Source organism: Anopheles moucheti, chromosome 3 (assembly GCF_943734755.1).
Source record: "Anopheles moucheti chromosome 3, idAnoMoucSN_F20_07, whole genome shotgun sequence".
In the NCBI taxonomy this organism is placed as follows: Eukaryota; Metazoa; Arthropoda; class Insecta; order Diptera; family Culicidae; genus Anopheles; species Anopheles moucheti.
In genome coordinates, this window is record NC_069141.1 from 41,532,512 (window position 1) to 41,595,024 (window position 62,513).

Here is a 62,513-nt window from a genome sequence, read left to right on the forward strand (position 1 = left end):
TTGTCCGCCACCTTATCCGCCATCTTGTCCGCCATCTTTTCCGCCATCTTGTCCGCCATCTTGTCCGCCATCTTGTCCACCATCTTGTCCGCCATCTTGTCCGCCATATCGTCCGCGATCTTGTCCGCCATCTTGTGTCCACCACCATGGTCCGCCATCTTGTCCGCCGTCTTGTCCGCCATCTTGTCCGCCACCTTATCCGCCATCTTGTCCACCATCTTGTTCGCCATCTTGTCCGTCATCTTGTCCGCCATCTGGGTCCACCATATTGGTCCACCATATTTTCCGCCATCTTGTCCGCCATCTTGTCCGCCATCTTGGCCGCCATCTTGTCCGCCATCTGGTCCGCCATCTTGTCCGCCACCTTATCCGCCATCTTGTCCGCCATCTTTTCCGCCATCTTGTCCGCCATCTTGTACCCCATCTTGTCCGCCATCTTGTGTCCGCCATCTTTGCCGCCATCTTGGCCGCCATCTTGTGTCCGCCATCTTGGCCGCCATCTTGCGCGCCATCTTGCGCGCCATCTTGGCCGCCATCTTGTCCGCCATCTTGGCCGCCATCTTGGCCGCCATCTTGTGTCCGCCATCTTGTCCGCCATATTGTCCGCCATCTTGTCCGCCATCTTGTCCGCCATCTTGGCATCCATCTTGTCAGCCATCTTGTCCGCCATCTTAGCCGCCATCTTGTGTGCGCCATCTTGGCCGCCATCTTGCGCGCCATCTTGGCCGCCATTTTGTCCGCCATCTTGTCCGCCATCTTGTCCGCCATCTTGTCCGCCATCTTGTCCGCCATCTTGTCCGCCATCTTGGCCGCCATATTGTCCGCCATCTTGTCCGCCATATTGTCCGCCATCTCGTGCGCCATCTTGTCCGCCATCTTGTCCGTCATCTTGTGTCCGCCATCTTGGTCCGCCATCTTGTCCACCATCTTGTCCGCCATCTTGTCCGCCATCTTGTCCGCCATCTTGGTCCGCCATCTTGTCCGCCATCTTGTCCGCCATCTTGTGTCCGCCATCTTGGCCGCCATATTGTCCGCCATGTTGACCCCCATCTTGCCGCCATCTTGGCCGCCATCTTGTGTCCGCCATCTTGTCCGCCATCTTGTCCACCATCTTGGCCGCCATCTTGTCCGCCATCTTGTCCGCCATCTTGTCCGCCATCTTGGCCGCCATCTTGGCCGCCATCTTGTGTCCGCCATCTTGTCCGCCATATTGTCCGCCATCTTGTCCGCCATCTTGTGTCCACCACCATGGTCCGCCATCTTGTCCGCCGTCTTGTCCGCCATCTTGTCCGCCACCTTATCCGCCATCTTGTCCACCATCTTGTTCGCCATCTTGTCCGCCATCTTGGCCGCCATCTTGTGTCCGCCATCTTGTCCGCCATATTGTCCGCCATCTCGTGCGCCATCTTGTCCGCCATCTTGTCCGTCATCTTGTGTCCGCCATCTTGGTCCGCCATCTTGTCCACCATCTTGTCCGCCATCTTGTCCGCCATCTTGTCCGCCATCTTGGTCCGCCATCTTGTCCGCCATCTTGTCCGCCATCTTGTGTCCGCCATCTTGGCCGCCATATTGTCCGCCATGTTGACCCCCATCTTGCCGCCATCTTGGCCGCCATCTTGTGTCCGCCATCTTGTCCGCCATCTTGTCCACCATCTTGGCCGCCATCTTGTCCGCCATCTTGTCCGCTATCTTGGCCGCCATCTTGTCCGCCATCTTGTCCACCATCTTGTCCGCCATCTTGTCCGCCATATCGTCCGCGATCTTGTCCGCCATCTTGTGTCCACCACCATGGTCCGCCATCTTGTCCGCCGTCTTGTCCGCCATCTTGTCCGCCACCTTATCCGCCATCTTGTCCACCATCTTGTTCGCCATCTTGTCCGTCATCTTGTCCGCCATCTGGGTCCACCATATTGGTCCACCATATTTTCCGCCATCTTGTCCGCCATCTTGTCCGCCATCTTGGCCGCCATCTTGTCCGCCATCTGGTCCGCCATCTTGTCCGCCACCTTATCCGCCATCTTGTCCGCCATCTTTTCCGCCATCTTGTCCGGCATCTTGGTCCGCCATCTTGTCCGCCATCTTGTACCCCATCTTGTCCGCCATCTTGTGTCCGCCATCTTTGCCGCCATCTTGGCCGCCATCTTGTGTCCGCCATCTTGCGCGCCATCTTGCGCGCCATCTTGGCCGCCATCTTGTCCGCCATCTTGGCCGCCATCTTGGCCGCCATCTTGTGTCCGCCATCTTGTCCGCCATATTGTCCGCCATCTTGTCCGCCATCTTGTCCGCCATCTTGGCATCCATCTTGTCAGCCATCTTGTCCGCCATCTTAGCCGCCATCTTGTGTGCGCCATCTTGGCCGCCATCTTGCGCGCCAACTTGGCCGCCATTTTGTCCGCCATCTTGTCCGCCATCTTGTCCGCCATCTTGTCCGCCATCTTGTCCGCCATCTTGGCATCCATCTTGTCAGCCATCTTGTCCGCCATCTTAGCCGCCATCTTGTGTGCGCCATCTTGGCCGCCATCTTGCGCGCCATCTTGGCCGCCATTTTGTCCGCCATCTTGTCCGCCATCTTGTCCGCCATCTTGTCCGCCATCTTGGCCGCCATCTTGTCCGCCATCTTGTCCGCCATCTTGCGCGCCATCTTGGCCGCCATCTTGTCCGCCATCTTGGCCGCCATCTTGGCCGCCATCTTGTGTCCGCCATCTTGTCCGCCATATTGTCCGCCATCTTGTCCGCCATCTTGTCCGCCATCTTGTCCGCCATCTTGTCCGCCATCTTGGCATCCATCTTGTCAGCCATCTTGTCCGCCATCTTAGCCGCCATCTTGTGTGCGCCATCTTGGCCGCCATCTTGCGCGCCATCTTGGCCGCCATTTTGTCCGCCATCTTGTCCGCCATCTTGTCCGCCATCTTGTCCGCCATCTTGGCCGCCATATTGTCCGCCATCTTGTCCGCCATATTGTCCGCCATCTCGTGCGCCATCTTGTCCGCCATCTTGGTCCGTCATCTTGTGTCCGCCATCTTGGTCCGCCATCTTGTCCACCATCTTGTCCGCCATCTTGTCCGCCATCTTGTCCGCCATCTTGGTCCGCCATCTTGTCCGCCATCTTGTCCGCCATCTTGTGTCCGCCATCTTGGCCGCCATATTGTCCGCCATGTTGACCCCCATCTTGCCGCCATCTTGGCCGCCATCTTGTGTCCGCCATCTTGTCCGCCATCTTGTCCGCCATCTTGTCCGCCATCTTGTGTCCGCCATCTTGTCCGCCATCTTGGTCCGCCATCTTGTCTGCCATCTTGTCCGTCATCTTGTCCGCCATCTTGTCCGCCATCTTGTCTGCCATCTTGTCCGCCATCTTGTCCGCCATCTTGTCCGCCATCTTGTGTCCGCCATCTTGTGTCCGCCATCTTGGCCGCCATATTGTCCGCCATGTTGACCCCCATCTTGCCGCCATCTTGTCCGCCATCTTGGCATCCATCTTGTCCGCCACATTGTCCGCCATTTTGGCCGCCATCTTGTCCGCCATCTTGTCCGCCATCTTGTCCGCCATCTAAACCGCCATCTTGTCCGCCATCTTGTCCGCCATCTTGTCCGCTATATTGTCCGCCATCTTGTTCGCCTTCTTGTCCGCCATCTTGTCCGCCATCTTGGCATCCATCTTGTCCGCCACATTGTCCGCCATTTTGGCCGCCATCTTGTCCGCCATCTTGTCCGCCATCTTGTCCGCCATCTAAACCGCCATCTTGTCCGCCATCTTGTCCGCCATCTTGTCCGCTATATTGTCCGCCATCTTGTTCGCCTTCTTGTCCGCCATCTTGTTCGCCTTCTGGTCCGCCATCTTGTCCGCCATCTTGGCATCCATCTTGTCCGCCATATTGTCCGCCATCTTGGCCGCCATCTTGTCCGCCATCTTGTCCGCCATCTTGGTCCGCCATCTTGTCCGCCATCTTGTCCCCCATCTTGTGCGCCATCTTGTCCGCCATCTTGTCCGCCATCTTGTCCGCCATATTGTCCGCCATCTTGTCCGCCATCTTGTTCGCCATCTTGTCCGCCATGTTTTCCGCCATCTTGTCCACCATCTTGTCCGCCATCTTGTCCGTCATCTTGTGTCCGCCATCTTGGTCCGCCATCTTGTCCGCCATCTTGTCCGCCATCTTGTCTGCCATCTTGTCCGCCATCTTGTCCGCCATCTTGGTCCGCCATCTTGTCCACCATCTTGTCCGCCATCTTGTCCGCCATCTTGTCCGCCATCTTGGTCCGCCATCTTGTGTCCGCCATCTTGGCCGCCATCTTGTCCGCCATATTGTCAGTCATCTTGTCCGCCATCTTGGCCGCCATATTTTCCTCCATCTTGTCCGCCATCTTGTGTCCGCCATCTTGGCCGCCATCTTGGCCGCCATCTTGTGTCCGCCATCTTGGCCGCCATCTTGTGTCCGCCATCTTGGCCGCCATCTTGTCCGCCATCTTGTCCGCCATCTTGTCCGCCATCTTGTCCGCCATCTTGTGTCCGCCATCTTTGCCGCCATCTTGGCCGCCATCTTGTGTCCGCCATCTTGGCCACCATCTTGGCCGCCATCTTGCGCGCCATCTTGGCCGCCATCTTGTCCGCCATCTTGGCCGCCATCTTGTGTCCGCCATATTGTCCGCCATATTGTCCGCCATCTTGTCCGCCATCTTATCCGCCATCTTGGCCGCCATATTGTCAGCCATCTTGTCCGCCATCTTGTCCGCCATCTAAACCGCCATCTTGTCCGCCATCTTGTCCGCCATCTTGTCCGCCATCTTGTCCGCTATATTGTCCGCCATCTTGTTCGCCTTCTTGTCCGCCATCTTGTTCGCCTTCTAGTCCGCCATCTTGTCCGCCATCTTGGCATCCATCTTGTCCGCCATCTTGTCCGCCATCTTGGCCGCCATCTTGTCCGTCATCTTGGTCCGCCATCTTGTCCGCCATCTTGTCCCCCATCTTGTTCGCCATCTTGTCCGCCATCTTGTCCGCCATATTGTCCGCCATATTGTCCGCCATCTTTTAGCCATCTTATCCGCCATCTTGGCCGCCATCTTGTGTCCGCCATCTTGGCCGCCATCTTGCGCGCCATCTTGGCCGCCATTTTGTCCGCCATCTTGTCCGCCATCTTGGCCGCCATCTTGGCCGCCATCTTGGTTGATGAAGAGGGGGAGGGGGAGGGAAGATGTTACCTCTTGAACAACATGCTCTCCTGGTATCGGAAATCTGAAAACAGCTGGTTTGTATGAAAAGTTAGTGTTTAAACATTGCATACCTTACGGCGTATTGCATTGCAAGTTGGTTGCAAAGTTAGTGTATAAACATTGCATACCTTACGGCGCATTGCATTGCAAGTTGATTGCATAACTTTCGGCGCAGTACCAGGAGCTACCTCTTCCGTGGATGCTCTCCTGGTACTATACATTCGGAAACTGGTAGTTTTCGAAGAATTTTTTCACGACCAACGGGAAAGTTAGTGTTTAAACATTGCATACCTTTCGGCGGTTTTTGAGCAAAATTGCTGCAAAATTTTACTCGACCCACGGGAAAGTTAGTGTTTAAATATTGCATACCTTTCGGCGGTTTTCGACCAAATTGCTGTTCAAGGTGCTACCTCTTCCGTGGATGCTTTCCTGGTATCGGGAATCGGAAAACAGCTGGTTTTGTATGGAATTTCGTACCAGCCGACGGAAAGTTTGAGCGAGATGAAGGATGCTTTCCGTTTTATTGATCTTCCTTATAAGCGATCGTTCTCACGTGTTTAATAGTATGCAATAGCAATTGTGATGGGCAAATTTGTCCCAAGCTGCAGATGTCACCTCTGGGAAACCAAGCTCTCCTGGTATCGGAAATCTGAAAACAATTGTGTGCGCGGCTACGGCATAGTGGTTTTCACAGTTGCCCAGCTGATTCTGTCATTGGGCAAATTTGTCAGCATTTTGTCAACTCTAGTGGCACATATTAATGTGAATTTCGATCGTTCGCGTGATTTTCGCGTATTAAGTTTGTTGCTCCAATTTTAGGTCGGTTGTCCGTGCGTCAAAAAATCCAAGAATTTCTGGGCCGATCTCGTCGGTCATCGTGAAGACACTTGCGATCATTTCGTCACATTTACATCAGTATGAAACACACTACGTGCTCTTCAGGCACAATTTGATAGTCAGTAGCCAATTATAGGGATACAACACCACAAAGCACTCACTAATTTTTCTCAAACAAACTGAGTTTTCAATGCAAAAAAACGAGACCGCTTTCAGCACGCACGACAATGTTTTAGCAAGACTATATGATAGGTTCTTCACTGAACACATCGTTTTTATATCAATGAATCGATTTCTTCAAGTATCTTTTTTCGTGTTCTTTTTTTAATTTAGATCAACGATTTCGCAGTGATGATCTTCAACCGTATGGATTTAGAATTGGAAATTTTAAAACAATTTCAGTCTAACAACGATGCAAATGTTACCGAGATTACAACAATGTAGTTTGAACAGTATTCTACACGAGGATATGATGAAGTGTTTGGACAGTTTGGGATGGGTGGACATAAGCTGAACTTACAATCCAGCTTCGAATAAGTAATAATCAAGAAAGACAGAAATGGTATTGCAAGAACCATGAGGTATGAAATATCAAACGGAAAAGAGAGTTCTAATGATTGTAATATGATTTTATTTTAATTTATGACAATGCTAGCTATTTCGTAGTACACTGACAGATTGTGTCGGTTATAACATCATTACCGGCTTGCAAACTTTCAGAAATTGTGACAATCGAAATACTAAACACAATACTCCACCACAATACTGTTTCGAAACACGTAGGCTGGACATTTTCACGGTTTAATCGGGGAAAGAAAACAACACTACACCACGAGTATCGCAATGGCAATAGCTGGCGAATATTACGCAAGTGAAAATAAGCATGGTTTCTATTCTAGCATCTAACGGTAGGATCATTTACGAACAGATGAAAAAATCCCGTTCAAGAAATAGAATACATGAAAAGGTTGAAGCAAAAGGGCATATAAGGGTTCACGGGGCGGTCAGATGGTGTATTGGTAGCGCAGTCGGTCTGCACAAGACAGGACCACGGAAAAATGTCATGTGGACCATCAAACCTCCGTACGCAGCACTGACTATCCTACGGATAAATAAAGTAAAAAAAATAGAAATGGTAGGCATAAACATCCTGAAGATGTCGTGCCGATAAAGAAGAAGGAGTTTGAATACACTGCATACTTCTCTTGCGTAGCCGTGTAACCGGGCCGATATAGCTAATCAAATAAAAACAAATTATCTAACCAAGGATAACCAATTTTCTACCTTTTTAATTAGATTTTATGCTATAAATTAACTCTGCTGCTAAATTTCCAAAAATCGCATAATCGGCACAAGTTGTTTGGGGCCCCCAACACGGCGAGGCCCTAGGCGACCGCCTACTCCGCCTACCGTTTGATCCGCCGCTGTCTCCGTGGATTCTATGCAGACGAAAGAACGTTAAGATAAAAGTATGGATGTATTATTTCTATTACACTACTTGAAAACTGCAAACTGGCACATATGTTTGCACCACCTTGGAGGACGTAATGGTGGGGTTTGGAACGGTAGCTAATTCGAATCATCGCTAGTTGTTAGACGTGCTCTAGCCTTTCATTTTCGGAATGCTACCGTGCTCGTCTATGTACAACTAGCGAGCATCAGGCAAATGAAAAAAACTTGTTTATCTGGAAAGATTGCGTTTGAAATTGTGTAAAGCCACATCTTTGTGAATACAACTTTAAATTGTTGTAAGCTAAATGAATTACCAACGCAATAAAACATGAATTCAAAATGTGCTATAAGTTGAAATGTTAGTAGGAGTATCAGTTACCAAAAATAAAATCATTATGCATTGAAAGCATGATGTGAGTCTCTTTTAACCAGAGTTTGACAATCCATCTTCGAGAAACCATGGCATGGAGTAAAAAAAATGGTCTAGAACTCTTTCAAACTCTCCTTTTCATAGTGTAAAGTGATTTTTCGCACAAAGTTTTCGAATGCATTCGCTTCTCAAATTGAAAGATCTGATCATTTTCCGACATGCAGCAAAAGTTCAGCGCTGCGTGGGGACATAAATCATAGCACCAGCAAAGTTTACTACCACCATAGTACCGGAGCAAAAACTCATTCGCCATCATTGAAATCAATTACACTCTCCGTCAGTGTGGCAGTTTAGCAAAGGTTCGTAGTAGCAAAAAAGAAATATGTCGGGGATACTAAACGTACTAAACGTACGCTGTACTAAATGAAGAGTTCGTTTCTCCGTTCGTAAAAATGTTAAGGAGCGTCCAGACTGTAGACCATAACAGTTATACGTAACAAAATTTTGTTATGTTATACTTGTTACGCGTAACAAAACCAGAATAGCGAAATGTCGAATCCGTACCGTAACATATGCTCGAATTTAGCAAATTCGAGTTGTTTTGCACCGGAAACAAATTTTAAAAATTGGCAGTTGATCTAAGCACTGTATTAAACTTTTTCCCATGGTCTTTGTGCGAAAATAATGTATTTCAGCAATAAAATAGATTCTTGTTACGCTACGCGGGGGATTTTGCGTCCACACTTGTTACGGTCCGTTCAGTGTTGCCAAATCATCCTAAAACGCAATTTAATGTCAATTTGGTTGCCAGAAACACCGATTTTCTGCTCGGAAACCATTCGAGCGTATGTTACGCTTACAGTCTGGACGCTCCTTTACACTAGGTAACGTATCGAGATTTGATTAATCGAAGGCTTGAACACGACTAAGGTTCACTGAAAGAGCTAAGTAATCATTAAAAAATATGTAACAAAGCTATGGAGCTATGAAAAAGTTGACATTATCTAACGTTTATTTAATGTGTTGAAGATCAAATAAAATAACTATAAATTGCACTAAATGGTATGTAAGAAGAGTGATTGAAAAATTTGAACAATGTTTTAAATTACGAGACTATATTGAACTGACAAATGATACATAAAGCCAAACTAATCAATGTTACCATAAAGTCAGCATGCATCTCCATGCCACTTGCCTTAGCATTTCTGCAAATAATTTTTCTGTTGGTCATAGCGGTTGTCGATCAGAGCAAAAATTTGTTATGTCCTTCGGATGATTGAAACGTTCCGGGGATTTAAATCGATCGAGATGAACCGAGGTGATGGTTTCCGAGTTCAGTTGGTCAATTTAATCCTATCAAGTCACATGGCTTCTTTATGAAAATAGCGGAAAAACCATCCCGTTCCGATTATTTTCTACCACCTTGCACTACTATTCCAGAAGCCACATAGCGAGGATTGGAAAGAGCTCGGGAAAACAAATTGGCTAGGTGAGAAGGTTGAGCTCGGCTTTAGCATGTCTCGGACTACGGAACTGCTCAGTTACGACCAGCCATGTTCTCAATTGAGTTTATGAGAGTGTCAAGATACGACGGAAATACTCGTGGCGTTCGGGTACGGTATCGGTGTTGGAATGAATGGAACCGGAAAGAAGATTGTGGATAAGCAAAAGCATAGCACCAATGAAAGTGTGACAAATGCAACAGACTGTCCATTTATGGCCGCACATTAACGTTTATGCATAGTAGGTTAATAGTAGCATTTTTTCAACCTAGCATTCACAATCGTAAAGTGATCGAGAAAACGTACTTTTGTTTAACTATTGAAGAGAAATACTTTCAAACTTTTTTTCATTTTTTTCTTTATTATTTACATTTAAATTTTCGTTTTCATAGGGAACACGTAAAATTTGATTGTTAAATAAAGATTATAATACTGGAAACAGAGCTTGGGAGCATCTCAGTTCTTTGGAATTAATCAGTTTATCAAATTATGTATTTACTTTCTGAAAACCAAGCGAATATCTAAAATGCGACCGTTTTTTCAACACTGTACAGTAAGTAACCGATCTGTAGAGGCTAACCTCCCAGCTAGAATACAAATTAATGTACTTTATCTCTTAATGAATTTGTTATTTATCGCTCCCCGCTTTCGATAGGTTTGTTGTGTTTTCCTGATCTTTCCTTCGAAACGCAATAGCGAATCGATTGTTTATCGTCCTCGCGTTTCAAGGTACCTTTACGTCCACCCACAACTGGAACAACTGTTTCGAACCGGACAAGGCAACGTGCTATCGTGCCGTTGAAAATGGATGGTGCGAGAAACAGGATTTGACGTTTTCGGTGCCACGGTGCTTCTCGAAATAACGACAACTGGCCACTGCATCGCAAAACGAGCCTTTCGTGTCTACTGTGGCGGTGTCTGGTTGGGTGGTTCGCAGTTTCCGCATGTTGGTGGCAATGTTGGGCCCGGTTTTGCAAGGACACAATAATGGACATAGCGCGATGCACCGAAACGCACCGTGGCAGAGTTAGCGTAAACACAGAACAAACAATATCCCACAATCAATCAATGCTCCTTTCGTAGGACGAGGGAAAACAAAGACAATGTTTGATCACGTGGTTTTGTGTGTTCGAATTTTTCACTCTTTGATGGTGTTGGCATTTTGTGTTTGTTGCTGGTTAATGAAATGACTACTTTTCGTACTGACTTGGACTTCTCTCATTGTTTTACTGTTATTCAAGAAGAACGGTCAGGCCGTATTGTTTATAACTAAAGGTAACTTAACCTAAAATACAATTCACATTCGTTTGAAGACATTTCCTTCTCCAAAGGTCGCTTATCCCGGGTTTACTCGGCCAAATGTTCGGGCTTTATGCGAATAGAAATGTATTTCTTCCTATTACGTTGCCTGCGAATAAGAATGTGCTTTTGATATGTAATTTCCAAGATATTAAAATATACATCGTTTTAGAAATAGAATTTTCATCCGAAATGGTCTATAAAGGTATGAAAATAATTGAGTTAAAAGTAGATATCGTGTCCGCCATTCAAATCGAGCTTTCGTTCTCGGTTAAAGCGAGCGATTGGATTGGAGCAATTGAGAATTATTTGTTGCTCAGTAATTGGCTAATTAGTGTTTGCTACGGAAGTTTAATCCAGATGAGTCCACTTGTGCTATATAATAAAATTTCGAACTCCACAGGAATAGCAAGGGATTACCGACATTTTTCAAGCATGTTTCGTATTTTACTTTGTTTCATTATTTCAATCAGTATGTATGTATGTTTAAAACCTCCACTACGAGTAAATGCTTTAAATGACAGATAATTTACTTTAAATCAATTAAGTCTTCGATTTAGACAGCTAATATTTTCTTTAGTTGGTAAAATAAGGTCATCAACAAATTTTAATATTTGAAAACGAGACTTATCGAAACGGAAGTGGGAACACGCTAGGATGCATAAGGAAGTGTTTAAAATGCATATAATATCATTCCATGTGTCTTCATTACACTGATGAGATCCTTTAATTTTATGCAAATGCCTTGCTTTCGAGTTTGCTAAAACGTGACTCGCCAAACTCGGTCACAGGTTGACGAAGAGCCAAGGTCGTGCTGTTTGTTCGCGTTGCACCTGCCTTATTCATCGAGGTTGTCTTGGTCCTTTACTGGTCCTTGCAACGGAGAGAAGAGACTGCCTCAGTAACTGGTTCTAAACTAGTTTCGAAAACAATTTATAAACTCGCTTTATTTGACAAAATGCAAATCTCACCTTAATACCCTTTTAGCGCTCATTGACGGTGGTGCTAGCTTCTTGGATGCGTTTAAGTAATTTCATGCGAGCTAAAGGTTGGTGATAGTACAGACTGTGGTTGAAAGATGGCAGAAACAAAAAAATTAGGCAAAAGTATCTTATTAGCATTCCTCGAAAGTAAGCCCAGAAGTAAGTGTTCTCAACGTCGTTCGAAAAAAAGAAAGATAAAAAGAGTTCATGGAAACGATTCCGACGACTGCTTCTGGATTGTGTAGTAAAATTTACACAAGTTTTCTTTAAGGTAGGTGAATTCGTTTGAAGAATACTTTATAATAAAAAGGCTTGCTAACTGAATGGTTCGATATATTTGCTATCATCAGATGTAGAATCGTGTAGAACCATTTCTAAGACCTGGAGTACTGTATTAGGTGTTGAAAGTAATAATTATAAGTTAATTAAAATCAACGAAAAAATATGAAATCATGAATATAACATAAAACTAATATTACAAGACAGCTAAGACAATAATCAACTTAATATAAAACTAAAAGTCAGTTGCGAATGAATACAAATATTATCTTTTTCAGCCAGTCCATACAAAAGGCCTTTACTAATATAATTGATGTTGATATCAAGGAAAACTGTTTCAAATGAACCTCTTGATGCTACTTGATGATGATCCTAATGAAGTTAGTCCTTGATACGTTCAGGATGGGCGGTAGAATGTGGAAAAGGGTATTGAAACCGAACTCGTAAAAGGCGAAATCAATCCCAGAATCCAACAAGTTTCATGGTTAGAACAAGCTTAGTCATCAGTCCAAATTGTGCGTGGTGAATTGAGTTTGAAGTGATTTGGTTCCTTGGAGCATTGGTCGTTCGTACTCAGTCGGATAGCGATTGAGAAAAATAAATTCATTTTTTTGTAGAAAATGCAATATATAAAGTGTTTTATGTGATTCAATGATCCAAAGCATAAGTTACTTTGAGGACATGTGACAAGTTGAAGAAATTTTGTGAACGTGATGTTTTTGCATGGCCTAATGTACAAGAATAGAAGGACTCAACGATAACATTATGTTGTTTTATTGAAATTAAGCTTACGTTTGAACGCAGATAGGATTTGAACCGCACTTAAAATTTATAATTGAGGATAAGCGAGATGACAATACGTATTACAAAATGAACAATCGATGCTTCAATGCAGCAGTCGTGGTTAATAATGTAAACAAAAAAATCCATTTAGAGAAAGTAATATATGAACGTTATGATAGTTACAGGCAGCATATACCAATACCACCATTACACCAAAAGCGTAAACAAAAATGTTTCAATCCGAAAAAAACCACAGTTCCACAATAACACAAAACGAGCCCGTGGAGGGCCAAGAAACATGTTTGATAGAGCTGCAATATATCCGCCCCTGTCAAGTGCAGAAATTGAAACGCATTTGAAGCACGACCCTCACCTTAGGACCGACATGTGTCTGTGTGGAACGGAAAACCTACAGGATCGTGAAATTAGGAGCTCACGGAATCGGTGTAAAAACAAATAGTTCACCTAGAAATGGCGCACAGGTTTAGTGGTGGTGGGAATGGGGTTTTTGGATTTGGTGGAGATGAATGGCCAGTTGCCGTACCGTGAATGAATGAGTTTGATGGCAGTGACGGAATATTGTTTGGAAAAAAAAACAACAATCACTGCGGTACATGATGCTGTTGGATGTTGTATAAAGTAAGTTGTGTGTATCAGGTGAAATTAAGATTCACAGAAAGTCAACTTTATCCAATATAAATTAAAGCTGTGGTTTACACAAAAAAAAATCGCAAAATAATCTACTATTGTCATATTTGCTTCTGTATGTATTGTATTATATTAGGTAGAAGGTATAATTTACAAAATGCTTCAATATTAGGACATACTAATTTGAATCATTGTTTTGCCTGAATAGTGAAAGAGTAGGTGATCGAATTAGTTAAGTATATTATGATTTATTTACGTAATCCACATAAAACATGTATCCTATATAGAAAGATTTTATCGTTAGCTAAAATACATATTGTTTGTACAAGAGTTTAAATTTGATTTATCTTAGATAATTATTGAATTAAAAGAACTTCATGCAAAACGATTTTTTTCAGCCACAAATGCATCTTTATGCAATAGGCACTTTAATTCGCATTGTACAGATTAATGCAATAGCCTCGGGCTCGCATTTGTAACATACATTGGGACAATCCACAAAATGTTGTTCACGTGTTCAGTGCGGTAGAAGTACAAGTACTGATGGCAGACAGAACTCGCTACATAACGCTTCGTTGTATCCTTTTTCCCGCTTTATGTGCCGAACATGGTCGAAAGTGGTCGGCTGGTGAAGTGGTTGTGTAGGCGACAACTAGCCGATGTGTCTCGAAACTAAAAGCTCCGATGACACGTGGCATTCGGGTGGAGAAAATCAACCGAACCTTATTGGAGGGGAATATTAGCGTAAGTACAACCAGGAACGAAGCAACTCAAACAAACTATTTCAATTTTATAGCCACCAGATTCTACTAAAATCAGTTAGTTCCAGTCCTGCGAAGGAAAAACGTCCACAATATTCTACAGCGCGTCCATGGAGAACAGTCCTGGGCACAAGGATTAATCGCATCTGAGGGCATGGATGGAAGTGTTTGAGACGTTCAATTGTATCTCTGATCCGATGTGTTAATTACCATTATAAGAACTCGCTTACTCAAACGCATAACGTGTATATACTGAGGTGATCATTTTGAAAAATAGCTGTTACAAGACCCGATCGGTCAGATTTATCACATTTGTCAACATTACACGGACGTGAGGGACCAGATGGCTGACATGTAATTGTTGTTCTAAATACGCTTTATGGATACAATTTACGTTGATCATTAAACAGTCTATCTTTAGAATGAGATCTTCAACGTTGAAAAAGCATTTGCTCTAATTATGTACCCATATCGAATCTATTGCGTAAAACCATTCCAGCCGGGCTACAAACAACAGCGAATGTTTATCATTTTGTTATGAACCATTTTTCCCATCAATTGCACATGACCTGCAAAAGTTTTGTGCGCTTTCGCTCGTTGTTTGTTTACTGCAATCCCCATTTTAACAATCGGACATGAACGGGTTGACATGAAATAGTGCAGGAAAGATTATTACTAACGGAAAGTGTATTTCATTTGCACTTTTTCGCCGGATGAGCCGGGGAAATCCTACGCCTGACCATATGGTGCCTATGTGGCGTGGAAAACGTGTGAAAAAGTCGGCGTTCTCTTCTCCATCGCTCTCGTTCCATTCTGTCCCACCACCGAGCGTTTTGTTTATAAAATGATGTCCAACACACGGTTTGGTTGGTACGAATGAGAGAATAAGAGTGCATTCGGTTTGTCCATGAGTTCGTGTGTGGAAGGAAAGGACATTCGGCAGCGTTGCTTCTGACAAGACAGCGACCGGCCTCGGGAACACAGCATGTGATGGCTGCACAGAAAAAAGCTAGCTGAGACGGGTTCGGGGAAAGTTTAGTTAAAGGCCATTTAGCTTAATTTAAATAAATGGAAAGCGTGAAGAATTAATTGTTGGAAATATTATATTTTCAAAGAATTTAATGCTGAAGATACGGGCTTTGTATTCTTTTGTATTATGTTTTAATGGTAATGTTGAGGACTAGGACTAGGACTTATTTTTGTAAAAGTATTGTTCATAATTATTTTACTGCTTGAGACAATTTTTAAATATTTATTATTATTATTATTATTTATTCTTAAATTGTCTGCCTCTGAGGTTGCACAATGTATTCTTAAAACTAGGGAAGGGGGAAACAGGAAATGGGACGAAATACCAGGGGAGGGGGTAGGTTAGGATAATTAGGAGAATTGGTCATTGGTATCTCGTAACCGAGTGTGGAAGAGGGAAATGGGAAGGTTGAAATCGAACAGTTGGTGCACGTTATTGAATTTGGAGCATGCTCTTAGCCAGGGATCGTTCTGACCGAAAACCGAATGGCGGGAAGGGATAAAGATAGGAGGTCTGTCACGGATCCGACGAGAAGGAACATAAAGAGGTAATGAAGAAAGAAGAGAGGGGACATCGAATTCCGAGGAAAGTTAACAGGCGATGAAGTAGGACTGCGCGTGCGAATGGCGGGATTCAATATCAGTTAAACCCAACATTTGCTATAATAATGCAACAGCTACAGGATGCTACAGGATGCTGAACTAAACGGAAATAAGTCATGTCTACTATTCTTCATTTCAGATTTAATACCACTCTTGTTGTGTCGTCCGGTTGTCGGTGTTGGAGGCTGGCGAGTCTAATCCGCTGTACGATAGTGAGGTCACTGTACAGCTCATAGAGCTCGTCGTTGTAGCGGCTCTTCTAATTTACTTCCACACATACGGGGCTAGACAATTATTCTGACTATTTCCTCTCGAACGTGGATAAGAGAGTCAGTTTCGTAAAACGTACATGTCTCAGAAGCGCATGTACGTACTGGAACTATAAAAGTTCTATATAGTCCCAGCTTCATTCGTCATGACAGGTGATTTCAGTGGAGAAGTTTCCTGTGACCGGTTGGCAGCCAGAACCTTAGCGCATATCTCAATATTCATGCTGTTGTCGGTGCTGATCTTTAACCGAAAATAAGTGAAATTTTGGACGAATTCAAAGGTGCTTTCACTTATCTGCACGTCATCCCTGCGTTAGTTAGGATTTCCTATCTATGTCATCATTGTCATCATGTCATTTCATTCGAATCAAAGATGGCTCTTCCTAGCGCCGCAGTACCCGTCTAAATTTTGGATTACTAGACTCATTTTTATAACGTGGCCACAACTGCCACGAGGTACTGGACTAGATGACAGTGTACTGGATGAACAATTCATCATACAGCCGTAAAATCCCACTATGGAGGAATGTACTAAATCAGAAATGATCGACAACCTTTAGTGTATATAATCGAACGACGAAGCATGGCCGCACCAGTGGCTGAATTGTACACGTTAATTGTCTGTTTAACGTTCATTCAAACCCCTTACGACCATTACGAGTCCGCTAATGCATTGAGCATTAGGATTTTTCGTGAACCTTCATGTATATTCTCTGAATGTGTTTACGACACTAACACAATATTCATAATTTGGTCTATGGGGAAAATTACGTTATCTGCTTTTGGAGTTTGGCACCGGTTCTGTAATGTGGAACCAAATGGAGGATTAATGGGCCACCCCAATAGCCTTTAAATATTTCTTCGTGGTACCCTAGAGAGGATTGTTAAAATGTGTATTTATCAGAATTTTTTCTCGAGATTTACCTGCTCATACTTAAACCAAACACACAATTATGTTAAAAGACCGATTTAAATGGTAGTTCCAATCACTAAAGAGGGAAAACCATTTCTTGTTGCATCCTTTTTATTTAATACTTTTCACTAAGCTTTTCACTAAGAATGTGGTACATTCTAAACATCACATGAACTTTAAATGAAGTCAAAATGATTGAAATATTTTTGCTGTTGAAAAACACGCGTTATGAATTTACACGCTTATAATAATACACTTCCGGAACAATTGAGAAGCATTAAATGATGATGATCGAATTAAAATAGTTCCTCCGACTAGTAAGTATGGTTCGTACTACTCCTCAATCACAACGGGTAGCATGGCAACACACGATGTACCATGGTTCTCAGTGAAACAGGAGGAAACCGTTTGGAAAATATGTTTAATATTCATAATCGGAACCTGCCTTCCGTATTACGGAAGGAGCAGACAGTTTAAAGAGAAAATTGCCCACACATTGCCATATCAAAACTATTCGAATAATTCAGCTGCCCCTGTAAGAACGATCGCTGTGCAGCCGGTGGTAAATAATAATAATATTGGAGGCAGTATGCGAAAACCCACATAGATTTTCGAAAGGAAATATAGAATTGAATGGGGTAGAAGTGCAAACATGTTTGAGGTCAGTTATTATCGCATATGTTTTTTTGTCGTTCACTTAAATTTTTACTTCTTGATCTCAGGTTAACATTCAGTCATTGTAGTTTTTTGAAATTTTTACTTTTGTTTATCCTACGCTAGCAATTTGCCGAGTTTCGCGCGGAAAATGTGTAATTATGCACATAGATTAACCTATGAGCGTAATGTTTTGTGTAACGACTTAGATTTACTTTTACCACGTAGCTGGGGGATATTCAATTCATTACACACAACACAATGGGTAACTCCACAGTATCCGCAGACCCTGCTTGTTTCTAATTAATCAGTACAGGAAGCCGCCAAGCTACGCGATTCCCCTAATATGCGGAGATACGATTTTTTCGTGAATTTGACATCTGAGTTAAAATCTAAGCTAAAAGGTAAACATTAGTCAAAAATACCTCCTTTTGTATTCTAATGTAATTTTTCAAAAAATCCCAGATTTAACTTACGCTGAAAAACCCGAGATCCGTGGATTTTTCCCGGGTAATAGCGTTCCGCAATAACAGCGTATTTCGAGAAATGCCTGTCTTCTTCAGAATTTTTCAGAAGATGAACCGGTTCAAATCCTTAAAATAATTATACCAAATATTTATACCTTAAGCAAAGACACACACCTTTATTATTTCGGAACCCTACAAAGTCACTGATTCGGGTATTTTATTTCCCACAACATTTACTCGCATTTTCCAATTCGGTGCTGTTGCCGCAGAGGAGAAAAATTTAATGAAGATTGAAAAATATTATAGTGGAGATAAATTTTATTTTGAGGTTTTAATCACTACGTGGCGCAAGTATTTTTATTTAATTTCTATTATGAAGGCAAAATGCCGTATTTTTAAGGTGGCGCAAATAATTAATAATATTCTTAGTTAACCATAATTCATGAGACAACCCATACAGGCAGTGCCCGAGATACACTATTATCGTGGTTCGATATATCTCGGGAAAAATACACGTATTGTTGGATCCTTGTGTTCTGGACCTTCATACCCGGATGGTTGTTGCACAATCATATCCCTTGTGTGTGCATCAAATATTCTATGGGAACGAAAATCATGGAAAACGCAGAAAAGTAGCCTGGAGGCTTGTCCGGCCTGTTAGTTTTGATAGCTTGTAATGCTTTTATGTATTATAATTTTATCTTGTAAATGCAGACCTGGTGGTGTAATGGTAGCGTCACCGGTTTCACAAGACAGGACCGATACCGATAATTAAAAATCGAATCAATCAGCGGAAGATAAGACTTAACTATAAAGCTACTGTTAAATAAGGGCAAAGAAAGTCAAAATGGCAGACCATATAACTTTTTAGGTTTAGTTGACGTTAATGACAGATTTGGAACACTTCAGGCCAACCTTCAATTTGGTGGCTTAAACTTCTGGGGCTTCCATTGAACATGAAGTAAGAAATGTCAAATCGCCTGAAAACTGGTTTCTAACGTTGCGTTGTTCAATGTTCAATGGTTGAACTTCCAGGTTAATTACTGGGCGCCTCCATACAACTAATTTACATCTTATGGCTTTCCATTCATCGAATGAATTAGAGTTTTATAGAAAACGCTCTGTTATATTCAGAAATTGAAACAAATGAAACTATCATTTTACATATTTGGAAAAAAAATTTCAACTATGAATTTAATTATCAAATATTTCTATGAAATGAAAACGTCCACTATGTGATATGTGATTTGTTGTATAATTAAAAATATTATTTAAAAATAAAAACGTCATATAAGTTTTATTATTAGAGAGATAGAAAAGATATTTACGATTGTAATGTAACAATTATTTCAAAAGTTGGAAAATGGAAATTAAGCTGGTTTAATCCGACTATACATTTATACATTTTAGTAACGTTTAGTATTACAAGACTTTATTTTTTGTTAAACCGAATAATAAATTCTTTTTTTTATTTATATTTCTATAAAAATATAGAATTATTTTAAAAAAACGATGTAGTTATCATTATTTTAATTGGCAGACAAGCCCACAGGCTTTCCATAGGCCCAGTGTCTATTTTTGGTGACGATTTGACCTTTTCGATCTTAAACCCTCTTCAGTTCAGATTCTTTTGCCCCTCAAAACTCAATTGCGAAATGTTAAACTTTTAAAATGTTACAGTAAATTAAAGTTTATCGCAATAGAATGACTGTAAGTTTATTTTTTAGTTCAAATATCCTTTATAATGTAGAAAATAAAACTAAGGATGTAAGAATACAAAAAGAGATTATTCTACTGATACTTCTACAAACATATTTTATGAACATTATTTCAATGCAAATAGTTTAATCTTGGGGTTCTAAGAACATAACACGTTGTAGTATTAAATTTGAGCACTGCTCTCTGAAACAGAAAATAAAATATACACTAAATTAAATCAAATAATATAAAAAAACAACATAAAACGCTACTCTCAATAAAAGATGTCATTCGGAATGCGTTCGTACTAATCGAAAACTAATGTAACGGTGCTGTTATATTTCCAGAAGCCAGTTTGTATTCATTTTGAAATGATATAAATTCTGTAAGTGTAATAGTTTGAATTTGTGTTTGTATGTATATGCGTGTGTGTGTGTGTGTATGTGTGTGTGGGCTTTGTTAACAGTTTTGTCAAAGATTTACAAACAGTTTGCACAATTCACACTATCAACCCCACTCCAATGTACTGTACAGAAGGGAACATTACGCGCACAGTGTCAACATTTTACTTGCCGCACTGATAATGATGATCATGATGATATGTTCAGCAGCAGATGCTTAACGGTAGATTAAAGGGTTAACGATACATTTGCGTTCCATGTGTGCAGGGAGAAAGGACAATCACGAGATCATTGATCGTTGAATAACTATCTTACTGGGTAACTATCGGTGATCATTTGGCATCGATCCTGCAGAGAATGGTGCGTTGGTTAGTGGTTTAGTCATATGATGTTGTGAGCAAGAAAACTTCTTACTTATTTCCCACGTAGTCCCATAAACCCGTTCGGAACTCTTTTCGGAGGTGCCGCATTCAGGTGCATCGAGGGCCCAAACGCAGGATCGAGTACGAGAAAGTTTGGGTATTCTTTTGCCACACGATCAGAGTTCTAAAACGGTTAATAACGGTTGAGAATTGTGAGACATTGTTGACGCATTTCCAGCACTTTGCTTTACGCTTTGCTCAATTACCAGTTCCTCCATACTCCATCGGTCGTCCTGTGAATTGTCAAAGTTCTTCTTTCCACGCATTCCTAACGGGAGAGAGAGTGAGTACGCGTATTATAGAGGTTTAAATGAAATGACAATAGAATACAGAGCTTCCGGAACGAAAACATACCCATAAATCCGGAAGGAGCTCGTTTGCCATCTCGGTAGGAATTGGGACCACCCCGAGACGCTTGATTGTTCCAACTGAACAGGGAGAGTGACTTCTTGCCCCGCATTCCTATCGACAGAGATAAAGCGAAACATAATTGCATTACAGTCACACGAACGTCTCACGATGGGCTACCATTAAATCCGGAAGGAACTCGCCGTCCTCGCATGCCCGTAAATCCTGTCGGTGCTCGTTTGGGAAGATTTCGTCCAAGCTGGAACGACCGTCCGTTCTCTTCGTCCTCGTTCTGCGCCGTCCGGAATATCTGAAATTTGCAAATAATTTGTTTATACGCGAATGGCTTAGGTCGCAGGATCAAAGCGATAGCGATACCTGCTCACCGCGCGGCACAAACATCTCGTTTTCCACCTCGAGGGCTGCCCTGTGTGTGGGTGTCATTAGGTAGTTGTCGAAGCCGGACGCAGATGCAAAAAAGAGATTCATTTATCCATCAATCGCTGCATAATCAATGACGACAACATTCACCTCAGTCCATCCAGCAGCTCCGGGCTGATGCGCCATCGGGGCATTCCACTCCAGCCGTACAGCCCACGGGCTAATCCATCCGTACTGTGGCCACCCGGTGCCGTCCGTGAATCATCGGTCGGCGAGGGCGCTGGCGACGGAAGGTCGTTATCGTTGAATGCATTTTCGTCGAATGCCATGTAATTGGGCCTATCGTCATCGGGGCTCGCGATACCATCAACGGGATTTTCCTGCCGTGGGATGGGAGAACGGACAGTGGCGAGGCGGCGAAATGCAATTAATGCAATTAACATGCACTGATTAATCTACTTACCGGCACGTCTGCCGGTGTTTCGGAAAGACTTACCGAAACACACACGTTTGCGAGGCATGCGAGACACGCCAGCATTACGAAAGGTCGGCTCATTTTCTAGCACTGCAAGTAAGTAAAGCGTGGAGGCAAGTTAATTATGAGACCGTCCTGCTACGAGGTGGTTTATCGGTGGAGAGATAAAAAATATCGCACATTCACCTGACGTCACCAACGTCTGAATGGCGGCGGTATTTGCAACGCCAAACGTACATATCATTTTCCACTGATACGAATTTTCCGCGTCCTGTTCGCTAGTTTTCGTTTTTGTGCCATATGCGTATGATCGTTCGATTCGAGGCTAAGTGTAATTTTACCGGTCGGTTGCATGCGAAGCGCACTGATATGTTTATAGTTGTCAAATTGATTACGTGCCGATTGTCGTGATTACTTTTTCCGATGCCGTTTGGCACATGTGCAAGCGTATTTCGGCATCCCGTCATGCCGCCATGTTTACAGCGACCTTTTTGTTTTGCTCACAGTGGTGATTGGATGGATATCAATTCATAAAAAGGAAAAGCAAAGGCAGCGCATTGGTCCCTGGTCCCCCGCAATACGAATATGAGCTTAATCTGTCTTACATCACATTATTGTCCTTAATCCTTACCGGGTTCTTTTTGTCCCAATGTAAATTTGAAATCTCACCATTCGTGGAATTTAAGTAAAATTTTAATACTGATACTTATAACTACTTTGGCTTGTGTTTGATCTTGTAATAAATTCAATTGGATATAAGAAAGTTTGAGGTTTTAAGGTATATGCAACAGAATTTTGTAACAGCTGTTGTTCAACTGAAAACGAACTATTTTTCACCTGCACATTACATTGTTAATCCCGATTACGATCGCTGATTGCGATAAAATCCCTCTGGTCTCCGGGATATCTTGTACACAAACACTCCCGCATGCTCGAGGATCAATCTCGACACACGCACCGCCAAGAGTAGTGTATTGATCATACCACTGGAAAATCATTTACAAAATATTTAGTGTAAAGTGGTTCGGCAGTTCCATGTTGGCCGTTTAATCTAAAAACTTGATGGGGGCGCCTAGTAGCTAACATAATCGGTGCAGCGGTCGTACAGGGACTATATTCTACAAACATAGGTATGTTACGAAAAGTCAGAATAGAGTTTCTAATGTTGCATTGCCAAAAATTACTAAAAGCACTCAACTATCAGTATAAACATAGGTTGAGATTCTCACAATCCCTGAACTTTCCGTTACGAATCTGTTCTATAGTATAGCTTATGTTTACACACACAAGTCTAACACAGGTTTAAATTATTTGCATTTAATTTATACACACTACAAGCGTTTCATATGAATCTGATCAGAAGCAGCAACAGGTATATTCCATGTTAAATAGTTGTAAACTAATTTCTTGAACTACCTAGAGCTTTTTTTAATTAAAATTATTTAAATACTAATATAATTTAATATAATAACTAATCTAATTTTAATAACTGTTTCCAAAGAGAAAACTACATGCTATTTCGCCGGTGTATGAATTCAGAGTAGAGACCGTGTCACCACTGCCGCCTCCGCCGTTAACATAAGCTGCCACTATAACGCTATAGATCTTGTGTGGTTATGCCAGCATTAACGCCATAGGGATATAAAACAAGGTTATATATTTAAAAGAAATAACCTAATAAAACGCAAAAATATGTTCACATCCCTTTGCGAACGTTGATCGAAACCAACAGACGGTTATAATCCAAATTGAATCAAAATTTTCGTTATTCTTCTTCCTTATTGACACAATAGTCTCTAGGGAACTAGACTTGCCATTTCTAGCCTCCTTGATTGATCCATGTGAGATTTTGGAGAGTTTCCTGTCGTATGAAGACTGGTGCAGATATAAAATACACTCCTCGACCGTCCCTTTCTACCTGTTGGTGTTATAAATTCTAGTAGTTGGGTTCAGACCTAGGCGTCAGGCTTCGAAGCCATTGTAAAGTGTAATTGCTAAATAATCGTGGATTTAACCCAGCCATCGTATAGGTTTAACGAGAACAAAAACAAAACTAAATTGATGACATATTTTGGAGATTAGTTAAAACAATTTCTTATATTCTAGGTAGCCTATTTTTAAAGGTCTGTTAGTTAATGTTGTAGTCAAAATAGTGCAAAAACGGGTTAAAATGTCTTATCATCGCGAGAAGAGGACTGTTTGTGCCGTAACATGTTTCAAATCGAGCTTCATTTAGCATACGTTGCTGTTTAGCCGATTGCCGCGGAACGATGAAATTTGGCTTGGCTAACAGTGAAGGTGCGTCGATTGTCCCCCGCATCATTATATACTGATCCAGGTGTGTATGGACAACAAACTGTTGAACCGTACTTTACTACCGGTCTAACTAACCCACAAATTATTGTTCATAAATCTAACAAAACTTTCAAATATTTTACTTGTAGCATAAATTATCTTATCGCTTGAGCATCAAAAAAGCCGCTGTTTTTATTCAACAATACCTGCTACTAACACATCACCAAACAGCCTAATTCAATATGCTTCACGTGGGGCGCGTTAGGCTTGTTGCCGTGCTGATGTTTTCAAGAGGAATATGAAAACACATCTTTAAGATCGATGATAAAGTTTGATAGATTCCAATTAGAAACGACCTAGGATGGCCACTTGTATCGAGTACCCTTGTCATACCGTAAAACTAATGAAGAATAATTGCCGCCATATATCGCCAGATGTTTCATGGCAGCGGGTTCGCTAAAAGCTTAAAACAAATGCCAGAAGCTGTTTCATAACGAAACAAATTCACTTTAACATGTTGCATATGAAGCACTTACGCATATGCCAAAAGTGATTTCGCTAGTAATGGATAGTTTGTACTATAAGGCACATTATCTGTGTCCTGTGTGTATGGCGAAGATAAGATGGAGAGAATATGCAAGCAAAGTAATAATTGTGTTACGTCGAAAGATGGTGGGAAACAAAAATGAAGAAATTTTGTTATTCCACTCCTCGCGATTTGTTTTTTTTTTTGTCACGATAATTCAATGCAGACCCCATGCACAACGTTTATCAGTTAACGTAGCGAACATCATTTATTTAGGAATGAATGTAAAGTTTGACGTCAGATTGTGCAGCGCAGACCGCAAATGGGCAGATGGTCATTTTTCTTCGCCTGTTCTCACACCTTTGGCAGCAGATGTTCAGACTGCATCCCGTTTATGAACAACTTTGCTCATCTTCGTCGCACGATACTAAATCATCAGGTTCGCGATGGCTAAAACAACGCTACATAATGTAGGGCGGGTGGATGGATAACATGATTTCCGGGGCCTGATGCTTCCACCACCCAGGCAGTGGACACCGACCGACCTACACCGATGCCGTGGAGAATTTGCCGAACCGGGGAAAATCGGGCGTACGATGAAGCTGTGCAGTGAAAGAAACTGCCAGCTGCCAGATAGTTGTTTCCGATTTATTTAATACGACTGTAAAAGCAGAAGCAGTGCGAGCAACTAAATAGAGTACCCAGCCGTGGTCGATTGCACGATTCTCGGGGAATTTGTGGTAAATTTAATTCCAGTGCGCTTTCCCTTTTCTCGCGTTTGACAGCGTGTGTCGGGTTGGCGTTGGTGCGATGCGCCTTTCAGAAGGAAACATTCTACAGCGGAGTGGAGTGTGGCTTAAAAAATTCAAGGACGTCCGCATAACAGTTACATTTATAGTGATATATTAATACACGAGCCGTTGTTGCTTCTGAAAGTATCACGTATTGTGCATGAATATTCATAGGAAGTGGTTGGTCAACGAAATAGAAATAGAGAGAGAGCGAGGGAGAGAGAAGGCCAATGCAAATAATACTCGGCACCGCCAGCAACACACCATAAAGATTATGCTCACGTACTAGCGCCGGTTCGCGGTCAGGTATAGTTTTTACCTGTTTCATGTCTTATGTTTTACGCTTTTTGTTGTTATGTACAGTGAAGCAGAAAAGAATTATTCGACTGTAAGTCATACACTCTCTTCTAATATCTTTTCCAAGATCGGACATCTGAAAGCGGATTAAGGGGAACGTCATGTTGTTCTTTGGATAATGGAAGGATGAACGAACAATTTGCACCGCGCTAGAGTGATACATACTCTCTCGCAGGTAAAAACAAACCCATAAATGCGTTGGTGATAAAATATTTGAATTTCAAATTTATGACAACAATGTTTGTTTAATGTCCAACTGCTATTGAGCGCAATAGGGGTGGGTTGGACGCCAGATACTTTTTTTTACTCGTTATATTCAATTATAATTGTAATTCCCGCTTATCCGATGATGACTATCGTGAGAGCAATGTTGTAAATTTCATAAATGAAGTGTGAAAAAAGCCCAAAAAGAAAAAAAAAACAACAATCCCTGAGTAATGCAATCATTTTATGCCACCATTAAACATGCACGAGCATTGAACTGTTTAACGACTTAACGCGATTCCATCCATTAAGCAAATACTTTCCGATTAAAATCATACATTTTAAATACCGTCCACCATTACGGGTTACCATTATCAAGACCTTGAATAAGGCAGGACATAATTAATCAGATCCTGTTTAAATGGAAGTTTTCGGCCAGATAACGAAAAGGTTTGAAAGTCTTTGAAGACTGATATTTAATTATGGATGCCATTTTAGTACATAAATCTGGGCTAAAGTTCCAAAAATTACTTCATGTCCAGATTGTTTAACGCTTTTCAATATTGGAGCTTGATAATTAACGATTACAACATTATCCTTCCCAAAGTTTTGGGGTAATGATGTTCGAACTGTTCCCTCACACACTGGCCAGACCAGCCAGCTTCGGGTAGATAGAAATCAATATCATCATCAGCTTTTGAATTATTAGTGCCACTTGGAAATGATTTTGGCTTTAGTGATCGTACTACTTTTTTTCTTTTTTTGAGTCAACCACCAGTTAATCACCAGGGGCAAAGATCACCAGCCGTACAAACATTGTTAAATAGAAAATAATTCCTTCACCGGCGTCACTGGACCGGACCATTTTCCTGCGAGCTCAGGCTCCTCAATAAATGATGCTGCCGTGTAAGTTAACTCTTCCAATTACCAACACATATCAGCAAGCATAAAGGGGATGAATAATATCATCATTTCATTGCACAACACACTACGCACGTTTCGTACACTCGTTTTGCTTGTGTTTTTCCCAAATTTGGCCCCGTTTTCCGTTTCTTACATTACTAAACACTTTTGCTCGCAAACATAATTAAATATTCAACTGCTTTGGGTGGCCTTGCCATCAGAATAAAACCTCGTGTGGCACATCAACACCTACTCCAATCCTGCACACGCCGTGGCCAGTGTTGCTTCCGGTGTCTGTTTTTTTTTATTATTTTTCGTTGTTGTTCGCTACAGCACCGTCCATAAGCATACAGTAATTACTTACCAGTTGGTTCAGTTGGGTTCGTTGTTGGAAAAATAAATGGCTACCGTTCCTGATGCGAAAGCTTGATCAGGTTCGGCCGAAAGGATCGGCGGTACCGCGGTGGAAAAATAGAACTCAAATCCTTCCCGGCGCACTAAATATTAACATAGGATGTCTTTCGGAGCACGGCACGGTATGGTGCAATGCATGCAGTACACTTTCAGACCGTTCTTTTAATTCTGCTTTACCAGCGGGCAGATTTTTCCAGCACCGAAACACGTGGCACGATGCAATGTTACGGTACGGCTCACCGTTAACGACACCAACCGTTTGAATGATTCAGCCTCATCACACTTGCCACCTTTTATATAGCGTCGGGAAAAGTCATCGCCGGCGGACCGGACATGCCGGGGCGGAAAATGGGACCGCAATCGGTGCCGTTCCGACGCTATGGGGCATGCGTTGAGCATTCGCGGACGTTGAATCGGTCGACTGAACCGAAGAAAGACGATCGTACCGCGGAAAGCGTGGTGTTTGTTGTTGGTTGTTGGGAGCAAAGACATGGCCGCTGGAACACCTTGGCGAGATGGCCGAGTGTAGAATTTAATTCAAATGGGATTTTTTGGTGGGATTTGTGGATTTGCGAGAACGTAGCGGAACAAGCATTGGAAGAGTTACGCGAATAATTAGGAGCGACCTTAGTAGCTGTTTGTGACTTCAATTAAAGGTTAAATTCAAGTATGGTTTATACTGTGCGTGAACAGATGGTTGAACGATAGATAATTAATTTTTCGATAGAAAAATTACAAAAAATGTACGATAAATGTTCCTGTACAATTGTATTTTTAGATTGTAGGATGAGGTATAGAAAAGATTGTGTTTTGATAAGTTTCAGTCCAAAAGCAAAAAAAATCTTCCATGTAAACTTAATGAATGCTCGTATAAATTTACAATTGTATTCAGTAATAACTAATTTTAAACTAGAGAATTAAAACGTATAAAGCTTACATAAATAACATTTTATGTGCATAAATAAAAATATTTAAAATCTCAACCGAATTCTCCTCGTTTGAAAGAAGATAGCAAGTTTTCATTGCAATACGACTATGTATTATTAGTTAGCATTGCTTATAAACTTAAACTTTGGGTAAAGACACGTTACACTTCCGGTTGGTTGGTGTTCGACAGTTTATCGAAATGTCCATAAAGGTGAAGCACATATTTTTCCAAAAATCGCTCGTTTCGAGAACGCACTGAGATGTACGAAGCAATTATTGAACCATAATGTTATTTGCTTGATACCCTGGTACGAAAGCTTTCATTTTGTTCTATTTCGAGTGCCGGAACATCGAATATTATTATATTGCATTATGTTGTGCCGCGCGATAAGCTTAGAAATCGCATTCCGGTGCAATAATTGAATCATCACAATTGATTGTCCTACGCTCGCGTAGCCGTGTAGTTCGAAATGAGTGTATCATGTAGTACGCCCAACATTTACAAAACCCCTACGGTTAAGCAAATTGGACCATTCGATGTTGCAAAACCATGAGGCAAATGATTCTCCGAAATCAATAATCATACGTTTCTGCATGCCGACGCCGGATGGTAGTAAAATGTGCTGGCAGCGCCGCGGATGACATCGACCGGGATTACTTTTTATTTGCCCATGGTTAGCGATGAGGTGCAGGGAAACATGCCAGAATGTCGTCAGCCCGCTGGCGGGCATATGGCCCGCAAAACAAAACGGCCGTGGCAGGCGCTGGGCCAAGATTCTGGCTATCACCAAGTTATCAACTTCGTTATCTCACCACGCTATTAGCATTGGTTAGTGAAGCTTATCATGAAGTTCGCAATGGGCCGCTACACGCCATGTCCATTAATTAAACCAACGTTTGTCACTATCTGCCGAGCGGCGAAGGGTCCAAGTATTTATCGATGAAAGGTTAACAGTAACGAAGGGCTCGATTCGTATTGGTCCCCGAACAATATGCAAATAGACCACGTGCATCTTTCTAAATGTCTTATTCCGGGTGAATTCACCGAGCTTGGGAACCGGTATGGGGATAAAACTGGCAACCAGACATCCCGGTGTGTGGTTAATATATGAAAAGTCTCTCGACACCTACACAAACTGTCGATGGTGACGATAGCGTGGAAGATGATGTATATCCTCGATTCTCGGCAACCTTGGTCACGGATCATCTACGTTCGTCATTCACCGGAAGGCATATTGTTCCGGAGAGTTTGCATGGTCCGATTTGCTCGCCACGTTCGTTCTGTGTCTGTAACGTACGGTATGGCGATGGCCGTAGTTAGTACGACTGCTCGTTATCGTTTTGTTTTCTGTAGACTCGAAAATATAGTAGCAGTGGAAACAAAAGATAGGCACCTTATTTATTATTGAAACCATCCCGAAGCTGCAGCAGGAAAAGTCTTCCGGACATACGTACGTTTTTGATAAGAAGCATGGATTTATCTCTTTTTGTGTCACATTACTCTTTGTTGGACTGTTTCGTTGAAACGTTACTAGCACATGGGGCCATGGAAATTCGTGCTGGGATGGTGCTCGTCCACGGTCTTGTCCTGTTTGAAATCATTCGCAACTTTCATGATTTAAAAGCAACGATTTTGTGCCCGTTCCATCTTTCGTTACATCACTTGTTGCTTAAATTCAGTGCAACGGAATAAGTTGTGGACATCATGAATAATGAGCCTCATAACGTTCCCCTCGCATAGTAGTTGTAATTTAAAATGTTTTCCAAAAAAGGACGATTGGCTACGAAATAGTGCTATTCATCTTATTAAAAAAGGGAATACATTTGTTAAAGGAGATAAAATAAAAGAAGGAAATTAAAAAGGAAATAAATCGAGTTTTTAATACAATAATGACAGATGTTAATAATGTACGTAACGAATATATTAGTTTCGCTTAGGCATGAGGTTATAGCATTTGCAAGATAATTGAATCTAAAATTGAACTAGGATTTTTGATAGATACGTTATTGTGCAAACAACTATGGTTATATGGAATTCTATTCTCTTCCCAATGCACTTTGCTGTTGAAGACAGCCAGGCCTCAAACTCTTAATAGCTTTTTTAACAATCATTCTTACAAATCAAATGCTTTGTAGTAGAACAGTATAGCATAACTTAAGCATAAACATCAATCAATTGTTAATCAAAATAAGTAATTACTGGTATAGACACAGATCGTAACATCGCACTTTTACCAATTTCGATTTTTTTTTCTGTCACACTGTTCATTAAGTATGATAAAAATTGAAAAGAGTTGTCATTGTTCCGAGCACTTTATCATTGTGAAGCCTTTTCATCGCTTGAAACGAATCGAATTTAATTATTGTTTTTTTTTACTTTTCTAAAACATATGTTAGTTTTGATAGATAAGTTTGTGCTACACTCTTCTTTGACTTATCTTAACGATTTACAACCTCTCACCAAGCGATTTATGCCATGATTTATGCCAAATGATGCGTCCATTGCTTCTTCATAATTAGAATGAATTACCATTGGTAGTGTAAATTCCTAAAATATTTAACGAAGTACTAATTATGATATCGGTACAATGTATGCATTAAAGAAATAAACAAATTATGAACAACAACGAAAAAAAAAACGATTAAAGATAATTGAATGCAATCAAGTTTAATAGAGTCCTATGTTTCTTAAGTCTGTAGGAAATTTCTCTACTCAATGTTACTAAATAGAACATTTATAGTTCCAGTAAAAATTATACGAAACTGATGAAACTGACGAAACTGACGAAACTCTGTTTGCCACGTTTGAGAGAAAGATGTTCAAAATCATTTTTGACCCCATATGTGTGGAAGGAAGCTGCTATAATGACGAAGCCTACGAGTTGTACCATTGAAATCACTGTTGTAAAACGGATTAGAAACGCCAGCCTCCGGTGGCTGGACACGTCATGAGAATGACACCGCCTGTAAAGTCCTATCCGTTAATGCGTTCGTCAGATTGGCAGGCGACGGCGCTCGACCGTGAATGGTTTAGAGGACTTCTGCAGCAGGCCAAGTCAGCAAAGCGGTTGTAGCGCCGGATAAGTATGTAAGTATGTAGTTAAGTAAGTCCTTTGTTTGATAAGTATTCAGGAAAAAACAAGTCCTATCTGGCCCATATTCCATACGCCAAATGCCCAAAACCTTAGCTAACTACACCCAAAACTAAAATGTTAATGTTTTTTTAGCTTTTTCGTGACGTTGACTATCAACTGTCAGTCCTTGTTGTCCTGGCCTTATCGAAGTTATTAGATTTGATTCTATGATTGAGAATTATCCTAAAAAAATGTTCATCGATTCCAACTTCCAACAGAGGAGTTGATAGGTCAGTAGGGAGATGGGACTGGTCTTGACAAATACTTTTACAATACAGAATTCATCTTGTCCAGATAGTTAGTCACCAAATTAGCAATTGGCCAACTTTCAGAGAGATCGTAAAGAACATTTTTACTTCGATTTCCATCTTTCTGCTGTGCTTCGCGTAGATGGCTGCTATCACGGCGTTTTGTGTTATAACGGCCAGAACAAGGGAACTACTTGGCACTCTGTTCTTTCTAAAGATAGGATAAATATTAAAACAAGCCAGATTGACCATAATGGGCGAATACGTAGCGTTTTACTTTGTCAAATTTCTTGGATTCGGCGTGACGCTTGCTTGTTCGTCTGAGAAAAACTTCAAACGCAGTTATCTGACTATTTTCATAGTGACCGTTACATTTCAATTAATAACGTTGGCAAATTAGAGTTGTATCTAATAGAACAATTGGTACTAGTATCGATAAACGCTGAAATTCTTTAAAGAATACGATATTTTTTGTCCGTCTCTTTATGAACAAATTTAGTTTCAAAAAAGAAAATCTAATAAAAATGTTCGAAGTTAGTGGTAGCATATATTCTTCACCAATATCAATATGTATATTCTTCATCAATCAATCATTCATTTTCGGAAATCCTTCTTCCGTATATTTGTTGCACTATTTTTGACTCGCTTACATCTATGCATAGCACTGTGACAAACAGAAATCATCGCATTATGTATAAATGCGATGTTTATTCTCCGTCTGCTGCTGTGGTACATATTTTGTGCAATCTTGCACACAACATTTTCGATCATTTGAACTTAACGTTAGCAGGTAAATTTCCAACGTTCAAAATTGGACAAGTAGCATTATGGTAACAGCAGAAACTATTTATCATAAATTAGAAATAACTTTTACGAAACTACTTCAAATCTTAAAGAAATGAAATTTACTAAAAACTAATAATTTAAGTAAATATATTTAAATATGTATAGTAAATAATTTAAGTAATAATATAAAATGAGGGAATAACTTCAAGTTTTTATATAAAACACGATGAAAACATAATCTGGAATTTTGTTTTTTATTTGTAATGTTCTATATTTTTAATACTTTTAAATGATGTTTCTCATACTCTGTGGTTTATTTTTGCAAGAGCTTCAATAATATTATTCACATGGATTTAACATGAACCTTGATTATTTTTTGATTAATTGTCGTGAAGCGTAATATAGAAATCTAAAGAATCTAGAATTTAAGAAATCTAAAGAATTTGAGAAAAGTAAAACAAAGGAAAACGTTTCCACAATGTTACCAAAATATCCATTATAAATGATACCCTTATAGTTGTTACAATCACATATGTACAACTTTCTTTTCGATGTCCAAATGGCAATAAAATCTTACAGAGAACTAATAAATAAGACACGAGAATAAACAAATAAAAATTGATCACAAGACACGTGCATTCAGGACAGCAACAAGGATGTTCAATTCGGTTAGCTAATAATTGAGTTAACCGTGCGATAAACATCAAATAAATAAGGAAAAAAGCACAACCCAATGTTTTAGGCACATCAAGCTTCTATCGCGGTTATTGTCGTGACCCAAGCTGTAAATAAAAGGATCGCGTTGGATAAAAACGGGAGGCACCACCGGCAGCTCTTCCTCTTTATAGGCAGCCATTTCAACGGCAGCCACCACACGTCAGACTAAATGCAGTGCAGCGAGCCATGGATGCGAGGATGCTGATGGATGCAACGTAACGATCCTGTGAGGAAAACGAGGATCGTTTCACCGCTTTGTTTAGCCAGGATCTGTCTGGACGCTGGTGTGGTAGGCTATTTAACGAAAACTGGCCGGAAAGGAAACGCCAGGATGGAAGAAACGGAGTGAAAATAAAGAGAAAAACTTGCAGCTGTCGCGTGCCGATTTTAATGCCGGCAAAGGATGGTTGGATGCGGCACACGTGTGTGTCCCGTATGTAAGAGATCTTTAGACATGATTTGGTTCATTCTTTCTTTCTCCCATACTTCTTTCCTCACCGGCGTGCGTTAAATCATGGGTACTTAATTTTCGTGGATGCTTCCCGAAGCTATGTTTTGATGATCCTGTTTAAACACGATCCTCAAACATAACACTATAGGCCAAAAGTTTAAGAGTAAACTTAACATTAGGGAGATTGTTATGATTGGAGTTGTTGAGACGAGTTTAGTTTAGACGTAACGGTTGTCTATTTTATAAAAACTTTCTATAATTTTAATTAAATTTATTCTTTTTTCATGACCCGAGTGCAATAAACAAATTGTGTATGAAGAAATTTTTGCTTAAGTGACACAAACATAGCAAATCATACAATTGCGAAAGTTTCGAAACCAACCTCCACGTAAATCCGGGTGCACATAAGAGGAAAAACCTGGCACAGTTGGCTTACCCTATAGCGACCTTGCTGCCAAGTGCGGCAGATGTTTCGATTCAAAGGATGTATGCATACACACGATGCTGGCTATCGTTGCTTTATGCTCCGAACGCGTCAGCAGGATAAGTTTCACAGGCGCTGTGCTCTGTGCATTGTGGCACAGTTTGTATGTTTTGTTTTCAAGATTGTTCGTACCACAGCCGCATGCTGGTGTCCAGGCGTTCGAAACCGTTTGTTACTGGCAGATACGCCTTGGTTCATTTATCTTCGGTACTGCGCGAGTGGGTGCGACGAACACACCGGACCGGAATGTTGTACCGCACAGCAACGTTGTTGGAAAGCCTTCAAAGAAATCGATTCGACCGAAAGCACCTGGCGCCGATCGGACAGCAGGCCAGCGTTCATAATGAAGGATGCTGAAAGGTGCAATCGGTTTTTTCGGTTGATTTTCGGTTGGTAGATCCGTTGCCACGGGTACGGATCGTCACTCTAAAGATGAAAGTGTGCACGCGTGTGTTGGAACAGAGCTGGGTTTGAAGCAATTTGACGTGCTAATTTAGATCCACGCGTGACAGACAATTTCGAGAAATGGCTCGTCATGTGTTACCCTTCGATCGAGAAGCGCATCAGCAGAAATGTAAACGAATATCATCTGTCGCTATTTGTTGTATCAACCTATGTGTAAAGCTTAACACCCTATAAATTTTGTGTAGATTACAATTTTAAAAACGATTGGATTGGGAGGCTGCAACAAAAATATAACCCAATCATTTTATTTGTTTGGAGAAATCCAAAACGGCTTGATAATTAGGAATAGAATTAATCTAAAAATAAAATTAATTGTTATAAAAATTAAAGAAATCAAGCAAATATAATAACAAAACCGTGCAATTTGTTGCAATACAGTGCGTAACATATTAATAGAATTCATACTGGAGTAATACAAAAAAATACAATATTAATAGAATGAAACAAAAGCTTAAATGAACTGATAGTATTAGTACTTATAGATCTATCTATCAGATCCATAGATCTGTAGATCTGAAGTCATAAACTTGTTCTCTTTTTAAATGCCACCATTTTAATACTTTTAGGAAAATATGACCAAAGGAATATTTGGATTCCTATGGTCCAGAGTTGTCACCGTCGCCATGTTTTTGTGCCGATTTTTTAAAAAAAATATGTCAAGGCTTCAATAGCTTATTTAGATTTGCAAAAAAAATCGCATTTCACCAGAAGATCATCTCCATTCCAAAGCATTTACTCGAAATTAATTGACAAATTACTTGCATTTCGGAATACGTCCAGAAAGCGATATTTGGAATGATGATAATTACAGCGACACATATTTGTAGTGTGGTTCAAGCGCTTGGACATAAATTAAGGTGAGACGCATTAGATAAAACCAGTCAACAGAGCGACACAGACTACCCTGCAGCTACTGCCGTTGTTTGGAAGAAAGACACCTTCAGACACATATTATGGCGGGAAATGATGGGAAAGAGGAAAGTTAGACATTCCAACCGTTACCCGAAACGTACAGTTTGATGATGAGAACAGAAAAGCTAAACAGTAACACAAAGCACAAGGTGCAAGACAAACACCGAGCTCGAGAGATGGATAGGCAAAACAACAACACCTCCACCATTTTGAACTACTTACTCCGGATGAAGGTTGTCTGTGGTTCAACGTTACTACCATGCGCCGGATGGAACGGTGAAAAGCGGGTCTCCGGAAAAATTTCAAGAATTTCTATTATATTGTAATTTTACTTCAGTTTTTCGCATACCCCAACAGATCTCACCCACAGAATGTGTCTTTGTGGTTGACTTTGTTTTTCACTGCGCGGTGGCGAGTGTTATTGCCTCGCTTCCGCCTGACGATTGCTCGATCACTGGGTCATATTTTCTGCATGAAGAGTCCGTATCGCTTGTTGTGTCCGTTGTACCAGGCGGTAGAATGTAAAATATCCAAATCACCGGTACTGGACTGCGCAGATTGACCTGATATCCGTTTTCGATAAGTGTTTCGTTCATTCGTAGCATGCCAACTTCCGAACCCTGAGTATATAAAAGTGAACAGTGAACGATATCGAACATAGCCCGCAACACTATTGCGGAAGACACTCACCTCCGACAGATCTTTTCGCCACTCGTACTGCTTTGCGTTGTCGTTGTAGCGCAAGTACTTTTCCCGCACGTCACCGATCGTATCTTCGTAACAAACGATCATTTCCGTTTCGTGGAATGTCAATGTGTTGATAATTTTCACCGGGCATGGGTGGAATGTTATGCGTCCAATGACCAGAGCCGGATCAAGGTACCAGCAGCGCTGGGTGGCAGGATTACGCTCCAAACAGGGCACAAAGATCGGAACCCGTTCTCCGTTGCGGTTGGTACGCTCGATAGGGGCAAGCTCGTTGTTATGGAAGAACAAGCTTAAATCTTGGCCCGCAAATGCCAATAACCACTGCAGCGTCTGGAAAGAAGGGGAGGAACGGAATATAAAGCACGGATTGAAGTTAGAAACTTCCAGCCATTTTCGAAAAATGAAACCTTCTTTAGCGTGGTTTTGCTTCTGGCTGCCGTAAACAGTGGTGTAATGTCGATAACAGCGCCATGGATGATAACCCACGCACTTGTTTCATCGTTGTGGATTACGACTTCATCGCGCAGAAAATATTTGCATGGAGGTGGCAATTTTGAATCCATTCCTGTGTTGTAGCTTTACACTGTACCAAACGACACGTAACTTTGATTCGTCTCCCTCTCGTCGGTTACTTCGATCGGGATCTATCCATAGAAATCATCGAATCATTAGTTACACACGCGATTTGTTTACGTACCACGATGACACATACACACGGGAAAAATCAATCATTTATTATTTAAGTTATCTGTTCCTGCATTCCTGTATCTCCTGTAGCCAATGGAAAGGAGCCGTAGAAGGGTGTCAAAATTAACACTAGACCTCCGCATCGCTGTGCTGTGGTCCACTATGGGTCGTGGGGGCCACAAAGGGGCCCAAAAACGGAATGTGTACGCATAGTCGTGGACCAAATATCCGGTGACCAGCGAAGTAATCAATCAGCTTAAAAATTGAATTTAATACTCGCTCATCCGCAGCACACATTCCCCACTGGTAAACGTCTTTTCGTGGGCAACTTCGACTGCACAGGGTGTTCTTGGGTCGTCCATCAGGGCAACAAATTTACACGTGCCATGCACGTTGGTGGGCTGGTGCGTTAGCTGTTGGTCCCTGGTTAAATTTGACGTTATGCGGGTTATGTACGACACCGTACAGAACGGAAGAGATAGAATGAAGCACTGAAGAAGCACAGCGAAAAAGGAAGTAAGGGTTAAAGTTTCATCAGTATGCCACCATCATCGTAAGAAGGGCACCTCATGCTTCCGTTCGACCGTACGCCAATGTTCTATATAGTGACGGTTGAAGCAATCTTAGCTTAGGCCATCCCTTACGCGCGTGGTATTTTGTTCCATATTCTATACTATTATTCGGGCAGATGAATGGACTACAAATAATGCTGCTGATATGTAAATTTAATTTAAAATGAATGCTGACACGATCAATCTGTCACGACCGTTTGATTGATAGTCTTATTGTTAGATTATCGTAAAAGTGTGCCCAGTTTTCACTTAACGATCGATTCGAATGATTACTTTTCTTCCAATGATGGTAAAGTGTGAAGAAGTTCCTATTAATCGAAATATTTAGATAAAAATTCTTCTCGACCAATCTTTCCAAAACTAGGCTGTCTTCTGTACGTGTATGCCTAGGCATCTGCACGAGTTAATATATACCGATCAGATATAATCAACGATCACTTATCACACCATTACTGTGGAATATATTTAGAATATTAAAATTAGATTAATTAGAGACTAGAGAGGTAAGATATTAAAGACCCTTCAATATGTTTAAGGTAACATTGAACATCTTCTTGATCTTCAAACAATTTTAAAGAAATATTACTGTTGAATATTATGAAATTGACTTTTCCATTTTATCTTACTTCATGATCATACTTCATAGTTGAGGTTCAGAAATATTCTATTCAATGAAATGAGAGGTTTAAGGAAATTATGTCACGTTCATTTTTGAACTTTCATATAATATATAGCCTGTATACATATTCAGATTTATGTTATTTACTTTCTTTATATCAAGCATCATTAAATAGATACTTTTAAAATCCTTACAGTTCCGTCGAATGCACAACATGTTTTTGAGTTTTTATAAAATTATGTGCCCTGGTGATTTTTTAAGTTTTGTTGAAGTTGCATGAAGTTAAGTAATATTTACTCACGAATGACACAAACGCTTATTGCTATTGCATATTACGCCTATTGATTGTTTGAAGTCATTAGTTAAGCTCTTATAATTGTGAATGAAGGATAAGAGCGTAAACTAAAATTACTTTTGTATACCTTAACAATCAGTTGAAAGCTCTGGGGTAATTCTGATTAACTCCTTATATCATCAATAAATACCCACTATTCCGTTCTTACCGTTATTTGTTTCATAGCATCTACCCATTAACATACATCGGAATCGTGCACATGCTCAGGTAACAATTGCACGCGTCCAAGATGGAAGATAGTTCTACGTACATCATACATATCAATCTCCAAGAAAGAAACTCCAACAATGCGAATGAAACGATGTTTGCATAGTAAAACAAGAATTTCTGCTTGTACCAACAAACGTGTATGCGCATTTCCTTTTCCGCCTTGTTCATTAGCATCTAGTTTTGGCTAATCTACAGCTACCACACTACATGTTGCACAAGTTGTTAAGCGTTGGTTGGTATGTTGTTACAAAAATTGTATCCAGTGAAATTATATTCCATTTAATGTACAACTCTCCGACCGGATGTGGTTCATACCACCTCGTTGACCTTCCCCGAATGCAAAACATTACAAATATTAAAACTGAAGTAAGCTGTTTTTCGGTAAAAGAATATAAAATGTCCGAAAGTTTCGTGGGAACGAGAAGAAGCGGATACGTAACTTGGCTGTGGCGATGGGTATTTCCGCGCCGGATCGGGTTGGGATTTCATATCACGTGCTAACATCCATATAGGAAGTTCGTTCTTTACTTTTAATGCTTTTCGCACGAAGTCTATTGTTTCGCTTGCTTCGGTAGATAGTTGGGCTGATACGTTTACGTTCCATAGTGGCCAACCCGAATTAGCGTCTTAAACCGATCGAGCTAACCCGAAAGACTAACGAACAGACCTAACCTAGGAGCCGGTAACAACGGGTTATTAAAAAAAGGGTTCACATAGACGGGCAATAAGACGGTGGCCCCGATAGAGCAGGGGTTTAATCGGGGATCAAATGATTGAAGAAATAGAATATCGTGGGCTAAAGTGTGTCGCACTGTACGTACTGTTTATGATAGTCGATCGGTTTTAGCGGAGGGTCCGGCAACTGGTTTTAATATACCCCCGGTTGACACAAAGAACAGAACGAGCATCGAAGAGGCATGCGAAAAGCGGTTCTGCTGCCAATCCAGCATTAAAGGAAAGAAAGGGCAATGCATGCAGTACGCTTGCGAGCAGGTACCCTAACCGGCTAGTAATTAGCGAAGAAAGAGTATAAATGCAGTATAATAACGCTTGACATGGGAATTATTATTACCGTGGAGGTGAGAGAGGATGATGCCGCGTCGTACGATGGTCCCTTCTAGCAACGATGGATGGATGGATGGATGGATGGACATTGTCTCAGAACGAGTCTAGGGAATCGGGCCAGAGCAAGTACCCATCGGCGACAAATGCATACGCATAACCACAATGTGATGTTTACAGTGAGCTGCCGATCAACAGCATACATGGGTGCAGCAGTATACGGGTTCAACGTCAAAATCCATTTTTATTTTTAAAACATCGTCGCTATGTTAATATTATCCACACATTTCCAGAGCACACTAAACTTCCACTCGCATGTTATAGTCTTTATCACAATCAGCTTCATTTTGATCACACCTGTAGATCTACGGTGCAGCGCGTGTTTGTGGCGACAACTGCTTGTGTTCTGCAAAAGCTCGCGGTGCGAAAGCAACGCACGGCCACGACTCGTTTGTCGGTTGCAGATTGGCGGCTGCAACTTGTTGCAACGGTAATCGCACACCGAGCCAGACGCAAACCAGCGCTGCAGCTGGTGTGGTAGCCGTGCGGCAGGAACATGAACCCGTGAACTCGCTCTCTCGGTTGCATCAAAACAACCGTACTGCCGTAGCATTGGGCACACGCACCGCCTGCTGCAATGCCACAATCATCAGTTGTTTACTATTCTTCACGATCGCCTGTTGTGGCGCGCAGTCTCTCTCCGGTTGGTGCTGCTGCTGATGGTGAAATTTCGGTCATACGTTGGGGATATTGGGTTCAATATTTGCCAACCAAAGTGGATTGTTTTAGCGCTGGACTTGGAGTGTGCGCGTGTTTCTTGGTGTACTGGTGAGCGGTGGGTGTGTTGTAAGGTGTGTTTCGCCTAGTGTGGTTCGCTGTGGTAAAGGTTTAAAATGTCAGCTATTGAAAGCATGTCAAGCACGGCGCGGATTCGCTCGGAACTGATGCAGATTATACGGTAAATGTATGCAAAGTACAGCGAGCGTAAACGGTAGCAACTTGTTGTTAGTGCATCAGCAGACTGCTGCACTTTTCAAGCGAATAAATCTTTAAGAAGGACGATATCCATATTCATAATTAGAAGCACTATTGACCCAGGAACACCCACAATGTTGCATTAATATTTGATTGTGCTTTATGGCGCGGTTTGGACTGGTTATTATAGGAACACGATTCTAATTCAGCATGTCACGATGTTCATTCATTAGGACGAGCTTGATAGGCAAGCAGGCAATGAAGAAATTTGCATATTTTCTCTGTTTGCCCCGGGAAAAAAAGCTTTGCTGTGTGAAAACGACGCCGTGACCTTAATTTGACTAGTTGACAATTATGGCATCATCACTAGTGGCCGTCCGTAGGAGTATTGGAATGTACACTAGTTAACGGGTTCATTTTAAACACCGCCGCTTAATTTGGAATGGTATTTGAGTGATGGCTAAAACAGGTTAAAAAAGCTACTAAATTAACCCGGCATCCATAAAATCGATCTGGTTCGAACGAAGATTCTTTGCCGATTTCACCGAATAGTAGAACCATTTGTAGGTATCTGAAATTTTGGTGCGTTGATAAATGTTTCGATAATTCCGTACCTTACATCTTACATATATGGGCGCGACGTGTGGGCGACATTTAAGGCGGTAAGCCTTCGGCAACAGCAGAAAAAAGGAACCAATATTCCATATTATTCACATCACGCATCTCACACCGAAGCTTAAAATCTCCATTATCCAGCGGCGAGCTAACAGGGGTGGGTTGAGACGAGAAAAAAAAACTTATAATAATGTATTTCCATTCATCTTCTTTTCTTCGGTCCGCACTGATCCGCAACTGATCGTCATGAAATGGACAACATTTTGGCACATCTACGACGGGAACGAACACTCACCATGCTGCTTTGTCCACCTACGCGCGCGTTCCTCCTGTCCACTGCGAGCAGAGAGAATAATTTAATCGTGAGCCAGCCGGTTCCAAATATGGTGACATCGCAGAAGGACTACGCGACGGTAAGTTTCTTTCATATTCGTACCGTTTTTTATATATTGTGCGCGGTCGCACTGTGAAATGACTCGCACAACTTCAGTGAGATCCAAAAGTGCTGTGAGGCGATGAGAATGATCACGCACCGCCAAAAAGCATCACTCAGCGGAACTTAATTCACGAAGAAAAGTTAAAGCGGCATGAAGGATGGATAGTGTGTTCTGATTGGTTTTTGCAATATTTTACGACGCAACGGAAATATAGGATTTCGAAAGTACGTCCTGTTTTCATCTGCAAACCTCAACGGCGCTACTCGCCCTGGGACTCGCCATAAAAGCCCAACAAGGTCAAATTGAGTTAATTACCGCACGCCGGAAGGCAGCCGAAGCCAGTCAAATGCAACCGACCTGCTGGAATGAAATTCCAATTCCAGTTGGGTTCGCTGCAAAGGAGGAAGCAGCTGTTTGGCAAACTTTGGAAGTTTGCGAGAAAGAAAGAGTTTTGATTTTCGTACCACTTTTTTGTTTGTTTGTTGTGGCAACTAATTTATGCATAACAGTTTGCTGGCTGGCTCTGTGCGTGTGTGCATCTCGGCTCGTTCGTATCTGTAACATCACCGTTCTGCTGTACCTTAAACAGCAAAACAAAGGGTACCGAGATATACGTCACGCGGAACGGTGACATGTGAACATAAAGACATTAACAAAAAAGTCGTTGACTGATGGGAGCAGCGATTTTTTTCCCCTACAGGCCTTAAAAAACAACATTGTGGTCTGGGCACCATGGCGTCTGACCACAAATTTAGCAGCAGCACTACCAACAGCAGCAGCACCCGGAGTATGGTTTGGTCGACAATGGAAATTCCTATCCAAAATATTTCCCACGGCTTTTTTTCCTCTTTATATGGACGAACTTGGCAGTCGGGATCTTGCGTAGGATTATACCAGGAATATGCCCGTGTGCGATTAACTAGCAATATTACACTATCGCACAATGCATTCGGCTTTTCGACATTTCGACCTTTCGAAGAAAACACTCAAGTCTTATGACATTTAATGAAACAAGAATAATTTGTTCAATTCTATACAAATTTCATTAATAGCATTCGTTTGTCTTATTTTAAGATTTTTAACGATACTTTTCGTGCTTCATTTTTCTCCACATAAGCGAATGTTGTGGCAAACAGTGTGAGAATGTTCTTTTATATTACACCCCCACGCGATAAAACGCGCTAGGGTTGGAGACCATTTTTTACATTTAATTTAAATGGTTTACATTATTAAAACTTCCTACGCGCAAACGGCCGACGCTTCCGGACGACTCACGGTCAAGTTTGAGGATTTGTTTTAGTGGAAAAAAATGGTGGGGTTTTTTTCTTCAAAGAATTCTTGAGGAAGGTGTGCAGTGGTCTCGGTTGAAAGCACCCGTACTACCAGCGATCCCACTGTCTGCGGAGTGCTCGGTACCGGTCCTAAGGTTGATTTGATTCATTCTAATGAAAAGAAAATACACCCCACAACTAAAATCCACAATTGGATTCAGTTTATGATGGATATCAGCCATCTAAACACACGAACCAAATGCCGAATGGTTCCCGCGTATCGTGTTGAGCTGTGTCATTTTAAACCGGGCAGAAGAAAGACAATGCTGTGCGCTCTTTGTCTGTGGTTCGCATCCAACATTATGATGCTGATCAATTTAACAGCTCGTATTTAAACCATGCGAAGGCAGCTAATAGTAATATTCACTTCTCTTTACTCAGCGCAAGTGGTACGCATCGTATTACGCAGTTGGTTTGGATGGACAGTGACAAAACTGTTCAAATGCAGCAAAACCTTTGTACCGAAAAGGTAAACAAAATATCCGTTAGTTCTAATGGTGTTATTATCCTGGGTTGAGTCCTGGTAGTGATTTATGGAACAAACCCATCCAAGCATGAACTAGTCGCGAGGGTGATGTACCTTCTGTCTGGATGGGTCGTTTGGTAAATACAAATATTAAGTTACATCCGTTAGCATCAAACGAAAGTAAATCCCCCATGAACGGTTAAGCAGATGCGCGTGCCAAGGATAAAACTTTCACATTTAGGGAACGGATTTAGGTAAATAAAGGATGTGACCGTTCACACAACTTTAAACAGGCGAATGGTTCTGAAATTTCCAAAAAAATATAAGCTTGAATACATTAATGATCATGAAGTTGAAATAATTTGTAAACATGGAAATAATATTTTTCGGTTATTTCTGCGTATTTTCCCATACGCTTTTACGTAATTATCTGTCAAGTTGAATTACATTGCTTTCAACACATTGTTTTCATAAAAAAGCAAGTTGTCGTTAGTGGTTGTTTAATTAGGTTGCAAAACGTTTCTTCTAGTAATTAAGTTATACAATTTTATATCTATTCAGTTATATTTTTATAACTGCTAATGTCGAGTAGTAATAGCGACACTAAAATGACAGAAATTAATCAATCAAACATAAGGTAAAAGAATATTATTGGACAAACTGAAAATTAACAATTCATAAATCTATCAAGATCACTGACAATCATTAGCAAATATACAATATAAAAAAAATGAACGTTAAGAAAGTTGGGAAATAGTATATTCCACAAAGAAACACGTGCTCTACCGGATGTTGAGGGACCTATAGCATCTGACGGGCTCTTATGCTTTCAAGACTCGTACACTCAAGTGCTTTATCTAAGCGTTTCGCTTCAATTAGGACCCAAGTTGAAGTTTCTATTAAATCTTAACCATGATGCATTACCTAGTAAGGTTTTCGGTTACGCTCTTGTTGCTCTTGTTAAAGTCATTAGCTCGCAAGCTATTTACGCTCTGTTCTATTCCATGCCCGGAAATCAGAAAAGGGGTCCTTTCCTGTACGAACAGTCTTTCTTCAAACTTGTGTTTTCAGAAGAAACACATCGTATAGAGATGTAAAAATGAAGACTTCAACGACTTCAACGAAGATTTTGAAGAGATTTTTTTTTATTTAACATTAAATGTTCAAGTAAGTTTAAATTCATAAAGTGTCTCCCAAACTTTCAGTGCTTATTATAAAAAATGTGATGCATAGTTTTTATTCAAAGGTTTTTTTATAAGGAACTACAACTTTTCCTCCTTCTAATGTTACCAATAATAATAATAATAATATAGTTTGTAAAACTATACGACAAAAATAAAAATTATTGAATACAATATTAACATTTTAAATAAATTTAAATACTTGAATACAATATTAAAAATGTTATTGACAGATCGCAATCTATAAATCTGACTCGTGAGGTCTTACATACCTGCTCTTAAGGTACCGGTGGTGTTAACTTTTGTAAAACGGTGGAAACTTATATGCAGATATTTCCAGGTCTGCAACCAAATTGGTACTGAAAAGAAACATGTAATACAGCACATAGTTATCAGCATAGGCTATATTATGATTCCGCAGGCAATATGGAACAGGAATATGTATGCAGCTGATGTGCTTGAGTGCAATTCGAACCCATCTGCCAAGTGCACTATCGAAGCACAATGTTGTTTTCGTTCTACTTGAGTAACTTGATGTTGTTTTTTGCTTTGCCGAGTTTTTTTTTACGTAAGTCTGATTTTAATTAGCATTCTTGACTCCTCCAATCACTCGCTTTTCAGTACTACACATCATGAAAAATGTTCTTATGCTTCCTTCATTTCTGCATCGTGAAGTGTTCGTATCGACCGCTAGTGCAGTTACTGTGTATAGAGAAGTATAATTATGATTATGTGTATGCCAAGTTCATGAACCTTTTGTGGTTTTGTGATACTGTGTGCAATGTGTTGTGGTGTAGTTTTTTCTTCTTCGATAGATGCAATTTATTGCAGCAACCACTTCGTCGAGAAACCCGCCTAATCGCTCATTTTATGCGGTCTGGTAGACACACCCGCTTGAAGTTCGAAATATTTTGCTACGGTTATTTGAACGAGACGCAGGGCTGTCGCCATGTGTTCGCAACAAAATCTGGAGGAACTTCAAGAATCAATTATATTGAATCCCAAAGCCCAAATTGTTCTTTTCATATAGCACTCAACCATCGGTTGTAGAGATGGCATCAGCACATGGCACGATTGCTTAAATGGGAAAACGGTTTCACGCTGCAATCCATAAGTTGCGATTGACCTGAAGCCACGCAATTAAGGTCTCGGATGGGCTCGATTAGCACTGTCGGTATTGTTAGCCCTCAATGCAGCGTAAAATTAGTGAACGTAATGATAGATGCCTTTGCGCAGAATATTTTTGCCTCGCAGAATTGAAGGGGTCTGGGAAGAGACCATCGATCTAGGGGGCTGGGACGTCAAACATGAAATTCCATAAAAAAAACCATGGCAGAGAATCACGCATTCTAGGAAACATAGGCCGGAAACAACACCCTGTTGATTTCCGACACGCGTGCGGAAAGTTTGAGTTCCCCCAGTGTTTTTATTTTCCTGACAGGACATTCGTATACTTGCATTCGACAACGAGCGACAAATAGTCGTAGGTTTACCATATGGTCACAAGTCCCTGCCTGCGACGAGCAACATTTCAGTTATACAGCCCCGTTCCTGTCAAAGTCAATGTACCAAGGGGTTGATTGGTAAAATCGAAATTACGGGGGTGACATACTTCCGGCACTCCCGGAAGCACTTGAGGCGTAACTTCGTGGTCTATGGTAATGGGGGTTGAACGCTACTATAAAGGGGCATAACATTTCGGCACGCTTTTTTCCAGCTCACGTATTGTCGGCACAGAGCGGTGCTGGGTTAGAATCATGCAGGTGGGTTAGGGCGTTAATGCAGAAATGCAATCAACAGAACAGATATGGTTCAATGAGAAAGGACAGCTGCAAGGCAAGTAGGTCCTGCGTATCCTTTACAGCAAATACAGCAGTGGAGAGCATAACGATATTCAAATTTTAACGTTTCATCATGAACTGGGGGAGAGACAGAAGCCGTTCGTTATTTTCTTGGTGTGAAGGTATGTGTGAAATTATTCTCTATTCATAACTAGTACGCATTGAATAATGTGAACCTTGATTTATTAGGGTGAAAATAATGTGCATTAGTTATTCATTAAAACGATGATTAAACATTGAAAAGTATTATGGTGATGTATTCAACATTTGCTAACCGCTTCTACTGATGGAATAGTCTGCTCAAGAATAGTAAATGAATCAAGCATTTAAAAAATGATCAATACATTAATTGATATGAATATTTAACCTATAAGGCTATCGATTAATTTTGAACTATATCGCTCACTAATGAGTTTTACGATCGAGTCTCCCATCGACAACTGTTAATCATACTTTGAATGTGTTCTAATTTTATGAAATGATGCAGCGAGATTTTTATCGCACACACAGCGCTGATCACACGTTTCACACTCTACAGATGCGCCCTTCTACCAATATTAATGAAACGACGCTGGATGCACCATGTGGCACCATGTGCAGTGCGCGTGTATCAGGACTTTGAAATTTGAAGTTCGTACCACAAGAGGTGATCGGTGCAGTAAAACTAATCGGTTTCTCAAACAACGCATCGAAGATTTTATAGCGTTCTAAGCAAAACGACATCGTAAAGTTCGGGATTCTATATTTTACGATCCTCATACGATCAGCACGTGGTGGCGCTAACGAACGTTTGGCTTTTCCGTTTGGTGAGAAGAATGTTATTGTCGTATTTTCCACAACTTCGATTCCGTACCTCAGACGTATGGTTCATTCATAGCAGAGGGAAAAACAATCAGCTCTTCAAATAGAATTTTTTGAGAAGTAATGCTCAAGGAAAAAGCCGAATTTGCGTACATACCAGCATAAATGTTTCGGTTAGAAGCCATGCTGAGCTGCATAAAGTAGGTGCACGGGGTAGCAAGCCTCAAAATCCCTTAATTGTTATCCAGCATACGGATCTCCGACCGGTATGGAGTGGGGGTGGCACCAACGTGTTGAACATGTGGTGTGGAAAACCGGGAATGTTTGCCGTACAACATCTGACGCAGTCATTCAAAACGTGAACTTGTGTACTGTACTGTACTCTTGTTGGTGGGAGGATATACGTGTCAGGAGGGCATTGTAAAGCCTATGCTATATCACACTTCCGATAGGGAAAAGGGTCGAGATCTGGACAGCATATGTTGTCCGTCCCTGAGCGTTGATTGTTTCAAACAATGTTTCACTTTTGCACTATTCAGCAAACCGACCCATTGGGACTAGGCAGAACAAAATAATCTATGAATGGATTAGGTATTGCTTTGGAAGAAAACAAAATGTAAAATACAAGTGTGTTTAGGTGATTTAGGCAAGGGTTTGTGAATGTTGATCCTTCTACAATGAGAGGCTTCCGTTTTCCAATTTACTGCACAAACAAACAAGAAATAAATGAAAAAAGCATAAATGCGATTTTTAGACAACTTATGAGATTATTCGACTTTATCTTTGGATAATGGATACAAATTGTGATAATTGTACATTCTAAGAACAAAACTTTCGAAGGGCAGTGATCGAAGAGAAACATTATCTGTATTTATGTGCGTGTTTTTAAAAATGTCTCAATTGGAAGCATTTTCACTTCCGCAAAAAAATGAATGGCCACCGAAAGAGGAAGGAAGTAAACTTCAACGCTGCACGATCAGTTGAACTGATTCTCTTCCGATCGAATTACAATTTTGTCGGTTCATCATAATGGAAAGTAGGATATGAACGAACAAAAAATCGAAATCCACAATGTCTGTGGCACGTTTTACACATTGACAGGATGTGCCTCGATCGTTGAGATGCTGGAATGCTTGTCCTTTCAGAAAAGAGATTTCAGAAACGCATATCGCCACGAATGGAGCACCCAAAGGAAGGGAAAAGAATTAAACGCAAACAGAAGAAAAGAAACTCTATAAAATACGATCATATTCCAGACCCCGGGCAGATGTTATCCCATTGCCGTGCAAGTGGAGTGTGGTTTCCTGTTGAAAATGCTTGCCTGCCTGTGTGGTTGTTCGTAGCCGAAGGACGTGTCCTGTATGAGGCACATCTTCCTTCGGTGATCTGGTTTGGCTGATCGGATTGCACAGAAGCAGCGCCTTTAGAGTGCACCGATGGAAGGAAAGGCTCAAAGGAATAGAAACACTGGAAAAGACCTAAATCAAAGTGCCAGGATCGGGTCCTGGTTGGGATCGAAAATGGAATGTATGTATTGAACGTTTCAATAACAACATCTGCTCCAGCTTTTTTGACAAAGACGAATCTACTGGAGGGTTGTTTCAAATGTCCGTAAAACGTAGAATACATTGTACAAGACAAATTACCGAAGTCCGTCAGAGCTTTCGAAGACCTACAGTCGAGTAAAGTGATTTAAATTTTTATGGTTTAACCAACAATTTAAAAATGATTCCAAGTGTTGCACTTTCTTTTTATTGATTGTTCTTTGTATAGTTTTTAATAAATAATACTTCTTTTCAATATGTGCACTTTTTAATAATTTACATATACAAAGTAAAGTTTTTGTCATGAAAACCAATCCTAACAGTTGCTAGAAACATGATGTATTATTAGAATTACCAACTGATGATGCTATTTTACATCGGTTAGCATATTCAATGAGCATATGTTTATGTGCCATACAGATCGGTCAACGCTTTCTCAGAACTCGCTTTAGAAGTATCCGTTTGCTCGAGCATTGACCTCTAATTCTGAACTATATTAATCCTACAAATGTATGCAACGGTATGGTTCGGTGAACCCCTTTGACATGATTCAAACCCAACATGAGATAATTAATATTCAACATTGGTGATGCTGGATATCATGATGCCTTTACAAAATGGTGAATAATTACATACGTTGGTGAGTTGACGAGAGGTTGCATTCATTGGAATCGACCCGAATGGACCTCTGATGGTAATGGACAGATGGGGATTTAGTCCACCGTTTGTCAGCTGGTAACAAATGAACCAAACTTCGTCACACTGGATTTTCGTGTCTCTTGACTATGCTTTGTTGGGAGTTGAATTATTTTTCTTTTGTATCAGTAAGGTTCGAATAAATAGCATCAATCTTGAGTAGCGTTCCCAATGTACAATGTGTTACAAATGCTCTTAACGCAATAAAACGATTAAATTTCTCCTATTTGTGTTAGGTCATTGACACTGTAATGTTGAAAAATCTGCATCCTATATGCAGGTTTGGAATAGATGATGTGATTTGAAAAACAAATGTGGAATACGTGTCCTCGTACTTTAACTTATGTGATTTCAAATCGGTATGAAGTATAGGCAAGAGAACCACGAGATATTTTAGAACTCTATGTCTATCTCTAGAGTCTCTATTTGGGAATATAATGAGCAGACTGATTCATCGCATGTTGGGAGTTATCTTTATAGCAGTTCGAGCTGCCAGTAGTGGCTAGAAATTGAGCATTATTCTGTGAATTTCAGTCTAGTGCTCAAATTTCTCTGACTTTAAGCAATAGAAATTGTTGAAAATAAGTTCGAGGATCCTGTGCAATAAACTCCTCTACATCTACGCTTCAACTCATAATCTTAAATAAAATACAATTCTCACATGATGGGAATAAAAACTCAAAATAAACTAAGGTATAAAGGTATAACTATCCCAAGAACTGTATTGAAGCACATACAAAGGGACAGTTTAATTTTCTAAGTGTAAAAAAAGACTAATGGAGTAACGGGTTTCTTGTTTGTAAAATGTCACAGCACGGAGTGTATGTTGTGGCGAGTATGCAACACGTAACACGCATATAAAATGCACCTGCTTGTGCACATCAGCCTTTGCATGTCCGCATTTACAGAACGCTCTTTAACCATGAAAAGGTTTGTTTGTGCTCTTTTTTCTACATAGCAATTCAAATAAGGCGTTCTTGCCCGACAGCTTATACAGCTTACGTCGCAAAGTACATAATGTATGAACAAAACGATGATTTTGTTGGTTTGGAAATACTTAAAGAAACATAATTTGGATAATTTGTTTGGATATGTTTTCGACTTGAATTACAAATAGTTGCATTCGTTTGTGCAGTTAGTTCATTCCTAATTTATTGTCTATAATTTTTCTATAAGTTCCATTTATGTTTGTTAAGATTAATTTATACATTCTGCTTTAAGGATTGCGGAACAATTAATGCCAAATTAATGTAAATAAATTAAACGTTAAACGTTGCTAATTATTATGCTCTATAAATTAAATTATCATTTAGTTTACATTTCATTCATCATGTATTTTAATGAATACCTAATCAAAAAATTTAAGCAATGACTCATTACATTTACCTACGCACTAACCCTTGGATGCGTTTCATAAAGATGTAACATAGATACGAACAAATTGTGAGCTAAACACAATGGTACCTTATTGCCGGCCCATGTCAGATAGATTACATAAGTCTGTAAAAAGGCCGACTTTCTGTGTACACCTAAAGTATATCGATCAGGGCCCATCGTGAACCCAAAAGTCCACTGACCGACTGTAACTATTAACCGTCATCCCATCATCGTGCTGTTTTTGCATGGTTTCTTCCGTTGACTGTGGCCGTGCCAGTGGCAGGAATGAAAGCTAGATCGGGTATTCAACTTACCTTTCCTGTTTCGACGGATGGCAGTTGCGCATTGGTACAGGTTTTTTTTGTGTTATTGTTGTTCCTGGTTTCCTTTTTTTTGCAATTATTCCAGTTGCACGACCGTTGGCAGTTACCCACCAGTTAAGCTTAATGCGTGGCACTGCTGCAAAGAGAATGCTTCAGGAGAAATGGAAAAAATGGCTCCAAACCCAACAACAACGCGCAGCCGACATTGCAAGGCCTTTCGTGAACGCAATGCCAGCAACTAGTACCGCTGCACGACGTGTGTGTGTGTCTGGCCAGAAGCTCAAACATTTATATACACTTTCACTCGTCCCGTCCCGTCGTATTCTCAGACGGACCAGCAAGCAACTCTAAATAGTTTGCTTCCGTTGACCGTGTCGATGAGACGGGTTTTCGGGTGTAAATTTTCGGCACAACATCATTGCGCAAAAACGGTGAAGTTAATGAGACACAGTCGGGAACGGTGGTAAGTTCCAGGCAAAATCGTCAATTATCGGTCACGAAGAATGCGGACGTTCTTTCCAGCTGGCGTGCGCGTACAGAGTGCTGCCGGTGGGAACCTAGACTTCTGGGACGAATTCCGTACGATTGAGCTGAAAAATTGCTATCTCACGACAGAGAGAGATCATCTTCCTACAGTGTAGCTCTGTGTGTAAAATCTTCTGCTCCAGCCGCAAACGTGTAACGTGCTCCCGCAGAACAATGTACGGAAATGATCTTGATCTCGGTGCGGGGATGGATGGATCATTTTGACTCGCAGCATAGACACGGAAGAAATGAAGAGCAACACAAATGGTGAAAAGAAATACCAATAATCAAACAAATCGACCATCAGTCCGAGGCAGCATCGGTTCGAAATCTGAGAAGCAAGAAGTCCGCAGTTCACCGAGCTCGAGTCGGGCGATCGCATCAAAAAGTTGCATACCAAATCGTTAATTATTGATTATTATCATCATTTAGCCTTTCTAGGCATTCGGTTTCGGGCATGTACGGCTTGCCTAAACGATGACCCAGCTGGTGAGGTATGCATGTGTCGTACCTTTTTCAAACTAAGGAAAATCAAATTAGTTTGCGCCGAGAGTGCCTTCCTTAGCAGCATGGTTCGAAGTCGAGATTTTGTTCATTTCTCACCTCACCGTCCTCCGTTCCTTCAAGGTGCGGACTCATGAGAAAATATTTCCATGGGCTCTCGGTTTCGTCGGTCCTTTTATTGTTCTAATAAACCACGGAATCACGCTCCCAAATATTATTACCCCGGTGGTAACCAAATGGGCTAACGAATTCGACTCACTTTGTTTGAACTGGTGCGCTGGGGCTCATTTCGCATATGCAATACTCGGCAGGTAATTAGGAAACATTGTGTGCAAAAAATAGCAAGGCATGAACTCACAAAATTGGTCACGGAACGTGAAAGGCATGCTAAGGGCATCTTTGGAATCAAACTTCGACATGGAGCACTGGAGCACTGATTCGCTCAAGAGTTGTCCAACGAGCGACACTATGCGCAGAATGGAAAAATGTAATGCTTTCCGGAGGTGGCATTCCGACAGGAATATTATCAATATCCGGTTTTTGGAGACGTCGTTATGAGGCAAAACGGAACAGTGTACATTGCATAAGTGACATTTTCAGTGGCACAACTGGCAAAACGTTCCGTGGTAAGGTATGCGAATCGGTAGTAGAAACCGTTAAGTTGTCGGAGTACTTCAAGATTGTACGCTTAAAAAAAAGGAACCTTCATACTTCAGCCTGAGCTGAAGATCAAGCACCAGATGGCAGAATAAATCTTTCAGCAAGCGTATCGTGCCAGTATGACTTGAATGTTGTTTTTTTCTTCACCAAGCGATGTTCAATTATATTTAAGCCTGAAAATGCATACACCAATTCGAACTTCAGTTGATGGGTCCTCGAATGGATCCACGGACGCTAATCAAGACAAGGTGATTAATAGGATCTTCGTTCCCATCCGAAACTCGTACGCGGGCAGATGTATATTAGCGCGTCTTGATATCCGTGAAATTCAAATAGACCTATTTAGGGCTATTTACACGATTCGAACCCGGGAGACGTATCATGCCGCCCGTACAAGCTTAAAGGGAACTTTGTTCAAAGGGATAAAATAAATACGCAAGACCAACTGCACTACTCGTTGGGTGATGAGAATGATACATGAGTCGGTAGAAAACGCGATCAGGAAAACAAGCCAGTAGCTTTTTTTTCGGCGTATAATTTGGTACGGTTGCCTTCAAAAACGACTGATTACTACGGCTGTTGTGTCTGTGGTGTCTCGTATGTTGGGCTATTGATCACATGCGTAACCTTTTCTCATACTTTTTTAACGATAAGATTTGGAGTCGTGATATTCCGTGGAAAATACGGTTACCATCCATTATTAGCATACATTCTTGTTAATAGTAACAAATGTATTTTATCTTCGTGCTAAGTAATCGTACATCCGCACATTCGCAGACCAAGCGGGGAGCAGATGTCCAGCCTTGAAAGTGCTTCATTATACTTAAAATGAAGTAACCCTAAGCTAGACGAAGCAGCTGGTACCTCTTTGATGGCATCCGTAAACGACTGTATCCCCAATCTTTTGCAGATGGTAACCCGTGTTCGTGTTGCTGGCCGCACGTGAAGGCAGGTGGCGGCCTGAACTGGCTTCAGCCATTTCAAAATATTCGCATAGCACGTCATAACGGACACCAGGTGAAAAGTGATGTAGCTTTTGTGAACAGTTGAATCAGAAGAAAATGAGTTTGTTAAGAAAGTATTGAATATTCAACAAAACATAATTTGTATGAAAACGTTCGCCAACCTTACCACACTCTCAGCATTAAATTGTTCCCCAACGTCGACATTTAGGGACCAGATGCGCACATTTTCCGAACCCAAAGACGAACGCCACCGTAGAACGGGGTAAGACCAAGCGAATGTAATAATTTCTGTAGTTTAAGTTAATGATCATCCGGAAATCTAACATTATGCCCAGAATCGATTGAAAGTCATTCAAATTCCGCATTCCTTCCAAATTCTCAATCAAAGGTCCGTTCGTGTGAAAGCCACGCTTGTGATCTTCATTCGTTCGCGTCTGAGTATGTTTCTGCCGGATCACTTTGGTAATCTTGTCTCTCGCTTTAGATTTCATTTATTCATCAGTATTGCCTATGCGCGGTGGGAAGAAAGGAAAAAAAATACACACACCACCAATACGACCTTTGAAGGTTAATTCTGAACGCGCTCGTGTCGAAAACGGGAAACAGCACACCGCGTTTCTCATACCCTCGCAAGCTCGCACATGAATGGAATGTCCGACGCAGCTGTCGATGGTAATTTGAACGAAAGCAGCCTGGCAAGTTGTTTTGGGGCCAGTTCTGGGTCCTTCCCAATCGGTCCTACCCGTCCGCTTTTGTCTTTTCTCTAAAGCCGTGGCGCTTCGTCGGAAATTTGTCCAGTGCAAAATGTTCAACGGTGTCATCATCTCGGTTCACATTACGCCGTATGTCTCACACGATCACATCACAGTGGTTGTGGGACTTGGACGTAGGCTTGCCCAAAAAATTGGCTGCGCTGGAGCTCATCGAACGGGTATCAGCAAAACAGCAGAAAACATAACAGCACTTACGTTAGCCCTTCAGCAGTTTTCATTCATGCGATGCGACCGAATCGGGGATGACCCATGTTGCTGAGGGAAATGTACGAGCCCACCGAATGGCGAACCGTTTCGCAGAACGCTGCACGACGCACATTTCGCAACATCTGCATTTCTTCGTGAGCGGGGTTTGGTTTCGAGTTGCGGTTTGGTGTTTGCCTTGCCGTACGATCGAAGGCGAAGTGCATTGCACCGGGCTCCACAGCAGACGAATGGTCCTCGCTTTTCGGGACAGACAACGTTTCAGTTTTGTGTGGTGAAGGCAGCATGATTTCCTGTTATTAGTGTAAATTACCACTTCCTGCGTTGTGTGTGTATATGCACCGAGCCCTACCTGTAGTTAGTTTGAGGCTTGGGAAGAAATGGTCAGGATTCCAGGATTTGGTTATGAAGCTTTATTTTGAATCGGACTGTGGGTACTGTGGTTGAAATAATTTTTTACGCAATACCAGTAAACAATGTAAACATTTTTCGAACCATTAGGCAAACAATCCTTAGCCAAATGTAATTTTATGAAATTTCGCATAGCACAAATACAAATGCTACAGAAAACGGTTGTATGTCGCTTTAACACTCAACATTCAACCGTTCTTACATCATTCCAGGGATCGATTGTCAGATCAGGAAAGTGCGATTTATTGAAACATTTTAAGAAAATTATAAGAAAAATTAAGAAAGTTGTTTTTATTTAGGTTAATTAAGAAAGTTGGATTATGTTTGACTATTGATGTCAAACGAAAAAGAAAAGCACAACAGATCACTCCAACGTCATCACGGTAATAAAATATTCAATATTTATGCCCACAGTTTATTGCCTAACCCTGCGGTTAGCTAAGACGGATGGATGTGAGCAAATACTCCGAAACGGCAAAACATCACAACAGCTCGGGCATGGGAAGATCACTCTTAATTTTCCGTAGTTGAAATGTGTCGGAGAATTCTGCCATTCCATATACACATTACATCATCCACATTGTGCGAGAAGAAAAAAAAACGCACATTAAACTGAAATTTAAGATCCTTTCTCTCTCGGTTTTTGTCTGAGGGGCCAGTCGCATTTTCAAAACCAGACATTTCAATTAAAATCTACATAAATCACTGACGATCCTTGATTGTTTTCCGAGTTTGGTAATACTTGGTAATAAATATTATAAGCAATAACAAATTTAAAGTCATTTCTACAACACTCCCAACGAACTGATTTGTGTGGTTTACGGATACGTTCGAAATATTCACAGATACGGATGAACTTTCTATTGAATTTCAAACCAACAAAGAATTATACTGCAATAACGATGGTCTTTGAAGGAAGAATATTATTAGATATATTGATAAATGCCATATTTTTGCACTCTCTGTTAGCTGAATTATAATTTAATTTGACTTCGTAGTAAGTTCAGACGAGTTCGATATTGTACACATTTGACAATGCCCATAATTATTAACAACGTAAATTGTTCAAGGAAAACTTCAAGGATTTTTCAGAATTATATTTATGTTCATTTGATACTGCCGAAAATAGAAAATAAAATTGATGCATAGGATTATATGATTATGAATGTTTAAAAAGAAGACAGTTTTAACACAATCAGCATTTTGAACTTATCAAGCAAACCTCAACGTAAACGAACCGAACGAATCGAAAACTTCAAGCGACGAACCAAACAAAACAGAATATTCGTTTGTCATTCCATTGCCGAATTTTCTGTACGAAAAAGGCAAGTGAGCTAAGTTAACAAAAAAGACACCGTAAGATACCTTATAACTTGCAACTTCCAGATAAATCTTGTTTTTGTCCTGCTTCGTAAGTGTGTCTTCCCTTGCGTGGTGGTGTTTCTCAAAAGAGGAATCATTCTTCGAAACTTCGACCAGTAAAACCGTTGGCAAAGTGCCACCATCCATGTCTAATTCCTGTACGCAGTTCGATTGTTTGCAAGGTCTTTTGCAGCCATAGCTATAGGAAACCGAAAAGATCTCAGAACATCCTCCGAATGGGCGCAAAGTGAACGGAAAGATAAAGACCGATGCGAAGATTCTGTGCGCCTCTGCTCTGACGCACCCTTACATCTAATGCTTTGGGCTTTGAAGTGACGGTTAGGATTTTTTGTTTGTTGCTACACTCAGGTGGCCTGTGTCGTGATAAGCTTCGATGGACCTACCTCAACCGGCATTTCATCAGGCGAGGTGATATTTTTCAAACCTGAATTTTAAAACTCAACTTCCTCTACCACCGCGACCGTTGCGAACCTGCATGAGTCAGACGGTTGTCGGAGCAGGGAGTCATCATGCGCACCCGAAGATGTCATAAAACAACTATCGGTGCGGCGAAGGTGCTGGTGGGTTCCGCATGGATTCGGATGCATGTGGCCGTTCGACCTTTATTTTGCCTTTGTTCGTTCCGTGCTCATTGCTGAGTAGTTGCGTAGGAGAGAAGAACGGAATTCGTTACTCGGAAGGTGCCACCAACAGTTGTCACTCTTTGTTGATCCCGGTACGGAACCGATAATTGGTCAACAGATAACAACAACGGCTCTACCGCACGGTGTTGCACCGTTGTCTCGATGAAGGAAATTAGGCGTGAAGAGTACGCTCAAATAATGGACACCTAATTCTCCGTGCTTCGCAGCGTACGGACATCCTAATGACACATAGCACCAAGCTTCCATGGTGGCTGCGCTGATAACGAATGGGAACACTGTTGGAGATGGCCAAGGAATGCAGACGAACGACGCCATCATTGTCGGTGGCAATCGATATCCAGAAGAATGTGGAAAACCAACCATAGAAATCGGGTTATTTCGCTGGGCATCTTGTTTACCTTGCCCTTACTAACCGAAGCAGTGTATTAGATGCTGAAATTCTCATAGCCTCTCGTAGACCTAAGCAGAAGAGTAAGAGGGTAAACTTCAGACAAAACAAATGGCATGATGGTTCTATCCACTAGCTGAGCAATGTTTACGAAAGTAATTTTCCCAGTGCTTGTGAGTTGGAATCGGCTCATTGGAATCGAAACCATCATTCACTATTGTTATGCTTTCCGCAGGATGCTTCATACGAACATCTTTGACAAATAGCAGGGACAAGAAATACCAAGCCCCAAATGAAAAGAGCAAACCTCACACGCCAGCAACTCCCACACCGCGTGATCTGTGATTGCGCGCGCAAAGTGGTAACTCGTTTTGCGACCATTTCGCTATGCTAAACACGACCGACTGCTGGTACACGGTGCCGTGCACAACGACCGCTCCAGCGACGAGCAACGCGGCAAACAGACGACGCGAAATATCACCAACCCTAGGCTGATCGCAATCGTGGCCATTTTTCTCACGCAGCGACCCGGTGGTTTCCGTGTTTGTGCGAATGAGTAAAAACAGCTCGCGTATGGCACTTTCCAACACCTCGTCTCAAAACCACAAACCCACTCTTCTGCTCAACGACGCTGGCACAGTGACAACCGATGTTCGAGTGGAGCGGTGAAAAGAAACTTGCAGCGGATCGAAAGAAGAAAATCGTCGCTTGCAGGAATGCACCGGCCCAGGCAGGTTCGTCGTCGTGGAATGGAGTGCGAACGAACGGTTGAAAGCTGGGAAATTGGCACACTGGCCACCGTTTCGCGAGCAGCTATCCACAGTCACCGGTAAAAGAGGGGGCTCGAGCAGAAAAAGAAGCAGATTGCAGCGAACCGTTTTGCTCGAGCCACACTGATCCAGTCGGTACCGGCTGGCATACATCGCCCCAGTACTGTGTCTCTTGAAGCCGTGCCCCGGCCCAATCCTTATCCATTTCCATACAATTGTAGCTACGTGGACTGTAATGGCGGTCCGCACCTTTCCGGGTGGAGGATGCGATCATCGTACTCGCGCACACGCTGCCACTTTTGCTGGTATTAGTACGCGCGCGGCCTTCTATGACCTTGCCCGGAGGCGATCGTAACGGCAAAAAGCGATCCCGTCGCGATCATCAGCACAAGCACAAGACGCAAGTCGTGACAGAAAATTGAAAAAAAAAACATATCATGCTCTCCACAAACTGGCCGGTCGCGCTGGGCTTGGAGCCGATTTACCTTGGATGCGGCATCCATTCGTATGTGGGTGATTCAGAAAGAAGAAGGCATGTACAAACGTGTTTGTTCGGGTTGCAAACATGTTCCCGTAGCAGCTTAGACCATTAGGCAAAGTACAGCGACTGTAGATTGGGTCTGTTCCTTTGGGGGTTGGTGGTTCGTTCGTAAAGCCCTTAAGTAGAGGAAGTTTAGCTTGTGCATTAAGAAGGCTTTGGCCAAGATGCCGAAAGTAGACTTGAGACCCTCCTCCTCTATTTGTGGCAGTAAGCCATCGCTGTAGTATTAGGTTGAAAGGCGATCGTCATTGAGAGGCAGTCCCAATTATTGGAATAATGTTCATTAAAAATGCTAAACTGCTAAGTAAATTTATGAAAGTCAAGAACGTAATAAACGACTTTTTTTCGTAGACGCCGCGATCAATTGCCTAAAAGTCTATAGATAACGAGAAGATATTAGTTTAACATACCATTGCGTACGATTACCAGTTTTTGCACTATTTACTATACAAATGCTTCCTTCCAAAAAAACTTTTCGTGACTTAAAGTGTGCAATGCCTTTCACGCAGCACGACACTCCGGCTTTGCTCCAAGTGTACGTGCGCCAAGTGCAAATGTATTAGCGAAAACTCGTGGAACCAGTTTAGCGCTTCAAACGATCGCCAGCCATCCCGCTACAACCCTTTCGGTCAAATCGATGCCTAGCGCAGCATAAACAACCGCCGGCGAATGGACCAAATGGGTCCCCACGCTTCCCACGACAGCGTGCGCGCCCATAGATAATTTGACAGTTGATCCGCACGGCAGTGGCGCCATTCATAGACCTCGGGTAGCGTTTCACGAAGAACTCACTTGCCTCGGCTAGGGCTTCCATGGGCTAACGTTGCGTAATGTGTTTCTGTATCGGAGCAGAGACTGCAGACTGGCCACTCTGCTCGGGAGCGCACAGCCGCGCGCGTAGGCTGCGATGAGATGAGGTTTGAAATATGCTGTTTTACTCCACGCACCAGCGAGCTCCCTTCGGAGATCTGGGATGGCAAGAAACACTTGACCTTTTCGGTAGTGAAACAGTGAATTCTATCGAAAAACGCCACCGCCGTGAGGCGTAGGTCTTATTTCAAACCACTTTATGGAGAAGGATGATGATGAAGCGAGCGAAATTGATTGAAGATTGAATTTCATTAAATGTGATATCGAAATGCGCCGTGCTAAACACCGAAAGTGGACCACAATGACGGTGCTATCTAGTGCACGATAGTGCTCGCGTTGCACAACCCTGTCCAGCTGGAAGGTTTGTGTGATTACCTCAAATTGATGTAACGATTCTTAAATAAATGTCAATGTTGGCATATCGATTTCGTTATGTGCCGTAGGATTAATAAGCGAATGCTGACACAGTTCCAATCCCAACATTCTTTCGGGTTTGAATGCAGCCTAATCTTGGCTTAATAAAGCTTGCGCATACTATAGTATAAAAATGCGTTCAAAGCTTTTAATATACTAAAAGAATAAAAGTTCTAGCACTTCAATATGCCGCATGTAAAGCATATTCGAAATCACGCAATAAATGTCAAATATTGCACATGCATTCTTCCATCGATCGCGGCATCGTATTGGTGAACCAAACCCCTCCACCATTCATAGCAACCCATAATTTTGTGTGTTTTCTTTTCATTCTGCCTTTGAATGCACTTTTCGAAACGCACACTGCGCTACTGGCAGATGTTTTCACGGTACGGGTATGTGGACACATTTCTTTCATTCTTTTGGGATCGCTTTTACTTCGATTTAGTTTCCACAACATTAACGAGAGAGAGAGAGAGAGAGAGAGAGAGAGAGAGAGAGAGAGAGAGAGAGAGAGAGAGAGAGAGAGAATGTGTGCAAATTTGAAGGAAGTAAAGATAGCGTAAATGTTTTTAAATTATTTGAAGCTTGAAACATAATGAAATGTGTACAAACATAATGTAGAATGAGAAGAAATGCAATTTTGTGGTATGAAATCACGACCCTTTTAGCATGTCGCTTGATATATTCCACATTAGCGTTCAAAATTTGCAGATTACGTGGGCAATATTGGTATTCCTTGACAAAAAAAATCAATGAAGGGTCCAAGGATAATTGTCGGGAAACAATAAAAGAAAATTTATCACACAGCTTGCGAAAAAATTGCCTAACAATGGAATAAGAAATAAGGTTAATTTTTTTTTATTTCAGACATGTAAGTATGCCTGCTGGAGATGTGGTTTTGCATGGTTACTAGACCTCAGAGTTTTCACACTAGGTCTATGTAGGAAATCCTTCGATAATGCTGAAGTCGATTGTCGAGCGAGTAGGATGCCATTTTTTCAAGTATTGTTGGCGCTAAAATGTTTCCATCCAAATAACTGAGTTAAGTGTTTTCTTTATCGACACAACAACCTTAAAAGGTCTAAGCCTGCCATTTCATGCTTTCTATTACTTTACCCGTAGCCTAATAGTCAGTCCTGCGTACAGAAGTTAATTTTAGGTATATATTAGTAAATCTTCGTAGGACCTAAAGAAGTACTGTCGTAGTTCCAAGTGGTAAAATGAAATAATAACTTCCTGAGTTAATGCCAATTTTCCCAGGAATCCCAAAGTCCAGAAAATGTTCTAGCCTTCACCGTTGTCATGTGAATGTTATACATAAACATGGGCCTAGAAAACGAAGAAAAATTATTTAAAAAATCTTTTTAAACATGCATGTACGCGAAAACGTGGATGATATTGGAGTTGTATGGATTTCTTGAAGATATTATTTCTCTGTAGTATTGATATTAATATTCTGGCAGTAATTTTAACTAAGAATTTCAATAATACTGCCAAGGCTGTATCGCAGTCTATTATAATAGACTTGTTGAAATGCGTTCTAAGAAGGATCTTTTCTATCCGTTTTGAAACATACGTTTCCTTGAAGTTTACAACGGTGCAATATGTAATCCCTTCCCAGGTAACTGTTTACATTTGCTTGAATCAAGATTTTCAAACAAACAGCTAGAGTGTCTTCAATGGGATGTTTTATTGTGGCCGGAAATGAACACCAACGCTACAAGAGATCGCACCGACGCCGTGAGACGTACGTAGCCGGTGAGACAAATCGTAACAAAATTATTAAACGACGAACATTGTATCAGACAGCAATGGAAAGAGATTGTTCCATTGGTGGTTTCGACCAAAACGGACAAAGATCATCATGAAGCGACATGATCGCCGGAGCAGAGCATTGCATAGATCATCAACAGCAAAGCAGAAGGTGAGAAGGTGTGGTAAAAAAGGCACAGAAAAAAAAGCATAAGGAACGGGACCTTTCGCTATACGATGGGACATGCCGATCGTGAGCCTCCGGGCTGACGACATGTTGTGTTTTGGTGTGAGTGGGACGATGAATGAAGCGTTGTGCAGTTGCGGTGCGGATGATGCATAGCGGAGCGGATCCGGGGAAGCGGTCCGATACCCTCCATCCATTCGGCACACGGGCACAGCAGACGAGCCCAGCAGCATAATAACTACGCCGTAACCCTCCGATACAGGAACGGACAAGTTTGAACGGGCCCATCACCAACACGGGCATAACAGGGCCACATAAACGGTGTG

General features: G+C 41.5%; 2 protein-coding genes across 3 annotated transcripts; both read right to left on the reverse strand.

Annotated features, from left to right (window-relative positions):
• Positions 1-20,107: 20,107 nt before the first annotated feature.
• On the reverse strand, positions 20,108-27,514 carry LOC128303924 (tachykinins-like). Of its 2 annotated transcripts, none has more exons than XM_053041016.1 (9): positions 27,220-27,514; positions 21,801-21,869; positions 21,455-21,684; positions 21,302-21,350; positions 21,104-21,233; positions 20,930-21,037; positions 20,782-20,843; positions 20,568-20,699; positions 20,108-20,501 (listed from the first exon to the last, which is right to left on the reverse strand). In XM_053041016.1, the coding sequence occupies exons 2-8, from the start codon at positions 21,858-21,860 to the stop codon at positions 20,568-20,570; spliced, it is 771 nt and encodes a 256-aa protein (XP_052896976.1). In that variant the 5' UTR covers positions 21,861-21,869; positions 27,220-27,514; the 3' UTR covers positions 20,108-20,501. The 2 variants fall into 2 exon arrangements, with proteins under 2 accessions (XP_052896976.1, XP_052896975.1); XM_053041015.1 differs by having other exon boundaries at positions 21,768-21,869.
• An 8,277-nt stretch (positions 27,515-35,791) lies between these two features.
• On the reverse strand, positions 35,792-36,664 carry LOC128304794 (cytochrome b5 domain-containing protein 1). Its single transcript, XM_053042029.1, has 3 exons — positions 36,509-36,664; positions 36,084-36,431; positions 35,792-36,013 (listed from the first exon to the last, which is right to left on the reverse strand). Exons 1-3 carry the CDS (start codon positions 36,662-36,664, stop codon positions 35,792-35,794), a joined length of 726 nt encoding a protein of 241 aa, XP_052897989.1.
• Positions 36,665-62,513: the final 25,849 nt, after the last annotated feature.

What these genes read in the sequence shown, in the direction of transcription:
- LOC128304794 (XM_053042029.1), bottom strand. Translation starts at nt 36,664, where the DNA reads ATGGATTCAAAATTGCCACCTCCATGCAAATATTTTCTGCGCGATGAA. An exon ending in GCAAAACCACGCTAAAGAAG is followed by an intron (nt 36,432 to 36,508) that starts GTTTCATTTTTC and finishes CCTTCTTTCCAG; the next exon opens with ACGCTGCAGTGGTTATTGGC. An exon ending in GGCGAAAAGATCTGTCGGAG is followed by an intron (nt 36,014 to 36,083) that starts GTGAGTGTCTTC and finishes TTATATACTCAG; the next exon opens with GGTTCGGAAGTTGGCATGCT.
- LOC128303924 (XM_053041015.1), bottom strand. Translation starts at nt 21,860, where the DNA reads ATGAGCCGACCTTTCGTAATGCTGGCGTGTCTCGCATGCCTCGCAAAC. An exon ending in AAACACCGGCAGACGTGCCG is followed by an intron (nt 21,685 to 21,767) that starts GTAAGTAGATTA and finishes ATCCCACGGCAG; the next exon opens with GAAAATCCCGTTGATGGTAT. An exon ending in GATGGAGTATGGAGGAACTG is followed by an intron (nt 20,700 to 20,781) that starts GTAATTGAGCAA and finishes TAACCGTTTTAG; the next exon opens with AACTCTGATCGTGTGGCAAA.